Source organism: Akebia trifoliata, chromosome 11 (assembly GCF_017979445.1).
Source record: "Akebia trifoliata isolate Shusen 1 chromosome 11, ASM1797944v1, whole genome shotgun sequence".
Lineage (NCBI taxonomy): Eukaryota > Viridiplantae > Streptophyta > Magnoliopsida > Ranunculales > Lardizabalaceae > Akebia > Akebia trifoliata.
The window spans coordinates 7879076-7944468 of record NC_141385.1 but is presented as its reverse complement, the minus strand read 5'-3'; the positions used below and the strand labels follow the sequence as shown (position 1 = coordinate 7944468).

The 65393-nt window shown below is 35.0% G+C and overlaps 5 protein-coding genes across 11 annotated transcripts in view; 3 read left to right on the top strand and 2 right to left on the bottom strand.

The window, feature by feature from the left end:
- LOC147390696 (UDP-Glycosyltransferase superfamily protein) overlaps positions 1-14714 on the top strand; it is a 16447-nt gene extending 1733 nt beyond the window's left edge. Inside the window, exons 1-2 of one of the 2 annotated variants that reach the window (XM_086457854.1) lie at positions 6346-6932; positions 13819-14713. In XM_086457854.1, coding sequence (XP_086313980.1) covers positions 6461-6932; positions 13819-14684 — 1338 coding nt within the window. In that variant the 5' untranslated portion in view covers positions 6346-6460 and the 3' untranslated portion in view covers positions 14685-14713. Of the gene's footprint in view, positions 1-6345; positions 6933-13818 lie in introns of those variants that run through there. The other variant, XM_086457855.1, reaches the window with a different exon arrangement.
- Positions 14715-15677: 963 nt separating this feature from the next.
- Positions 15678-27621, bottom strand: LOC147390695 (uncharacterized). Its single transcript, XM_086457852.1, has 9 exons — positions 27270-27621; positions 25651-26121; positions 24434-24608; positions 22092-22389; positions 21923-21995; positions 20585-20675; positions 20362-20441; positions 19978-20242; positions 15678-15943 (listed from the first exon to the last, which is right to left on the bottom strand). Exons 1-8 carry the CDS (start codon positions 27333-27335, stop codon positions 20003-20005), a joined length of 1494 nt encoding a protein of 497 aa, XP_086313978.1. The 5' UTR covers positions 27336-27621; the 3' UTR covers positions 15678-15943; positions 19978-20002.
- A 10722-nt stretch (positions 27622-38343) lies between these two features.
- On the top strand, positions 38344-42419 carry LOC147390694 (uncharacterized). Its single transcript, XM_086417180.1, has 5 exons — positions 38344-38710; positions 39366-39578; positions 39776-39924; positions 40007-40075; positions 40846-42419. The coding sequence occupies exons 1-5, from the start codon at positions 38507-38509 to the stop codon at positions 41903-41905; spliced, it is 1695 nt and encodes a 564-aa protein (XP_086273306.1). The 5' UTR covers positions 38344-38506; the 3' UTR covers positions 41906-42419.
- Positions 42420-43449: 1030 nt separating this feature from the next.
- Positions 43450-53352, top strand: HDH (histidinol dehydrogenase). 4 transcript variants are annotated; one of them, XM_086457606.1, is made up of 16 exons: positions 43450-43589; positions 43839-43908; positions 44041-44153; positions 45272-45393; positions 45512-45564; positions 45690-45762; positions 46152-46253; positions 46461-46562; positions 47776-47847; positions 47935-47997; positions 48313-48354; positions 50354-50413; positions 50544-50654; positions 51943-52113; positions 52563-52653; positions 52836-53352. In XM_086457606.1, exons 4-16 carry the CDS (start codon positions 45301-45303, stop codon positions 53108-53110), a joined length of 1308 nt encoding a protein of 435 aa, XP_086313732.1. In that variant the 5' UTR covers positions 43450-43589; positions 43839-43908; positions 44041-44153; positions 45272-45300; the 3' UTR covers positions 53111-53352. The 4 variants fall into 4 exon arrangements, with proteins under 4 accessions (XP_086313732.1, XP_086313729.1, XP_086313728.1 ...); XM_086457603.1 differs by having other exon boundaries at positions 44000-44153; XM_086457602.1 differs by having other exon boundaries at positions 43996-44153.
- Positions 53353-54096: 744 nt separating this feature from the next.
- Positions 54097-60052, bottom strand: LOC147390692 (beta-1,4-N-acetylglucosaminyltransferase family protein). Of its 3 annotated transcripts, none has more exons than XM_086457607.1 (4): positions 59908-60052; positions 59378-59486; positions 54634-55817; positions 54097-54266 (listed from the first exon to the last, which is right to left on the bottom strand). In XM_086457607.1, the coding sequence occupies exons 3-4, from the start codon at positions 55719-55721 to the stop codon at positions 54251-54253; spliced, it is 1104 nt and encodes a 367-aa protein (XP_086313733.1). In that variant the 5' UTR covers positions 55722-55817; positions 59378-59486; positions 59908-60052; the 3' UTR covers positions 54097-54250. The 3 variants fall into 3 exon arrangements, with proteins under 3 accessions (XP_086313733.1, XP_086313734.1, XP_086313735.1); XM_086457608.1 differs by lacking the exon at positions 54097-54266 and adding an exon at positions 54311-54431; XM_086457609.1 differs by lacking the exon at positions 54097-54266 and having other exon boundaries at positions 54448-55817; positions 59908-60051.
- Between the last annotated feature and the right edge of the window lie 5341 nt (positions 60053-65393).

Below are 65393 nucleotides of genomic sequence, written 5' to 3'. Positions count from 1 at the left end.
ATTATTTATGATATTAAGAAAAACTGGTCAGCAGCAAAAATTGCAACTGGGGAGTGTGGCGCCCCGCCAAACGCTAACACAAATCCCAAGGTCAAATCCCAAGGTACTAGGTGGCACCTCGAAATTTCGGCATGGTCTCCTCTATTTATGTTAGCGTTCCACGGAACTCAAACCTGATAAACCAATTTATAACAAAACCTGTATATAAAAATGTAGATACAGGAAAATAACAGCGGAAGACTAATTACATCTAACATGTAAGTAGATCAGAGTGCGGAAGATTTATCAATATATAGGCTTACCAAAACATTCTCACTCTAACATAGGCCTAAACTCTCAATCCAAAAACTACACACATCCTGGATGAAACTGACAACGTTAAGGGATGTGGCCCTAGTGCTCACCAGGCAATAAACTCTGATCGTCGATCTGATCGACCAGATACTCCTCAATTACTGACTCTACTCCTGCCTCGGTAGCTGCAAGTGCTGAAACTAAAAAAAATAGGAAGGAAAGGGTGAGTAACGAGAGTTACCCAGCAAGTCCACAGCCAATTCCTACTAATAACCCTTCCTAAGCATGATCGAATAAAGTATACTGAAAATTTTTAATACATGCAAGGTTTTACAAGATAAAATACGATCAACTGGTACATATAGCCAGGGATGAGCAACTAAACAGTTTAAAGATTACACATGACATCAATCATCCATACTCATTGTACATTTTCCATTCTATGCAAATACCGTTGACAACATTAAAACGATAGACATGTTTTTCAGTTTATAATTCAAAATATAACAACAGATACATAATACAAGTGGTGGAATATTGGAATTAAAGAGTTGGGATTCACGACTGGATCGCTCCCAGTCAGGACATGATATTCTCCAATAACATCGTAGTTCCTGATTTTGTGGCTGGTCGTGTCTACCACGCTTGTGGAACCATTTATCCGGCTCAGGCTGGCCGTTTGACGTGACCGTAAGCAATGGGTCTCTTTTCGATGTGTCAGAACGTTCGACTACTACTAGATTGTTAGTGATCACTGACTAATCATCTTCGTCTATGCCTATCAGGCGTGCATGTGATTCCCAAAAGACACTCCACTCGTATACGACCACCTTTACAATACACGTTCACTGGTAAAGATAAGAAAGGAATGGACCCGGATTCCAGTTGTGACTCCACTCTCATACGCGTCCCATACCACGTATGAGTTTGGTGGTCCCTACCGTACATCCCAGGATAGTGCACCCCTCCGGATGATATGACACACTATCCCTTCAGGCATTCACAAACCCTTTAACAGCTCACAAAATAGCTACGTACATATATGATTTTTCATTTTAAAACAAAAGAGAAATTAACAGAACAGGGTTGAGAACGAATATCCAGTTCCTACCATGCAACCGTGGCCAATCGGCCTAAAATAAATAACAGTACTCAGCGCAAGCGCTAACATAATCGGAAATAAACATGCAACCCTTTCATTAATAACCTGGATATCCTTTCACCAACCTACACACAACATACAATGTAAAATGCAGACATCACCCCTCGGGTGTGATTCTGACATTTTACCGTTCATTCCCTTTTCCCATTCTCTCAACATTCTCATTTTTCATCCTTTCAAATCAACCATTCATTTCCAATATTTCAAAGTCATTCTTTTGGTCTTTCCATTAAAAACCCTCAAAGTTTATTTAAAAACAAAGTCCCAGCGATGCTCGGGACCAAGACTGTTAAAAATAGAGAAAGCTGGTGAAAATTTGGCTAAGTGTCAAAAACTCAATTTTTCAAAGTTCTCGAAATTAAAAATGGGTTTTTCGAAATGAAAGTCTTGATCATGAGATTCGACACCATATAGTTTTTGTAATCCAATTCAAAGAAACGCGAAAGTTATTTCATTTTGAAAACTTGCCGAAAACGTCAAAAATTACGTTTTGTTCTTTAAACCAAAATTCGGATTTTGATCCTTTGAGATTTGGATCTTAAAACCATTCCCATTGTTCCGAAATGGGGGGTAAAACCTTAATTTCATTAAAGAACTTAAAGTAAATGGAAGTCAAGCCATTAAATGTTTTTAATGAAATAAAGGGTGACAAACAGTGTATAAGGTGTGAGGAAGTCAAGCCAAGAGTCAGAACACTATTCTGGTCAAAACTGTGTCTGTCGGTGGCTGTCGGCGGCAGGAACAAGATGCTGTCGGTGGAACCGACAGTTTACTCATCGGTAGATGTCGGTGGGACCGACGGTTCTGCCGACAGTATAAAATTTTCGGCGATTCTTGATTTCATCGGTGGCAGAAGCTTCATTCTGTCGGTGGGACCGACAGAATGCCTTCGGTAGGTGCCGGTGGCACCGACCCTTCCCACCTACAGCCTGAACCTCACTCGCGATTTTTGGGTTTTTCGATCCCTTTTTCGATTTCTTCTTCCATTCTTCGAATCATTCGACCCACCCACGATTTTGTTATCAAAATTCGATAAAGCATAAACAAAACACCTACTTCTACCATGAATTTGAAATCAAACACCAATTTCTACGATTTAAATGCAAACAATAAGTTTTGTTTCAAAACCCTAAATGCACATTTCGGAAATCTAAAGCTACCAATAAGAATTGGAAGTCCCTTACTTGGTTGTGAACGCCAAGGGTGATGAATCAACACTAAGGATCAATGTTAGGCGGCTCGAAGTTTCGAAAGTGGTTGAACTCGGGTGCCAACGGAGTGGTTGGTTGTGAAACCCTCTTTGAAGGTGTTCTCTCCGCTTCCTAATGACCAACAACGACTCTCCTATGATTTGGATGAGGTTCCAAGTGATTATACAAAAACCCACTTGCTGATTCTTGTGGGAGACCAAGAGAAAAGAAGAGGAAATGGAGGTTGGATGGGGTGAGGACGTAGAGCTCGACAACGCCGACGTCTTTGCCTTCTTCGTCGAGGTTCAACTCGGACTTGATTGGGATAGATCTTGATAGGAATGGGTTCAAACCCTAGGTCTAGAAAATGGCTGAGTTGAGTTCTTTGGAGAAGAGTGAAGAAGTGAAAGGAAATAAAAGAAAGTGAGTTTTCTTTTATAAGAGGGCTGAGGGTATATTTGTAATTTTCCTTCATTTCTTGTTTCGATCATAACTTAACTATTCGGACTCGAAAAATGACAAACGAGTATACCGTTTCGAATGATTTTTCGTTATGGACCTAACGGTGTCATCAAATCTTTCTGATTCTTGCTCTAACGAAACTCCACTATTTTGGATCCCACGTAACACGAAATTCGAGGATTTTATAACTTTTCCATCCGAATTCGAATTCAAACTTGCTTACAGGCTAATGTATATATTTCGATCCTTTTGAATCTAATGGCGAAGTCAATTTTCCTCAAAATTAATCATAACAATATTCGAGTATTTTACTCTAAATCTTTCATTCGATATTTCCCTCCAAATCTCACCATTTACTTTCCTGGAGATATGAGTTGAAAATCTGGGGTGTTACAGGGAGGGTCCACCTTAGTAATTAGGCTGCTTAGACAAAACATGTGTGTGTTGTGTATTAAAAAAATGAGATGAGACTGACTTCGACTTCCACATGTATGTGAGAGGATTTGCTACTAATAAATGAGGATGGTAAGCAAGTTGACACATAACCATTTAAAGTAAGGAAAGAGCCGCTATTGGCACCACAACTTTTACCTAATACACTCCAATTAAAAATAAAGAAAATTGGGTTTTTTCCCTAAAACGTGCACAACTTATTTTCATATTTTGGTTTCGGTACATTGTTCATATTAATTCTGAAAACATGCATGAATCATTTTTCAGCTATTTTGTTGGTAGGTATTTTTAATTTAAAGTGACGAATTCGTTGGTTTTAAAGTGATGATTCGTTGGTAAATTTAATCAAAATGTCCTTGATTTTAAAGTGACGAATTCGTAGGCAAATTTTAAGATAAAATATCCTTATTTCTTAATGGCTGGTAATTTCTAAGCGAGTTCGTCACTTTAAATTAAAAATACCTACCAACGAATTTGCTGAAAATTGATTCATGCGTGTTTTCGGAATTAATATGAACAATGTATTGGACTCAGAATTTCGTCATATTTAGCACATGCAATGATAATTCATCCAAGAAAATAAGTACATGGTTGAGATTTAGTAAAAATTGGGGTGGTAATAGAAGCTCTATTTTTTTTTTTTTTTTTTTTTTTTTATTTCTATTTTTGGGTTTAAGATTTTAAGTGAGCCTAATCATACTTGTAAACAACTACTGAAATTGTTTGAACAAGTGTGAATATTTTGTAATGTAAATATAATAATTTTAGGCAAACCTTTGTAAGGTTTGAATGGTGTTTTTTAATCTTTAGTTGGGGTATGATAAAAATTTAAAGAATTGGAGTATAACAAATAAAGGCCGGGGTGCCAATAGCAACTCTCTTGAAGTAGGGTCTTGTTAACATGTGCCTAATGGGCACACTTTAAGATGTATTAAATACACCTCCATAACCTACTTTACTACCTAAAATGCCTTTTAAAAAAACACCCTCAAATGCTTGTTTTCAAGGTGTTTTAAATTCATGTTAATATGTGCCCTTAGGGCACATGTTATGATGTATTAAATACACCTCCAAAGCTTACTTCACTATCGAAAATATTGTCGGTGAGGTTAGTATAGGCTCTTACGATAAACACGTGGAAAGAAAGAGTCGTGCTGGGGTGACACAAACGGAGACACAAAGGTGGCGAAATGATGAGGTGTTGTGCACATTATTTTCTTTGAGATAAGGATAAGCATCTACGGTAATGTGAACGCCACCACATCATTTTTGTCACCTTTGTGTCATTCCAGCATTTTCCGGAAAAATATCATTGGAGTAGTTAAGTTGAGTGTCTTTTAATTTGGCACTTAGCTTGATTTGTTTAAACTCCAATAAAAACTTGTCAAGTAGAATTGTGGGTACCGCTTGTTGTTAGAGGGATAGGAAACCACTCTGACTACGACTTCATACGAATCAGAATTCATAATTGCGTCTCGTTTCTTATAAAATAGATACGGTGTTTATGTGGCATGTTTTGGTTGGAGTGTATAACACCTAGGACTCTTAATCAAATCATTTTCTATGTAGCACGCATCCCAATGCATTTTTAAAGTTTTGATAAAAAAATTCTACTACTATTGCCCCCACGAAAAAAACTCATACTTAGTTGTCTCTATAAAATATTTTTTTCACTCTAAGTTGTCTCTACAAAATATTGATGAAATACCTTTAAACTGGAATCAAAACATAATGGCATAAAAAATTCAAGTTTTTTTTTTTCTTTTTAACTTTAATGGCTTGAAATAAAAAGAACCAAAGAGCAGAATTTTAAAGGGTTTTTCGATTTTTTGTAAGGAGTAATTTTGACATTAACTAAAAAAGTCTTGGACAAAATTGTTTCTATCTCACTCTTCTAACATGGGGTGATTTGAGGTCTAAGAAGGCCAAAAACGCTTTCGGAAAAAATCACGCTTGTTTTTAGAGAGTTGGTATTCGCATTCCAACTTTTACTTATTACACCCGAATTAAAAATTAAGAAGCAATATTTCTCAAAACATAAGCAACTTATGAAAAATTCTCCTACCAAGACATTGTTCATTTTAATTCTTAAAATATGTCTTTCCAGTGAATTTGTCACTTTTATAATCAACGAATTCGTTGATAAATTACTAGTGAGATCTCTGATATTTTATCAATGAATTCTTTGATTATAGAAGTGAGGAATTCACTAGAAAAACATGTTTTGGAAATTAAAATAAACAATACACCAAACTTGAAAGTTCATCATATTCTACGTACAAAATAAATATTCACCCAATAAAATAAATAAATGATTGATTGAGAATAAGTAAAAGTTGAGGTGCCAATAGAAAAAATAGTTCTCTCACTCTTTTCCTTATAGATTTCTATTTTTTGGGTTTAAGATTTTATAAGAACCTAATCATAATTGTAAACAACTACTAAAATTATTTGAACAAATGTTATAAGATTTTGTAATGTTGAGATTATAATTTGTGCCAAAAAATTTTAAACGTTCGAAAGTGTGTTTTAATCATTATTTGGGGTGATAAATAATTTAAGAAATTGGAGTGTAATAACTATAATATTAGTGTGCCAATATTAGCTCTCTTTTTTTGACTCATCAAAAGCATCTTTTGGATCATTTTCATATAACACCAAAGCTTTTAGTGCCCACAAACCTAACTCGGCACTTATTATTGGTATGCATTTGAAGCACGTGCAAAGTTCCCTCCTCTCTCTCTCTCTCTCTCCTATATATACAGAGAGATTTTGTGGTTTGAGTTGTAGATTTGTCAGTTATTCAATTCTCTCTCTCTCTCTCCTATACATACAAAGATATTTTTGTGTTTTGGGTGGTAGATTTGTCACTTATTCAAGTAAAACTAAATCATTAGATATGTCATCTAAAAGGGTGGTTATTTTGGTTCCTTATTCAGCACAGGGACATGTGACTCCAATGCTCCAACTAGCTTTAGCTCTCAAGGATCTTCATGGTTTGGAGCCAGTGATGGTCATCCCCGATTTCATTCATCGTGGAATCCAACCTAATATTAACGACCACCACGAGATTTCCTTCGTGTCAATCCCAGACCCTTTCGACGTAAATGAGACTCCCGACTTCTTCACCATCAATTGTATTATGGAGAATAACATCATGTCCCTTCATCTAGAGAAAATCATAACAAGTCTTGATGATGCACATGGTGGTATTTTTTGTGTGGTTGTTGATTTGTTAGCCTCTTGGGCTATTCAAGTTGCAAACCATTGCGGTGTCTCTGTTGCCGGGTTTTGGCCTGCCATGCTCCCTACCTACAACTTGATTACTGCGATCCCTGATATGATCCGACGTGGCCTCATTTCTAAATTTGGTAAGAAATTTTATTTATTTTTGTTAATCAATCTTCTTTAGTTCATGTGGTGGAGTAGTGTTTTATTAAGTCACGATATCGCTACTTCATGATTTAATTTTTTATCAACGAGATTGTCACTTTTAAATAAATACAAGTGATCTTGCTACCCCATGTTTTAATTTTTATTAACGAGACCGTCACTTCAATAGTGGAATAAATTCCTACGATCTCGCTACGTAGTGTTCATGTATGTTTTGAGAATTAAAATGAACAAGGCACTGAAATGCGAATTTTAACAAAAATTGTGCATGTTTTGGGAATTTGCTCTTTTAAAAACTAGATGGATCAGCCAAGTTAGACAGGATTTAATAATAAAATTAGTTTGAATATTTTTTATAAAAATGAAGGTGATTTAAGAGGGGGAAAAAAGTATAAATAAATATACAACTTTTTAAGAGGAAATTCCCAACCATTTAGAAAAACAAATTGTGAAATTCACATTTCAGCACACTATTCATTTTAATTCCAAAATCAATAAATCTACAATTTTTTGAAATAAAATATTTTATGTAACGGTAAATATATTTTTTGCTTTAATTTTAGTTTATGATTAAATGTTATAATTTCAAAACTGATATAATTACTCTTTTTGAAATTAAATAATTCACTGAAATAGAGTTTTCACAATTTTCAAGGTATGTTTTGGTGAATCTGCCAATTTTTAATTTAAAAAAAACAAAAAAAAAAATGGATCCGACCAAAGTGAACCATGACCCGACTGTTTTTTTTATAAATTCAACTTGATGACAAATATCTAACCATTAAAAAAAATTTAAGTTGCTATTGCCACACCAACTTTTACTAACACCACACCAACTGTGTGCAATTCTCTGGTAATTCATAAAGAAATTGGTGTGGCATTAGTAAAAATTGGTGTGTCAATAAAAAATCATGAATCAACTCTCATTAAAGTCAACATAATTAAGTCTCTCGTCTATAATATGATTCTAGATGAATGAGCATGTGCACACATAGGGAACCACGGGATGATTATAATACCTTTTGCATATCTTATGTCAAGTTATTTCTTTAGATATTTTCTTATATTATATGGGTTGAGTTCCATTGACTCAAGAAATATGACACAAGATCTTAACAGTATAAATACAAAATCCAATGATTGACATTTTATGCGTATCTTAACAATACATATCCCAATGATACTTATCTCAAGGAGAATTTTTAATCGTTGAATTTTGTGTTTATATGAATAAGATCTTGTGTCATATCTTGAGTTAATGGACCCTAACCTATATTATATTGACTCATCAATTGATTTTGTGACGCCCCGCCGAACGCTAACACAAATCCCTATATCAGATCTCGAGGTACTAGGTGGCACCTCGAAATTTCGGCATAGTCTCCTCTGTTTATGTTAGCATCCCAAGGCGTTCAACCTGCACCTGATAAACGACATACAATCCTGCATACATATACAAAATATAATACTAGCGGAAGCTTATATACGTCTAATAACATACGAAAGATCAGAGTGCGGAAGAATAACCAGAATACAGGATTATACAAAATTTCTCACTCTAACAGAAATCCTAACACTCAGAAGGAAATCTATAATACTTTGGACAATTCAATACCACTAGAGGTATAACCCCAATACTCACCAAGTGACGGACTCTGGTTGTCTATCTGACCCACCAGATGATTCTCACTCATGTTCTACACCTGCATCGCTAAGCTTCGGATCTGAAACTAAAAAATGGATAAGGAAAGGGTGAGTAACAATGGATACCCAGTAAGGAAGCAACAATTTCCGCCAATAACCTCTCCTAACATGAACGAATAAACATACTGAATCATTTAAAATAAACAAAGTTTTACAGAAGAAAATTATGATTAACTGGTACATATATGAGCAACTAAACATTTTAAAACTCACATTACATCGATCATCATTACTCACTATAACATTTTCTTTTATACAAATCTAATTGATCAAATAGAAACATTAAACGTGCATTTCATTTTATATATCAAAACAAGCAACAGATACATAATACACAATGGTGGAGTATTGGAATTAGAGAGTTGGGATTCACGACTGGATCGCTCCCAGTCAGGACATGATATTACAATTCTTCTCTGATTTTTAGTTCTTGATTTTGTGGCTGGTCGCTGTTTACCACGTTTGGTTGACCATTTATCCGGCTCAGGCTGACCGTTTGACGTGACCGTAAGCAATGGGTCTCTTTTCGATGTGTCAGAACGTTTGACTACTATAGATTGTTAGTGATCACTGACTAATCATCTTCGTCTATGCCTATCAGGCGTACATGTGATTCCCAAATATACAAACCATTCGTATACGACCACCTTTACATTACAAGTTCACTGGTAAAGATAGAGAGGAATAACCCGGATTCCAGTTGTGACTCCATTCTCATACGCGTCCCATACCACGTATGAGCTTAGTGGTCCCTACCGTACATCCCAAGATAGTACACCACTCCGGATGATATGACGCATTATCCCTTCAGGCATTCACAAACTCTTTAACAGCTCACAAAATAGCTACATATGTTTATTATTTTCATTTGAAAACAAAAGAGAAATTAATAATACAAGGTTGAGAATAGATATCCAGTTTCCTACCATGCAAGTGTGGCCACCCGGCCTAAAATAAATAACATAACGAAAACATAAACAGCCCATCGCGCTAACAGAAAGTAAATAAACATGCAACCAACAATATTACCCCTGGATATCTGTTCACCAACCTGCACATAACACAACAACATAAAATGCAGACATCACCCCTCAGGTGTGACTCTGACATTTTACCGTTTCATACCCTTTTTCCCTCTGTCCGATTTTTACAATTTTCAATCTCTTCAATAAAACATCCATTTTCTAATATTCATCAACTCAATATGAGTTCATTGAATATTAAATCACATTTTCCAACTAAAGAATTTATTTTTATCAATAATATTGAAAAAAGAAAACAAATTTTATATCAAAACGGGGTTCGAGCAGTGCACAAGACCCAATTTATGGAAATAACCCGTTAAAATACCCTACCCACGTATAATTTGTTAAAAATACAATTAAACATATCAAACATGCAGTTTCTTGCGTGAATTTTTGAAATAACAAAATAATTCTATATTTTAGAAATACATCCAAATTTTCAGATAAAATCCTAAATGCAATTTTCACAATCTACGATTACTAATAGAAATTGAAAGTTCCTTACAATGTCTAGGCAAAAGGATCGAAGCGTGTGCACGGAAATCGAGGAGATCGGCACGAGAATCGAGACGGACTGAACTTTGAAGTGGCTGATTTTTGAATCTGGCCTGGTGGTTTTGAAGATCTCGATGTGCTCGTCTCTTCTCCCTTCTACGGTAGAAGACGGTTTGATCCAGAAACTGATGAAAATCGAGGTCGAAGTTACGAAATCTCCGTATAAAAATACGGATGATTTTTGACTATACGGGGTGAAAAAGACGAGAAAACGGAAGGAATTTGGGTGGGTTATGTAGAGAATGAGGCTGCGGACGTTTCTCCCTTCTGCGTCGGAAAACGGTTTGACCCAGAAACGGACGAAATCCGAGGTCAAAGTTTCGAAATTTCTGTATCCAAATACGGTTGATTTTTGACAATATTGGATGAAAAAGAAAGTGAAATGGAAAGAGGTTGGGTGGGTTTTGTAAATGTCGAAGCTGCGGACATTTCTCCCTTCTGCGTCGGTCGTCGACGATAAGCCGTTTGCACGAGATCTGAGGTGGAAGTTTAAAGAAAAAAACGAATTTTTCATTGTATATGTCGCGGCTGTTTTGGACGAGTTGGGGAAGATGAGAGAAAAAAAATTTAATATATTATTTATATAAAATGTGGGACGAATTCAGTATTTTGTCAATTGTTTTGATCGACGATAACTTGACCGTCCAGACTCCAAAACTGACAAATGAATACTCTATTTCGTCTAATTTTTCGTTCCAGATCTAATGGTGTAGTCAATTTCTACAAATTTTATCTCTAACAAAAATTTACATTTTTAGCCTGACGTGACCCTAAACTTGATGTCGTTTTCATTTTTGACGATAATTCGACTTCCTGATCTCCAAAAATGATAAATAAATAGTCCATCTTCAATAATTTTTCGTTACGAATTTAATGGTATAATCGAATCTTAATAATTCTTTCTCTAACAAAAATTCACTATTTTGACCTGGTCCGACTCGGTAATCGAGGACTTTACAACTTTTATATTCGGACTCGCATTTGAGCGTGCTTACAGGCTAAACTATGTTTTTCGATCATTTTGAATCTAATGGTGAGGTCAGATTCCATTAAAAATGATCAGAAACATCATAAAATTTTACCCCTAAGTCCCACTTTCAAGATTTTCTTAAAATTTCACTATTTATTTTTCTCGAGATACGAATTAAAAATTCGGGGTTTTACAGATTTAATTCATGGTCATGGTAATTAAAAATTTTTAATAATTTTATTATGAGTACGGATTGTATGCACCCAGGGTAGAGGATTGAAGCTAGCCCTACTCCCACAAGCCACGTAAGCCATAATCCAAGAAATTAACGTTTAAAATATCTTCTTTTAAAAAATTTCTTGGATACGGCTTACTTGGGGTGTATTGAGGGAGGAGGGCTTCAATCCTCCACCTCGACTGGATACGATCAACACTCTTTTATTATTTATGAATCTGAAATCTTGATATGTTTAGCAAGTCAATTCAATCCAAACATCCATTCTAGGGTTAAGATTTTTGGATCATTCGAAAGGGTATAATGCCCCTTCTCGTTAAATGAAAAGGACTTGGTCATTCTCTCATTAAAGAACAAGACTTGAACCTCTTGTGACTTGTAAAATGTTAAAAAGATTGTTTGGATTAACTTTGAGAAATACTTTTAAATAAGACTTTACTTGTTTACTTACTAAAATGTATACGTTTCTTCCATTGTTACTTTCTAACTTTGTATGCAAACGGGGCCTTAATATGAAAACACTAACACTCTCCATCCGAACTGACATTTTTTATGCTAGGATTCCCAAGAAATGGTAGATGGAGAGCTCTAATGTATCTTAATTTATAAAAGCTAGATATGTGTTGCTATCTTGTAACGTAGAATTAACAAATTCCTTCCACGAGAGTAATCTCTTGGAATGACTTTTTAGATGCAAATTTTGCACATTTATGGTAAGAAAGAAGAAGAAGATAGTTGCAAGTATCCCAAAGAAAGAATTCTTATAAGATAAAAATTTCTCATTTTTGATTTTCTTTATTTTCTATTTCAAAAATTTTGATTAAACCATATGTAAAGAATGGGGTTGAGTTAGTGAGAACGAAGACGCTTGAATTAATAGAAGGCATGGCTTTAGATAGAATTTAAAGGAAGAAAAAGGTTAGTTCAGTCGGGACCAACTTTTTGGAGTAAGTCTTTGATGGTGATAACGATGGATTGAAATTATATAAATTAGATCTCATTGATTGATATGATCATAAGCTTTTGTAAGTCTGCGTGGTAATGTTACTTAGGTTCATATCCCTCGTTCACCTATTCATTCTTAGGGTCGTGATAAATTGATTTGTTAAAACGTACGCAGTGGATGTGGCAAGTGCACAAAACCATAAATCTTTTTCTTTGGGATACACAAGAAAAAAGATCTACGATTCTATGCAATTATCACATCATCATTTTTTATGTTTTATCACGTCTTCAACGTGATTGTTTATCAACAATAAGATATGTAGAATGCTTCAATCCAATAAAAAAAATCAATAAAATATATATTTTACAATTTTTGTATTTTATTTTATTTTATCAATTTTTCAAATAACTTTGACCGTGTAGGACTATAGAAGTATAACACGTGTTCTTTTAAAAAGTCAATGGATTCTTAAATAATGATTTTTAGATATTAATTTCCAAGAATTCCTAAAAAATTTATTATTGTTCCAAATTCAATCTGTTCGGTCCACGAAAAAAAAATCAATATCTCCGAATCAATCCTAATCCAGGCTTATTTGATTTAATAAAAAGTATATGTAAAGAATCTTGATTTTCTGACACCCCCTCTGACATACACTCTCTCATGTGGCATGGACTAGAATCACATATTAAAATATGTACAGTTGTGTATCCCGATAAAAAATATATATCGTTCTAGCATATGCCACGTCAGGGGATGTATGGGAGTGTAAGTCAAACACTCGGAGGGGGCGTCAGAAAATCCTTATTCATACATAAAATATAACATACATGATAGAGATTTTGGTTAATTTTAACGTGAAAAACAAATCAAGGGTATTTTAGACATAAAAAATACATAGAGATTTTGGAGGATTTTTTTTAGTGTGAAAATCTTGTTTTGGGGGTTTTATGCTTAGTGTACATATATTATATAAGGACAGCGTTATTACGACCCTATTACCACTCACATTGCGACACACCATTTTATCTTATATGGGCAAAAATGTTTGGGATAGGCTGATTTTTTGTGAGGATGATCTCTGTGATGAGAGGATCATCCTGGCAAAAAATCATCCCATTCCAAAACTTCTAACCCCATCAAAATTGATTTACAAAAATTGGACGGTCTATAATTTTTCAATAAAAATTGGACGGTCTAGAAGTTTCATAATGAGCTGATTTTTGGCAAGGATGATCTCCTCACCATAGAGATCATCCTCACAAAAAATCAGTCCATTCCAAACATTTTTTCCCATATAAGACAAAACGGTGTGTCGCAATGTGAGTCGTAATAGGGGTATACGGAACGTGACCCATTATATAATTAGATCAGTTATAAAGCATAATTTTAGACTGAAAAAAGCTGTTGTTTTGCTGAATATTTGCAGGAACTCCTAAACATCAAGGTACAATGTGCTTCTTACCTGGTCAACCCATGCTTAGAACCGAAGATCTACCATGGTTAGTTGGAGATTCAACTGCAAGGAATCTAAGATTCTTATTTTGGATGCAAATTTTAAATCGAACAAGATCCCTTCGTTGGCTCCTTGTAAATTCCTTTCCAGAGCAACAAGGACTTGAAGAAGAAGAAAATGTTGCACACGTGTTCCAAGTTGGACCTTTGACTAAGTACACAAAAAGCAACAAAAACCCAAGTTTCTGGGAAGAAGACATGAGTTGCTTAAAGTGGCTAGACCTTCAAAAAGACAACTCAGTTATCTACGTGTCATTTGGAAGTTGGGTGGGCCCAATAGGAGAAGAGAAGATAAGTGAGCTGGCATTGGGTCTTGAAGCTACAAAGAGACCATTTATATGGGTTCTTGGGTCCACGTGGCGTAAAGGGCTTCCTTTGGGGTTCTTGGAGAGAGTAGCAGCGCATAGTAAGGTGGTTTCATGGGCCCCACAGAAGGAGGTGATTGGACACGTGGCAGTTGGATGTTATATAACACATTGTGGTTGGAATTCTACCATGGAAGCTATAGAGAGTGGGAAGAGACTTGTTTGCTATCCAATTGCTGGGGATCAGTTTGTGAATTGTGCTTATATTGTGAAGGTGTGGGGAGTGGGTGTGAAGATGGATAGAATGGATGCAAGTGAGGTTGAAGAAGGTGTGAAGAGGGTTATGGAGGATGTTGGAGGAGATATAGAGAAGAGTGTGATGGAATTGAAGGAAAGAGTCATGAGTGAGGAGGGTATTTCAAGGGCATTGCTTAGTTTAACATCCTTCATTGATCATGTTAATAAGACCATGTAGTTAGTTCTCCCCCCGCCCCCCCTTTCTTTTTTAAGAGGGAAGTTAAAATTCTAGTAAATTTAAAAATATATATATAAATAAATAAATAAAAATTCTAAGGCTATTTGATAACACTTCTGAACTCTCTGGAAACTAAAATTGGACCTTAGAAGTTTCATCCAACGTCTCCCATCTCTAGTTCAAAACTTCTAAATTTCAATTCTAAAATCTGAAATCTGAAATGAAACAAAAAGAAATAAAGCTTTTGAATTCTGAATTTTAAAGTTTGACCACTTCCATTCAGACTTCACAAGTGTTATCTAACACACACTAAATTGGTATCGCGTCTAGTATGTACATCTAGAGGTGACCTTTCCAATGAGATGAGAGCGAGAAAAAAATTAGAGTTCTCAATGTTGGAATGTAGGAATTATTGGTCTAGAACCTGAAAATATAAGGAAAATAAAATAAAGGAGAGTTGAAATAGAGGCATTTTATTATTTTCTTTAATAATAAAATGACCCATGCATTGGTCGGGTCCCGTCCTGGGTTCGCATCTAATTTCCCTTCTGCATGGGACTTGCTTTTAAGACTTCACAGCCCCAAAGACTCTTCGAGATAAGTTCTTTATCTACTACTTCAGGGACACCACAAGCATCTATCAGAGAAGTTCTCGAGACGCCATAAACAATGTCTAAACTCAACTAATTCAAGTCTTAAGATAAATATGGGAAAGTTTTGAAAATAATTTAATAACTTTTAAGAATCATACAATTGATGTTTTCGATGATTTTGACCTCACTAAAAACCCTATTTTGTTATTGAGATTCGAAGAAGATAATAAATAAATGAGGTTGAAGGATACAAACTTTATAGAACGATTAAATGACAATTTGGTTACTAAATCATCTGACTTTCTAATTTAATCAACTGATTCCTGATCAGTAAATTTTTTTTTCCAAAATTATAATGAATTTGGGGAGTCGTCAAAGTTCTAATGTTTGGACCGTACCATTTCACATAACTTCACCATATTGCAAGTAAAATGAATACAATAAATGTCAGCATGCCCCAAACACACTTAACAATCAGGAAATTTCTTCCATAGAAGGCAAATGTAACACTTTGCTTCATCATCTTTTTTACTCTTTTTTTTTTTTTTTTTTTTTTTTTTTTTTAACTTCTCTTTCTTTCTTTTTCAACCCCTATTCTTCCCTCTGTCATTTCTCTTCAGCCTTGTCAATAAGAGCATAGAACTCAAAGATGACTTTTTTTTGTATCTGAAGAGAAAAACCAACAACGTTAGTGGTATAAACACATAGCAACAATAAAAATTAAATTGTTTTATTTTAAACTGGTAAAAAATAAAAACATCCATCCTTCTATTTCCCAAATCATAAAAGTGATGCATCAACCAGAAAATGCAATTCTCCCCATTATTATTTTTCTCTCTAGACTTCAAAGTTCAAAAATATTTTACAGACCAAAAACACTACCTTACACACTCCAATTAGAGTGAACTTTTAAAATGGAGTCCATATGTGTATGATGAAGACAATGGCGACTATAGAAGTGATGAACTTACAGCTGAAACTGTAACTAATTATGAAGAATAAATGAGTAACCAGAACTTAATGATGTCTTCAAACCATCTTTCTTGCAAGACACAACCCCATCATACATTTATATCCTTCTCAGTAGGGATGGTAATTTCGCCCAGCCCCACCCCCACCGCGCCAGTGCCCCTAATAGGGTCAGTTTTCCACTATTTTAAACACTTTCGGGGCGGTTTCGGTATTGAAAATTAAAAACCAATTAGGTTTCGGGCTGGGGTATGGCTTTGATATACCCTGCCCCGCCAACCACTATCAATAAGTGTCACCTAGATAAGTGATGAGGTGTGTGAAAAAGTGTTCTCCCATCCTAGGTTCAAACCTCCACCCATGGATCTTTTACTTATTAACATTAAAAAGGGGCGGGGTGGGAGCGGGACTAAGAAAAACTATTAGGTTCGGGATGGGTCATAAAAATCAGACCTGAGTTGGTAAACCCGCCCAAACCTGCCCCGTTGCCATCCCTATTTCTCAGTCCCATTCGAGAAACTTTCCAAATTCCTTCCAAGTTTCCCCTAACCACAAACTCCCATCCTTCAGTCAACAATCGCTCTTATCAGCCATCTTCAACCCCAACATTTGTTGCTCCTGAAAAAAAGGACCTTCATCTACCCCAATGGCTGCTTAATCTTCATCGATGATTTTCTAGACTCCTAAATGATCCAGAAACAAGGCTTTAACAGCATTATTGCTATTTTGATCCACAGTGAGGAAGATGAAAGAAGAGGTTCACTAGTAATGAGTGTCAAAAAAATATAGAAAGCAATGGCTTCAACATTGAGCCTCTCATCGAAGCAAATTCCTCTATTGACTTCATTGTATGGAAGATTTTTTCCCTCAACTATTATTTCAGTACAACCACCCATTAGGGTTGAGTAACCGGAAAAGTTGATGCAGCGGCACTTATCAAAAGCTTCCCCAACAACTCTCTCTACCATTCTCATCACTACATCTGACAAATTCATTGTTTCCTACACAAATTTCAAGGGGGGTAGAATATAACATATTTACTACAGTGCCAGAAGAAAATGGAACGGTTGAAGTTGACATGCTTACTATTCTGCCAGATATGGAAAAAGGATATTCGAAATGAAACACTAATTCCTATGGCATGGCGACGAACAAAGAATATGACAAGCTCATTTCTTGTCACAGCTCAAGGTCCCGTAAGGCCGTAATATAGAACTTGAAAAGGAACAAGAAGCCTACCCTTGACATTACTTACAAATCACACCCAGTGTTTTCCAGAGAGAAAAAAAAAAAAGGATGGCATGTTCACTTTTATTCTCTTACACTGCATGGAATATGATCTTATGATCTGTTGATAGGCATGCCATTTCTCGCAAAAATTCTCCCATTTAAGATGTCTCATGAAGAGATGGAAGGATTTTTCAAAGAAAATCCAATCTTCTTCCCCTTTACCAAGGAAGAAAATAAAGATAGAATCTTGAAGAATAATCTTCAATTATGTCACACGGTTGCTCATATAAAAGAAGAAATTGTTAGACATCGCATCTCCAAGCAACTTAAAGATTCAAAAATTATTTACAAATAGAAGAACTAAGAGCAGAACTTGTCTCAACGGTCTACTCTCTTAATCTGAAAGCCTTCTGGGTTGTCATGTTTGAGAAGCTAAACTTCCAAGTAGACAGAGGTTTGATGAAAAGATCCTAACAAAACCAGAGCAATTTAGGCCCTGTTTGATAATGCTATCAGCTTTTGCAACTAGATTCTACGACTGGCAACAACTGGATCTTGTAGCTGAAAAAAGCTGCTACTAAGAAATACTTGTTTGACTGACTCTTGTAGAAGTGTTGTACTGTTTACCAGAAGCTGGTAATTATTGTTTGACATAACTGCTGGATTCTTGTAAAATGACCAAAATACCCTTAAATGTTTAATAAGGCACCAAAATGGACTTAATCAACAGAATGACCTCAATAATACTATAACTATAATAAAATATCTGAACTTGATTAATTTTGATTTAAAAAATTTATAATAATGAAATGATTATTTGATGTTAATATATCTATTATATTGATTATAAATCTTCAAATTTTAACAAAATTTCAATAGCACCTCAACTAAAACAACAGACCTAAAATTTTGTATACCTAATAAAATAATACCTGCATAATCCAACAAATAATATAATTAACATGAACATGCATGACATCCTCCATATAACATGGATGACACCCACCAATGAATATATAATATATGTCATTTTTTCATTAATGTATCATCAAAATTAACACCATCAACTTCATCTACTCTTAGAAATGAATATGCACATCGCTATAATGAATATAATGTACGTATGCTACCACCAAACTCCCACCGAACTCCCAAATTTAAAACTAAAATTTAACAGTGAATTTTTATATTTTGAAGTTTTTTTTGTTTAAAGTTCATAGAATTTTGTCCCTTACGTCCCTGTGGCATAAGATCATACTTTTGGATGCCACAAGGTGAGCTCAACAACCCTATGTAAATGAATATACATGCATTTGCATGAAATCTAGAAAGCTATGGTGTTGGATTAACAATTTGGTAATCCATTTGAGATCAACAATTCTTAAATCTTACTAAGTTAGTAAGGAAAGTTATTCTCACGATCAAAAACTGCACAAACCAATTGAACCACCACATCAATCACCCTTACCCCTTCGCTCCATCGTCTTTGCCCAAACCTCTGCAACCAGGGGTGGATTTAGAGTGGGGGCACTTGCCCCCACAAGAATTTTCCAAGTCCATGAATTAGTGAGATATTGCAACAGATTTTAGAGGCAGATAAAAAAATCTGCCACAATTGTCCCCACAATTTTTGTTTTCCAATCTTAGTTGCCCCCACAACTATTTTTTTTTCACTCTTAGTTGTCCCCACACAAAAAAATTTCTACTCTTGGTTGCCCCCACACGGGCAAAATCCTGCTCCGCTCGTTTGCAACTATCAAACTCTCTCTCAAAAAATAAAATAAAAAAATACATAGCCAAATATCAGACTCATGATGCCTTAATGGCTGCCGTGTAAGTATATTATATCCACATTTTTACTCTCTTCATCATATTTTTTTCTACTTTTAAAATTGACACAATTTTAAGTTGTGGTTGAAGATGTACATCTCTGATCTTCCTTTGGTTTCTTTAATGGTAGATATAATTTACCTTGCCAAGTATCATAGGTTACCCACACATCCCAATTGAGTAATTTTTGTTAACCTATTTTAGTCTATTGATGCGAAGAGATACTGAAATCGTGTAGGGTTTTTTTCTTTCTTCTTAATTCCTCTACAGGTTCATCCTTCAGTGATTAAAGGGATCTCAAGTTCACGAGCTTCCTCGAGTACTTTCGGTCAACAGTTGTCCAATCGGATGTTATCGGTCATAAGAGCCGTCCTTTGGTGATTAGAGTTTTCATTTTGCGCCAGCATTTGTATCCGCAAGTCGGCCATGAATGCTTGAAAGAGGAGATCCGGTGGTTAGTGTTTTAGGTTTTAAAGAAAAAAACAACCGCCAAAACCATGGGTGATTCATGGTGGATGCCTCCGTAACCAAGATGATTAAATGACCCACGAATATGCTTAGATAAGCCACCCATGTTTTTAGGTGACATTGTCTATGTGCATAAAACCAACACAGATGTCCATGTCCAACATACAAAGGGCCTCTAAGACAGTAAATGACTAGGAAAATACCTGTGGAAGTATAGTAAAAACTTTTCTATCCTTGAGTAGGATTTATGTTTTCCATCCTGGCTTCTTGATGCCCAGCTTCTGTTGGTCCAAAATTGAGATTCTCTCTCCGCTGATGTACAACTCTATCGTTTAGCTGACGAGCAGATTGAAGATTCCGACTCATTCTCCATCTCAAGTACTCCACAAGAAGAGAGTTTGTACTGATGGCAATCCCAAACCCAGTGAATGAGGAAAGGAGGACAGAAAGAATGGCATTTACGTTGAGCTGTAAGAAGCACATAAGAAGCAGTAATCTTCTTCTAAGTAATGAACAGGTCAGATCAATCTCAGAGCAATCAAATAGGATCAAGATATATTTAAGAATAAAACAGAGGTCCTACTTACCACAGCATAAAAGATATGAGCAAACAGGATAACAATCGCAAACTGGAAGGAAGCATAAGCCCAAATGTAACTCTTGCTCACTGAAACCGTCAAAAATTAAAACATTTATTCAATTAATGGATGATTTGAAAAGATTCAACCTTTTTTCTCTTTTAGTCAATCTAAGAAATACAAACTGGGCATATGATGATGAAAGAATACACGAGTATATGTCATAACTTACCCATTGTAGACGCGATCATGGATGAAAGGAGACCCAAAACACAAGAAAAAGGTAATGATATGGCAAGAGCACGAGACCGCATTTCAGAAACCTGCTTGCAATAAAAGCGTTAATCAAAATTACAAAATTAATTGGGGAGTAATTAGTGAAAAGAGATGGAAAATAAAATCTGATTCAGAAAATATCCTGGAGAAATACATAATACCTTAACAGCAAAATCTTAAGAACCAGAACTCTAATGCAACGTGGGGCAGTAAAGTACACCATGGAAAATGGGGCCTCTTGGAGACCCAAATCCACAAGTCACGTCAGCCAGGTGATCCAACTGTCTAGAACTACGCCATAAAGACACTCCATTTTATAATAATTGTGTTCCATCGGACATTGTATTGTTTCCATGCTTTGTCACATGCTGCCACACTTTTTCAAACAAATTTTAACTTATTCAAACATTTTTGTTTCAGATGTTATTTACACATTTGTTGATTTTCAAGTATATTAGCTTTTTTATAGTCATGTGTTTCAACTTAATTAAATACACTCCCTCCATATTCAAAGTATTTTTTTTATTTATAAATATTAGCCTTTTATCAGAAAAAAACTGTATAGACATTGTGAGTAGGGGGTTAGTGTGTCCAAGACTAGGTACCAAATTCAAACACTGACACATATGTTCACGTCTTTGTTTTTTGATGGTCAATAAGAAGAGTAAATTTATAGTTCAAATATCACTATAAGCACAATATCAGGATGTTTTGGCACAAATATCTCCACCTAGGAGGTATAAGTCAGAATGCCAACCCGACGGATTATGCCTGGCCCATTGGACTTTTTAGCATAATGTTTAGACAAAAAAAGTTGTGCTCTCCTCAATAGAGGCCAACTGCTACTCTAAAGTGCTCCCCATGTTTTTATTCAATCTTCTTTTTTTCTTTCTTTCTTTTTAATTATATGTGCGTTTTATCATATGGTTGTGATCATCCAATTATGTTGTTCTTTTATCTACATGATTCCCAATATGGATACATGCATGCCATATACATAGCTAATACATGAACATTACAATCTGTATAATTCAAAATTTACTACCCGGATTCAAATTTGTATTTTTCATCAGAGAAGCTGATTGACTGGATGACTAAAATCTGATCAATCTGATTTTTAATTTAAAATCATGCAACAAGTGGCCCATTGATTTGGATGAAAACAATCAATTAGACCATATGCCAATTTGTGTACAACTGACGGAGGACAAAAATATATGGCAAGCTTTGGCCCATTCCATTTTTGAATTATACAATGCCCTTAATCAATATTAATGCAACAAAAGTTCTTTACCAGAAGTTGCTCCAAAAAGCAGAAATAAGCAAGCATGCTGACCATGACAAGAACTGGCACATCCTGCCAGACCCTGCCACACATGGAACAATGGGGAAACATGCGTGAACGCCAATAGAATTGAGACCAGATGGTATATAATGGAAATTTTTTGGTATCAACCACTCACCTATAGCGAGTAACTTCCCTTTGTTGTGGTACAGTTGTTTGATGTCTATTAACTGTCTGAGCATTCTGTATTCTAAGTAATGTTACGGGTAGGTTTTTAACATCTTGTTTGCAAACATCACATGTCTTATTACCCTTTATACTGAACCATTTCACTGCACAATCTTGGTGAGCAAGCGCAAGTTCACCTTTGCAACTACACTCCATCTTAAGAGTTTCACCTCCTTCTCCAAGCTCAACAAAACAAATTCTGCAAACTGCTTCTTCTTCAGGAATATCTTCACCAGAATCTTCGGTTGCTGAAAAAAGTTTGGTGCAAGAAGACATTTTTTTATAAGTGTATAAGACATTAGTTACCAAAAGTAACGGCACAATGATTATCCATGAACAAAATGGAAATTTCATAAAAATGTCATAATATAATATAAATTTTCATTTTCGCACTTGATATTAGTGGGCCATCGTGAATGGATTTTTCTCCCCATTAGAATCCTTTCCAACATTTCTAGCCAAATAAAAAAGTTCAACCTGAGGTTTTGGTAATTAATTAGATGGCCTGAATTTAAAGTTGACTTTGTTTGACAAGAACCAGTTTTTGGGACGATGGTCTCCATGACCAAGAGTCAAGACAGCTCAACATAATCACCTTCTGGAGCCAGAAATGGGAGTACAATAGAGTAGAAGTAAGAACAGAGACTAGAAATACATTCTAACTTGGCCAATGGTCCAAAAACCGATAAAATTTATATTCAAGGCAATGAAACCAGAATGTTCAAATATTACCTGCTATAATACATTATCAAACAGTCAAGATTGTTAAATGGGAGCAACTAGTTGCACACTACCCATTACCAATTGCACTCCATCACTTAAAAATTCCCCGTTGCGCTCTGTTTGGATGATTACACTCCAAAATTAATTAAAAAACGTTGCACTCTTTTCTGTTTCTTTTTTAATTTTTCTTCTTCCTCAACCATGTTCGTAGAAGTTTTTGCTGGTTCAGTAATTTTTGCAAGGAATACTTGGTCATTTCTAAACCATGTTTACAAAGTTGCACGTATCAAAACATTTTGCAAGAAATACTTTGGTTCCAAAGAGAACATGAGAGGAATCAATCAAGAGAAAATAGAGCACAAGTAGAGAATACAAAACTGCAGGAAGATGAACAAACTTTAAACCCTTAAAGGTTATGTATTGAAGTGCAATCAATAGGTTAAAAAAGTGGTTATAAAAAATAAAGAGTTTTTTAAGGTTGGTGTGCAACCAACGATTAGCGGTGTGCAACTAATCGACCCCTTGTTAAATTTTGTGAATTTTGGTGTTGGCCCAATCCAAAAGAAGAACCAATATTGAATGGTAAGGATTAATGAGTGGAGTTGTCTCATTTGAGAAAATCCACTATTGATGGCAGAGAAAAAAGGCAGTAGCCATGGTCGAGAATTTAATTCCCGTAAATTTGATGAAAAGACATTATATAGGTCATTAGCCTGTGTATTTAGGACCAAATATTATTCCAATAAAAGCATGAAAATGCATGGTAGTATTGACTTGTCCTGGCATTGTTTAATAATATTTTCAAACTTGAAAAGATGTATAAATGGAGAAAAAAGTACCATACTACCTATGCATAAGAACCTATGAGACATACAGAGCTGCACCAAGTATTAGAGTATCAAAATTATGGTAACGAAAAAGATAATGAGAATGAACGGTGAAACAAAGATTAAAACAAAAAGATATTAGAAAACCAATTTCATTTAAGCCAGGAAGATCAATCACTAGGGCAGTATTTTTACCCAGCCAGATGGCGAAGCTTATCCATCATTTGTCTCCGTAAACAAGTGTGGTTAGAGACAACAAATTGCAATGAAATATAAACTTTCAACCTAGAACATGTAACAGGAGCGACTGGCACTTTCAATCTCTCTTGATGGAGGAATACTAGATGGCTACTCTTGTAATCAGCTCTGCTCTTTTTCACTTCAACCGGCCTTTTTAAATGATTGTGGGCATTTGCTGAGGAAACATGTAATCAAATATGGAACTAGAAATTTGCATCTAAGTATTGCATATCTAAAGCTCTTGGACTCCATAGCAACTCTCCACAATATTAATTTTGTGTTAAATCCCTCTACATTCTCACCAAGTAATACTACGTCATCAACAAATAACTAACACCAGGAGACCTGATCTTGTATGTATATATATATATATATATTTTTATCAATAGACCTGATCTTAAATATGAGTATACTAGTAAAGATACAACACCATTTTTTATTTTTTTACTTTATTATTTATTTTTTGAGATTAAAACTGCAAGATAAACGAATTAGAGTTTACCAGTGTTCATTACTGGAGCATCATTTGGTGATGCACCATCAAGCACCACAGGACGAGGAGTTGCTGAAATTACACGGATCAGACCACCAGTGGAATCCATCCGTCTTAAGCTTCTGGTTTTAACATTCACTGGAACCGAGAGTGACCGTGTTATATGCTGCTGAATTTCTGGTTTCTGTAATAAGCCAAAGTCCAATTTGAACAAGACTATCATTCAACAAGTCAGAGAAAAAAAAAGTGCTCCATTTAATTAAGATGCAAAGAAACTCATGAAGGATGTATCAACGGGATTTGATCCTCTAGCTCGTGGGATCAACTCTCCTAAAGCCTTTACCACCTTAGCTAAGTGGCATTTAGATATGAATTGATATAAAGTTCTAGGAGGAAAATTTTGAAATCAAGTAATAGTTTGTCAAACAAGACAGAGATGTGAGCATCACATGATACAACCTGTGATGTGAACATTGGTGTAGCCATGAAATATTAGACTGGACACATCTTAACTGTTCGATAAATTCTTTACAAGCCATGACATGTTTTCATCATCCATCCAATAGAAATCTATTGGAGGTTGGGTGCTTATGTCTCCTGTTGGTCCAATTTACTGCAACCCATCAAAGATAATATCCATCAATTGACAGTCTAGATCAATTAGGTATGATCCATGGCTGTAGGCAGAGAGGAAAGCACACTATATTGCAAAACAACTTTGAGGTCTCAAGTCAATTTTATCCACTCGGGAAAAAGGAAAAAAAAAATAAAAATTTGATTATTTGTGGTGCATTACACCATGCTAAATTTTCTCCAATGATATTAACAACAATAAACTCTATTGCCACAAGTATAAACACTTAACGGTAGACGAGTACCCAATTCAAGCTTGAATTGACAAATGAGACAATCCTATCCTACCAATCTATAGCATTGTTCGGAATGTCAAAAGAAAATATGGAAAGTTAGTCAACAGGGGAGTCTAAATCATCTGATAGGGCACCTTTGTTACTTAGAAGGATTCCTTCTTCCTTTTTGTTTGTTTGATTTTTCTTTTTTCTTTTTATTGTGTGTGTGTGTGGCATGGGTTGGGGGGTTCTCAACCAATTAGATGTTACCACTGCCACATATAGCAGTAGGCATAGAGCATGGCTTCCTCATATCCAGCCACAAAAGTATTCCTTGCTGGAAAGAATTTAATAATAATCAGTAAAAGATATACTTACAGAAAAATCAGACCGATCGTCCATATGCCTTTCAGGTACAGACTCGGAACAAGAACCAGCAACTGGCGTAACAGGTAGAGAGTACGTCCGTTTTGTTGATGAACTTGAGAAAACCTTAGTCAAGGAAAACGACCTTGGAGTTGCAGGTTTCTCCATTGGGCCTACTGATAATGGAATCTCCGGGATGAGAAGAACCGTCTTTTCACCGTCATGAGGCAGATTTTTCGTCCTAAAGCTCCGCTGTGGAATCAAATTTTTGACAGAAGGTTTGAACTTTGCTGAGCTCGGTCTTGGAGGCAAGCCTGATCTTGTAGAACTAGGACTTGGTAATGAAGGAATGTCTATTTTTGTACTACTAGGCAATCCATTTTCTAGGGACCTTGCGGGTATTTGTAATGAGGAGAGGTTCGGTCGCCTCGAATGCTGAACTGATGAGGAAGTTTCTCCTCTTTTCTCATTTTGGTCATTAACCTGCAAAGCCATTGCACCCCTTTTAATCATTATATAAGTCACATAATTGGATCCAAAATTCATGTCACACCAAATTTTATACAGTAACACTAACCACAACTTAACATCGTATAAATGTCTCTCATGGACATCAATAAGAAAACAATGTGATTTCAGGATGATAGCACATATTAGAAATAACTGTACAAAATTTAACATATATAATTAAATGCAGCACATGAAGATGCTAAGGTGGCAGGGATCTGTTACAGCAGAGCTTCAAGAAGGAACACAAAAAGTTCAAACAATAGCACTCAAATAAAGTAATATTCATTTGGGAAAATTGTTTTAAATCTCAGATTCCCATCTCGTTTCGTTTAAGAACAACATCTGTCATTTTGTTCAAGTTTAAAATATCGTATCGATTGGTGAAAAAAATGATCCATTCCCAAAACATTCAATGTTCCGGGATCAATGTTTCCTATCGGTCTTGGCCAATACTGATACGCATCGGCATACATTCCGATGCCTTAAAACATGATCTCGTCTTGTTCACAAACGATACCAAGATGATTCCCACTAGTCATCGCTCTCGACCAATTTTCAAAACCATTTTGGGAACCTAAGAAAGGTTGCAAAATAAAAAATAAAAAAAATTAAGAACTCCAATGTAACAATATATCCCATTGACATAGAAGTTTCATGAATTCTGTTTAATCGACCCATTAACTCCCATAACATTTCATCATCTTCCTTCGATACTTCCTCCTTCAAAACCAGTACCAATCTTTTCTTTATTTCCATTAAACTCAGATTTTAATACAAAACATGGATTTGGAGAGACTTTCAGTTTTTAAGTGGGAACGAACATGGTGGGAAATGCTTTTATTAGAGTTTTTTTTTTTTTTTTTTGACAGAATCTGTTTTGAAACTTTTTGACTGTAAATAAAAAATCTCAAATCACAAAAATTCCAAAAAAGAAAAATACTGATAAAACATCCATAACAAGAAACTATTTCCAATTTTACGCTCAAAACACACCTTATTTTATTCGAATTTTCAAATGTAACCAAAAATAGCGAAACTTTTCAAAATTCCAAATAGGAAAAATGAATCCAAGATCTGAGTAACTTTTGGAACGAAAACTAATGAAATTAACAGGAAGAGACCTGAAAATCGGAAGAATCTGGAGTCGATCCTTCCTTGGTTTGCACTTCGACTTCCGAATGTTCCATCAAAACTATATCAGAAATGAAAAAAAAATACAAATTTCGATGAAGAACAAAAAGAAAACCCTAGATTTTCGGGGGTTTGGAGAAAACGAAGAGACGTAACAGTACTTTAATCTCGTAGTTCTCCACCAAATTCAATGTTGAGAGCGAAAGAGAAATAAAGAGTAAAGAACATTAGATGACTGACACCACCATGATAACGTCGGACGTCAAACTAAAAATAAACCAGATTTCATTAATTTCTCCTTTAAAATATACGAAACGATTACCGGCTGCTTCGTTTCTTATATTACCGGCTGCTTTCGTTTGTTATATCAACTGGATTTTTGCGCATTTTGAAGAATGTTATATTCTGTACGAATCGTGCTGGAGTAACATTCGAATTGATATCGTTTGGTACATTCGTGTTCACAGAACCATAGATGTTTCTCATTTGTATCTCGATGAAAAGCATCTATGGTTCTATAGACACATTCACGCCCGTAACGTCTGAAACAATGTCATTATTAAAACATCACGAGGAATGCTAGCTAGAACTTAGGATGTTGGCTGTCACTCTCTTACTTTTGAGAACACGTGGGACCTTTTTCACCTTGAGAGTTTCTATTGCCACACCAACTTTTGCTAACGCCATGCCTAATGTGTGCTATTTATTCATTGTTGGGTGATTTAGGTAAGTTGAATCTCCATAGATATACCAACGAATTCAATGATTATAAGAGTGATGAATTTACTTGAAATGCATGTTTTGAAAATTAAAATGAATAATATTTTAAAACCAAAAATTGGATATAAATTGGAGACATCTTAAGAATTGGAGTGGCATTAGCAAAAGTTGGGGGGCAATAGAATCTCTTTTCACATTTTGAAAAATAGTTTAGATGCCCCTATTTTTCTAGGGGGTGTTGCGAAACCTTAGTCTTTTCTTAAAAATTAATAAAAATGACTTAAAAATCCTTGTTTTTCTTACTGATAAATCTAGTAATTTTTTATTTGTTGAATAAAATGATGATGATGATAACAAGGATGGTGAAGATGATGACATTGGAGTCAATGATGATCGTGAGGAAGATGATGATGAGAGCACTGAGGTCACTTTTATTGATTTATAAGAAAAGACAGAGTTCAAATTGATAACGACATCGGTTTGAAAACACAAGGGGGCATCTCAAATATTCTCAAAAATCCTAAGAGAAAGAAATCAACAAGGTATCTAAAATATTTATAGAATAACAAAGGGACCACGTGTAGAAAAAAGGAGAAGAGTGACGGCCACACTCCACGCTCCTTAATTGTACTGTGGGACTAACATTTGGTAATGATGTACAATTAATAAAAAGAAATTCATTATAGAATCTAAGAATTATGATTGGGTACTTTAAAATTTCCAGAATAATTTGATAAACAATAAAGAATATCATTTCAAAAGTAATATAGAAAATAGGTCTATTTCTTATTAAAAAAAATAGACCTATTTTCTAATCCAAAAAAAAAAAAACATAATGACAACAAAGATTATATATATGGGGAGCATTCAAAGGCCCTAAAAAGAGTTAAACTTGTGCCAAACATTTTACTCTCCCTCTCTCTTATAATATATATATCATCATAACACTTAGATCAAATAAATGAGTTCTCACATGCAATTGATTTGTCGTAGTGAACGAAGAATAAAGAATAAAAAATTCTAGTTTCAAAGATTTAGATGTAACTTCAATCTATTTCGATGATTTGTGACAACGAAGGATGAAAGAATGACACATTCATATTTTGAAGTTTAGTCGAAATGTTTGATCTTGGTTTATGCATTTTAGGTATCTCGAGAAGATTATCAGTTGCAGAGGTCGAAAGGTCCAAAAATAAAAAAAATTGAAGTGTCGAGATCAATGTTTGCAGTGTCAATATTGACATTTTGAGACGTTGATCTTAATGTTTGAATCATTGATCTTGACACTTCAAATGTCGACGTCGATAATTCAAATTTTCACTTTTCTAGCTCAACACTAGATAGATCTCTGAAATATATGAAATGTACTACTAATACCCAAAATGGTCAACATGACAATATAGTTGATAAGAACATCAAGTACACAATTGACATACGCCTCACTCAAGATAATCGATTGTCACAATATTTAATCGGTTTGAAATAAGGGGTGTCAATGGATAGTCAAAATCAAAATTCAAATTTGTATTAAAAAAAATGGATATTATACAAGATTTCGGATTCGAATTCAGGTACTTTTTTAATATTCGAATGTTGGTATGTCCAATCCAATAAAATTCAATTAAAGAACGTGTGTATATATTTGTGTCTCAATTGGCTCATGTTTTCTATTGTGATTTTTATAATGAAACACAACCATTAGATCTTTGTAGATCTAACTATGCCAAATGTGCCAAATCAACTAAAATTCCACTTATTAGATTCCATCAAGCTGCCAAGTACCAACCCTTCTCACTTTTATTCCTCTTTTAACACTAAAAAATTCAACCCCAAAACCCTAGTGCAAGAACTTCAGTGATGACAACGTGAGTCGAGTTCTTTGACAAAAGCTACAATGAAGATTTTCAACAGTTTTCGCAAGTCGCATTTCTCTCTCTCATGCTCAAACTCAAGAAAAAAAATCCTTTGATTTTTTTACTTAGTTATCTCACATCTTCGACCTCAATCTTGGATTTTTTTTTTTCCTTTGAGGTGTGGAAAGTGTGATTTTTTTTTTTTTTTTGACATAGTTGAAGATGAGCGTTTGTAAAAAGAATAGGATTTTGTTATGTTGAAGGTGAGAGATGTCAATTTTGTTTTAATGGGTTTGAGAAAAAACCAAGAGTTCACATTTAAATTGAATATCTGAAAGAGTAATCGAATTTGAATTTAGAATATGATTCTCAATATCCTTTGAATTTGGATATTGATGTTTTCTTTTTGGATTCATCGGTATTCAATTTGATTAGTCTCCGTTGATAAACCTATGTAAAACCCAATCGTTGTTTTCCTGTTTTTGTATCTATTCAAGCAATTAACCACAATTGGGTAACCATTCATTCGACTCAAATTGACTGTTTGACTAAGATCTTAAGACAAAGATCAATTATGTTGGATATTCATTTGATGACTATAGTCTTAAAATGATCGATAATAAGTCCAAGGGAAACTCCCTTGCTTCTATAGCCAATATAAGATAAAAAACAAACATTGAACAATATTTACTCTCTACAAAGACTACTTTTATACATTCGTTCTTCAATAAAATAGAGGGGAATCTTCTGAATATCAGGATTGATGCTAATTTTCATGTGTCCCATATCACCAGAGAGACTAGACATCTCAAGTGTTATTCTAGAGTAACGGGTCATTGTCGGAATACATAGCAAAAAACTGTTTTTTAAAGCTATTTACTTTATAATATTTTCTTTCTTTTTAAATAAGGTACAATATAACAACACTCAACATGACTTCCATGACAAGGACAAAAGCATTCAATTAATCCCTCGAAAACATGATTGACATGGCATTGCCAATGACATTAAAATCATTTGAGTCACTCATCACATGCTCCATCGACGAAGAATGTCCAGTTTAACTATCTAACGTTCAATTTAAAAACCATGTTTTTGTTGGATCGTTATCAGGGGTGGAGATATGTAGGGACGAGTGGGGGCTATAAACCCCACTGAACTTTTTGAAAATAAAATAAGATACTGATTTAACTCTTTACATTTTGATCTATATTAGAGTAATCCCTGTTTTTTTTTTCTTTCAAATTAAAAAAGCACGCAACCATCCGACTAACCTTACCAAGTTTGTAAGAATTTCACATGGTCCTTGGGCTCACCTTGTGATATTAAAAAACATTGATGCTTCAGGAATGTAGAAGAGAAAATTCAATACATCTTGAATATAAAATCCATTGAATTTTAATTTTAATTTTTCAAGTTATGTGAAAGTTCGGTAACCGTACATTTTCAAAACATTGGATAAACCCAAAAATGATAGTTTTTTGAAAAATAAATAAATTTGGATCTAAGTTTTTCGATGCAATTTAGAGGGCTTTGGTGTTGGATTGCTAATGTAGCAATCCATTTGAGTCAAATGACCCTCAGTAGTTAGTAAGACTTACAATCTTTACTAAGTTAACAAGGAAAATGTTACTCAAAACTATAAACGTTGATTTCACCCACCTATGTATGTTTTGTTATTAGATAGCCCTGTTTTTCTGAAGCTGGCCACATACATCCTTGGCTGGGCCCATTGAACTTAAAAAAAAAGAGAGAGTAAAGATACCCTAGCGCTTTTAAATTGATGACGTGTGTCCTAGGTCTTGATATTCTCAGACTCGTTCATACTCAAAATTATCAGATTTTTTTCCCAAATTTTGTAAAGTTTTCAAAATTAGGCATTAGCCGATTAAATCTATGAATCAATGATTTATCAATTAATAATTGAATATGGTAAAAAAAATATCCTCCACCTGAATATTTTGTTTTCTCCATCATTGAAATTTAAAAGATAAAATAGGGATTTGAGGGAGGTTGATAATAATGTGTTTTGTTAAGTAACCTGAAAACATCATTGTATGTTATTTTTTTCAAAAATTTCTCTATTTTTATTTTAAACAAAACTTTTCTGAACTTATCCAAATTAGTCAAATCTAACCCTTATCGAGTAATTACTGAATTTGAAGCAACAACTAGGACTCATGAAAAATGACTTAAGGACCATTACATTCAACCTTTATCCTACTTTTTATAAAAATAAAAATAAAATGATTTTTAACCACCCCCCCCCCCCCCCAACGTTTTGATCGATATTCAAGATAACCCCTTGCAGGGACCCACTAAACTTAAAAAAGGTGATTCCCCCCCCCCCCCCCCCCCCCCCCCTCCCCCTCCCCCTCCCCCTCCCCCTCCCCCTCCTCACATTTTGATGGATATCAGAGATACACCACATTAATGACTTAAGGGCCCTCACTTTCAACTGCTATTCACTCTCAATAAACATAAAAATAAAATAAAAAAAATAAGTTCAAATTCTATAATTATTCAAAGGAGATTCGATTAGGATAAATTTGAAAGAAAATAAATTATAAAAAATTCGAGAAAATTTTGGGGAGTATAAAAATCATGTTTTTGAGTTTCTTGCTAAAATTCATCATCCCGAACTCTCTAAAAATTCTTTCTTATTCTTGAAACATTAATGTTAAAGAAAATAAAATTTGGAGATATTAAGCTCAAGTAAAACTTTTTACAATTCCTAACATCTACGACTTTTGTGAGAATCTTTTGTCATTATTATGGAGATTATTCATTAATCATCATTTGTTGTAACGAGTCCAACATTTGCGTAGAAGGAAACCAAGATTATTGGTCGACCATCGTTAGCACTTAGTCCTCACTGACCAAAAAACATGGCTCTGCCCCTGATCGTTACTCTTTGGTTGATCCAATATTTTGTGTTGCCAAATAAGCACCATTTAAAGACTCGTAAAGTATCAGATTCACTTGATTCAATGTGATTAAAACATAAATAGAAATAAAATGATTTGTAGTCCATTTTCAAGTTTAAAATATAAATCACTAGCGGTGGCAACGAGTCAGGTCGTGTCGTGTTGAGGCAAGGGTATTCTGAGAATTTACCTAACCTAAACCCAACCCATTTAATAATTTTGTCAAAAATTTATACCCAACCCATTTATAAATAGGTATACCTGACCAACTCATGCATAACCTGTTTAATAAAATTCTAATCTTTATTGAAAAAAATAAGTTGCACTTCCACCACAAAAAAAAAATACTAAAAATAAAGTCACACAACCATAAACTAAGTTTCATGGTGAAAAATAACTTTCTTTTGAATTTTTTTTTTCAAAGGTTACAGAAATTTTTTTCCTTTACGACCCTGTGACATCATCATGTTTTTGGATGCCATAAGGTGATGTGATTAGAAAACTTTCCTTACTTAGCAAGGAAAGTGTTTTATTATTATTATTGGCTAAGAAAAGTGTATTTCATTATCACATGAGACATGCTAGCCTTACTTACTTAGTAAGATCTTAAATCATACTATGGGTCGTTTTGCTCATATGGATCACCATATTAGGAATCAAACACTATATGCCTATAGAGTCTAGATTTCAAAGAAAAAAATATATTTAAAAAATATAATATAAATAAACAAATAACTTAGTAAGGAAAATGTTTTTTCTTATTCAAACTAAAAGGTTTAACCACTAATTATTAGCAAAATATTTTAAAACACCCTCTATATTTTATAGAATTTGAAAAAAAAAATATTATGAAAAAAGTTATAAGAGATTCTAACAAAAAATGAATAATTTAAAAAATTCTTAAATAATTGTTGATATATTTAAAACTACACATTAATGACAGAATAAACTAAATGTGTCAAAATGGGTTAAGGGGGTTGACGCCCCTTACCTGAACCTGACCCATTTAATATTCATGTTAGGCGGATTGACAATATTATGATCCAAATCCAATTAAGTTTGACCCAAACCCACTAATTTTGTGTTATGTTCGTGGGTCATGTTAAGATGCCACTCCTAGAAATTACTACAAAACATGCAAATTTTTTAATCGCTATTTATTAAAACAAAACTTACTCAAATGACTCCAAAATATATTTAGGTTTTCATAAAATCTTTCTAAGTAGATCTGTGTCAAGCAAAACAAGGAAACTCACCATCAATTTCATCAAAGCCCTAATTATACTTGAATGAATTTTCTCTAACTAAGATCAATAAAAAGTACTAAATATAGATTTTTCTAATTAATCATTCTTACTAAAAATCAATAATTGTTTGTAAAAAATGGTAGATTCCTAAATCTTCAAAGTCTCTAAAGACTTTCTAATGATGAAGTTTTCCAAGGGTTTTGCTTCGCCAAAAGTTTCTACAAGTTTGAGATAGAGGTGTGATTTTTCCTAAACAAGGGTTTATTCGTTGATCCTTGAAGCACTTGGCCTTAGAAGTATTATTGTTTTTTTGATCTGGTTCCTAAATCTGGCTCTATCTTAATTTAAATTAGAATTGTAAGTGCGTGTTATTTAGGCAAGAAGAGTTTAGAATGAAGATTATGGGTTTGAAAAGAAACAAAAATAAAATAACTTTATTTTATTTTTCTATTATATTATTTAGGGAAAATTACAAAGCACCTTAGTGGAGGGACTTTTTTCTTAATAGTCCATAAGTTTTAGGCAATTTCTTAATAGTCCATTTTGTAAACATTTCTCTTTCTAAACATCCTTGGAGCTCATATCCCTACATTTCTCACGATTGAATGCTCTAACCGTTCAATCTCATAGTTTTCATATAAAAAAAATTGATTTTTGGCATCTCAATCGAGTTTTTGAAAACTCAAAAATAAAAAATGGGTGAGTTTTACCATTGTCGAGTTTACCATTATTTAAATAAATAGTGGTGAACTTAACAATAAATAGTGGTGAGTTGGATAGTAAAACTTGTGAACACAACACTAAATAATAAAAAAATGTCAAGTTCTACAATAATAGAAAGTGAACTCGACAGTAAATAAAAAAATGATGAGTTTGCTAGTAACGAGGGACCATTAAGAGAGAAAAAGTTTACCAAATGTCCTATCAAGCTATCGTGCAAAACTCAGGGACTATTTATAAAGAAACCCTTCATCGGGGGTCCTTTAAGTAATTTTTCTTATTATTTAACTAATATAACTCATAAGTGACCCATCTAGGTTGAGGTGTTTAGATTCTAACATTTCATTAAATGACTGGTGATATTTAGTTGTGACTCAACACAACTAGTAAGTCACATCTTTTGCGCGATTTACAAGACGGCCACTCGATTTTACTATACGACAATTCTGATGATCCAATCTCAACTAATTTAGATATGTTTTGTTTGCGTTTGTGTATAGTCCATTTTTAAAAAAAAATGAGCTTTACCTAGTGATATAGCCAAGATTTCCAAAATTATCTTCTATAAAAATATATATTTTTTTCGGTCACTTATTGTCGTGTTGGAAGTGGATCCTCTGTAGCACAAGGTTCCTGTAGCACATTTTCAACTGTTGAAATAGCGTCACATCAACAATGCGATTAAATCCCAAACTTAATATAGTGGGAGTTTAGTAGTTGTTCATTTGTAAAGACATGGATATAGAGGAAAAAAAACTTAAAAAAAGAAAAAAAAAATTAGATCCAGTCATCATCACAAGAGGGTTGAGAAGTTATTTTTTTTTTTTTAATTCTCTCTTCTCTATCTCTATCTATGGGAACTTGTGCTATAGAGGATCCACTTCCTGTTGTGTACGAGATTTTTTCAATTTCTCTTATCTTTTCATTTTAGTTGTAATTTAGGAGTGCTTACAATCTAGGCTAGGTTTTCCGGTGCATTTGAGTTGGTAGATGAAGTCAGTTTGTCCAAATCAATTTTTATTATAGATGTTTAGCAAAATAGCCTTGGAAATTTTCCCAGGGTCCATAATGGGTTTTTTGGTCATTACATTCCGTCTAAAAAATTGAGTATGAATCTCAATTAGGTTTTAAAACTTTTTGGCAAGCACCGCACCAATGCTCAAAAATAGAAAATGTGGTGGATGGCAATTGCCATGGATTTTGATGCGTTGAATTCATGAAAAATCTTTCACATTTAGTAAAAGATACAAAAAATTTATTAATTAAAAGTTAACTCACGAGTCACCTTAGTAGACTAGATCTATGGATAGAGTCGATTCGAACTCCCTAGGTTCTAAAACATGTAGATAACAATCACAAAAGGTCTTGCATCATCACAAGCAGTACCAAGGGCGGAGCCAGGATTTTGCCCATGCGGGAGCAACAAGGAGTAGATTTTTTTTTGTGGGGCAACTTAGAGTGAAATTTTTTTTGTGGGGACAATAGTGGTAGATTTTTTTATCCATCGTTAATATTTGTTGCAATAGCTCATTATTCTATATACTTTTAAAATTCTCATGGGGGCAAGTGCCCCCATTGACCAGATTGTATATTTGCTCTTGACACTTGACAGTACCCTTAGGTGGGGGTATCGATGGGTACCCCTTTAATTGGAATCAGAGCTGAAAATCTCGATTTATGGATTTTTGTTTTTGTTTTTTAGAATAGGTTAGAATGGATCTCTTATAACCAAATCGATATGACCTAAAAACTATAAAGATGATTTTTTTTTACGATTCCATTAATTTGAGAATCAGAACTAGAACCGACACTTAGGGATATCAATGGACGGAGGCCATAAAAGTTTAGAGCTAATTGGACCTCAAGTCCTAAGCGAAGCCCAACCCAACTACTAAATGAGCCCATCCCAAACTTGGTCCATGATGGGCGACCATACCAAAACAACCCTTACCCTTAATTCCATTTTTCTTCAAAATTTGGGTTGAATGCACTTATTGTGATTCACATTCTCGCAATTGTTTACTATATTACATGTGCGAGGTAGGGGTGTTAATGGGCCAGTTCCAATTATTGTTGGTTCCAATCCCAATTCTAAGATAAATGGAACAAGGTCTGGAACCACCAAGAAACACGAGTACTCATTGATTCTGATTCCAAGGAATCAAATGATAAAAAAAAACATTTCAAATCATTATAAAATACTTTTTTTCTTTTAAAAGATAATATATTATCTACAAAATATCAACTTAATTATAATTTCTTCTACTAAAGATATAAGTCAACTATTTTTTTTTTCTCAAAAAAAAAAATTATCTTATTTATAAGTATAATTTTTTTTTTTTTTAAGAGATGGCTCATATAAGATTCCAATGCATAGTTTATATAGAAAATTGAAGAGTTTTATAAAACACTAGAAAGTGATGTGTGCAAACACACATGTATTGAAAATGTTTATTTGTAATTTAAAATTTTAATTAAAGAATTTTTGAAGATCATATAGTAAAAAATGGATGCTTGTGTAATTTTGAAAAACTATGAAATGAGTGTATGGACGTAGGTTGCAATTTTCTTGATTTTTAATGTAATGACTCTAATTATATTAAATTTAAATATAAAAATGGGGGCATTTATAACCTCTCAAATTTTGGTGCCGAAACACTTCCACTCCACCTTTTATTTTAAAATAAAATAAAATCTCAAATTCATCCATGATATAAAAATGAAATGATAAAATAATTAATAATGATGAATGCACGCGGTTGGATACGTTGCTGACGTGGCAAGGGCACTAAATCACACATCTTTTTCTTGTGTATGCCGATGAAAAAGATCTATGGTTCCATGCCCTTGCCATGTTGGTCGCATACCCAACAGCTTGTATTCATCACGACTCGAAAATAAATCGCCCACAAGTACCCATGGGACAGAATCTAACGGTTTCGATTCCGGTTTGTATTAGTTTGATTCCATTTGAGACTTGATTATAATGGGTTTGTAATAATCTGACTATCCCATGTAGCACACTCAATCAACTCTCTCAACGTGACAAGCTTGAGAGTCATCATAGAGCTATACGCTTCAGATGCAAAGATGTACTAATCTACGATTCTCGAACTTGTCATGTCAAGAGAGTCAATTGAATGTGTCACATGGGATAGTCGGATTATTACGACTCAATAAAAAAGGAATTGGAACTGGAGTTTTCGGTTCTAGGTACGGTTAAATTGGTACCGTTGATGTTAGGAATGAGAAATGTTTTGCTCACAAAACAATGCTCATAGACTATCCAGTTCCTGCCCCGTCAAGTGTGCCTTAGTAAATCGGGGATCATTCCATACACGCGGGTTCATGTGATTGCTGGGGCGGATCCCGGATTTTGTCAGAATTGTGAGCAAAAAATTCTGTTACCAAAAATATTTTCGCTACGAAAAGTATAGCGTTTTATATGAAATGCACACGTGCAACTCTCACATGCGACGAGAATGATGAATAAGGGACCAATGACCGCCGTCTCAACGGCTAGTTTATAAAAACGGCTATTTTTTTGTGTGACTTTTGCTTTTCTGTTTTTTCTTTTGCGTTGTCTTCAAATCTCTTCATTACCCATTCCTCTCTCTCGTTCGAGTTGAAGAACACTCTGTATCAATCAAATTCCAGTTCAAGAAAAGGTGGGTTTTCAGTGATTCAGGAAAAAGAATTGGTTTCTTAGCGATTCAGGAAGAAAGAATTTGAACAAGAACACAGGCGAGTGGCTAAAACAATGTGGAAAGAAGGCAGTAAGGTTCGGGTGAGAGAGTTCTCGACTCCACCACCACCACCACCGTCAAGAACATGGAAATCTTCGCCATGTTCACCAATGCAGCCAATTGAACAGAAGAAATCTCCTGCAAGATCGGATTCTTTCCATGTTGTTCACAAGGTACCCAATGGAGATTCCCCTTATGTGAAGGCAAAACATGTTCAGGTGAGATAATTTTGTATTTCTTGGAATGGTTCTGAGATTTTGATTCAGTTCTCATCTGGGTGATTTAGGTTTCATAATTTTTTTTAGTTTTTCAATTAATGGGTTTTAGTATTTAGTATTGATTATGTGATTGATGGAAAATTAATATTTTCTTTATTCTTTTCTGTTATTGGTAACTTAGCTGTTTTAATCTGAAATTTCTCTCTTTTTATGGGTTTAAATTAAATGGAAGACTACATGTTATTTTGATTCAGTTCTCATCTGGGTAGTTTAGGTCTCATCATTATTCCCATTAATGGGTTTTATTGTTTAGTTGATTCTGTAATTGATGGAAAATTAATATGTTCTTTAATGTTTTTTCTCTGTTATTGGTAACTTAGCTGTCTTAATCTGATTGTTCTTTCTTTTGTGGGGTTTGAATATTTTGATTCAGTTCTAATCTGGGTAGTTTAGGTCTCACCATTTTAGTCTTCCCATTAATGGGTTTTAGTGTTTGGATGATTCTGTGATTGATGGTAAATTGATCTTTTTTTTTTCTTTGTTATTAATAACTCAAGTTGTCTTAATTTACTCCATTTTTTTTTAATGTTTTATGTTTGTTTCATTTGGAATTTTTTTTTCTATATGATCTTGATATTTTTGTTCCCCATCAAAGTTGATAGACAGGGATCCAAATAAGGCCATTTCCCTATTTTGGTCTGCAATAAATTCTGGTGATCGTGTTGATAGTGCCTTGAAAGACATGGCAATTGTAATGAAACAGTTGAATCGAACTGATGAGGCAATCGAGGCAATTAAATCTTTTCGTCACTACTGCTCCCATCAAGCTCAGGAATCTCTTGATAATGTTCTTATTGATCTCTACAAGGTAAATATAAACTTCTTAAAACATACTTCCAATTCTAAATATTTTGTCCATATTTCATGTTTTTTTTTTTACTTTCTATATGAAGAGAATATGATGAAAATATGTTTGTGATTTGAGTGTTTTGGACGAGATTTCAATCCTTCGTCCTCTATACATGTTGGTGAATTGATGTCATAAGTTTGTATACGTATGTGTAGAGAGGTGGCCGGATTGAAGAACATATCCAACTCCTTTTGTACAAATTGAAGCTCATAGAGGAAGGCTTAGCATTCAGAGGGAAGAGGACAAAGATAGCGAGATCACAAGGAAAGAAGTTTCATGTCTCAATTGAACAGGAGAGATCAAGGTGGATGATAAGTGCTTGTATTGTATTATTCCTCGTATGCAATTCTCCCGCACTTTCTCACTTTCTTCTTCTCTTATTACAGGTTATTAGGGAACTTGGCCTGGGCTAACATGCAACAAAATAATTATCAAATTGCAGAGGAAATTTATAGGTAAATTTTCTACACAAAACTTACTCGGTGATCTCATAGCCACCCTGATCTCTATTGTTCAATTGAGACATGAAACTGTTAACCAACCAACTGATAAATTTTGGGGTTCAACTCAAAACCAATTGGCAATAAGTGGAGAGGCCCAGGAGCTTATAAGGAGAGAGACCAGGCAATCTATGTCCGATATGGGACTAAACTCAACAACTCCAAAAGACGGATCTGATGGAGAGGGGGAGAGAATATAAGAGGGTCATGAGGCTTAATTGGGGGTATGCCACACCTTAGAGTGGAGGAAAATATACACTCAACACTACTCGTCACCCATAAGGGTAGAAAGAATCGAACACGTGACCTAACCTAGCGCTCTGATACAGTGTTAACCAACCAACTACTCCAAAAGATCGATCTATGTAAATGGGGAGAACTATGAATATAAGAGGGGGTCATGGGTACACACCAAAGAGTGGAGGAAAATATACACTCCTCACCCATAAGGGTGGAAAGAATCAAATCCATGACCTATGTGAACCTATTGCTCTAATACCATGTAAACCAATCAACTACTCCCAAAGATCGATCTGTTGGAGAGGGGGAGAACTATGAATATAAGAGGACACGGCTTAACTGGGGTATGACACACCTGAGAGTGGAGGAAAATATACACTTAACAAGATGTAAATCTTTATGCAGAGGAAGCTATTATTTCACAGAATTTCTGTAAAAAGCTAAGCTTTTTTAATATAACATTTGTTTTCTATGTTTGGATACAGGAAAGCTCTATCTATAGAACCGGATAAGAACAAACAATGCAATCTCGCCATCTGCTTGATGCATAGGGGAAGGATTACAGAAGCCAAATCTTTGCTTCAAGATGTAAGACCATCATCTACAGACCGGGAAATAGAAGACTCCTACGTCAAATCCTATGATCGTGCTTTTGAAATGCTGACCGAAATTGAGTCACGATCAGTTTCGAGCCCACCTAAACAAGAAGACAATATAGAAACAGAAATTGAGAGATCTTTCACATTCTCCCCCATTAACATTGATTTAAAATCACAGGTTTCTCCCTTTGATGGCGACAAACATATAAGTTTTGGGTCCTTAGTATGTAGAAAATGGGAAGAAAAGAACACCAAAGAACCATTTCTTTTGGAGGACTTTTCTAATAAGTACGTTCGAAAATGGAGGAGAGAATCTGATTCTCAAAGCTTACTTGAAAGTAAGGCTGATTGGCAGTCTTCACGACGTCCTTCTTTTGTTGATGAACAGAAGAAGGGATCTCATTCTCCAAACACATTTCAGAAAGGATCCGATTTCTCTAGCATTGAAAATAAAAGATGGGTTATTGAGACTATAACCGAAGAAGGTACTCCAAACATGAAAACTGTGGTCAAGAGCAGTTGGAATCACAAAATGCCGACGGCACCTCATAATGGAGATTGGAACCAAATGTCCATAAGTATGAGTGATAATGTTGGAGGAAAGAACACGAACACCCATGAAATCCAAGATGTCAAAGATTCAATCAAAGGAAATTCGAATACGACCAAGAAATCCTCAAGAGTGAAAAAAGTTGGGCTGATATGGTTGAAGAAGAAGAAGAGTTTTTACGTGAATGCATGGATCTCGCCACTAATAATAAATGGGAATACTCGCCCCAAGAATCTTTGGTTTCTTTCAAAACTCCAAGCAAATGGGACGATGGGTTTCACAATGAGAATTCGAATTCCAACATCATGTCACATATGCATCGATTACCACAGAATCATACGGAGATATTACGACAGAAGCTTGGAGCCGTTGATCTTAAAGAAGATGGAAATATAAAGAACATGGGAAATTATTCATCTAAGAGCCTACCAACCGCCCGAAGGTCTCTGTCTTTCCAGCAGGAACAGAAGGACACACCGTACTACTGTCCTTCTCCATCGCAAAAGAAGGCCTTTAACTTTGAGGATTGTAACGTTGGGGGGTATACTTGTGGGAAGGATTCGAAGACAGTGAGAAGAGGGGGGAACAGGAGGCTTCAGGTTTTTAAGGATATTGCTCTTCCCGATAGTCCAAGAGCTTGATTCGTGATCTGTATTGAACAGCAAAACCAACATTTACTGTATAGAGTTTTTGAAGTATTACATCCACCCAAAATAGGAACGATATTGAGTTCATTTGAGGTTTTTGTTGTCTGCATCAATAGTTTTGTGGGCATTTTTCCTGATTTTTTTTTTTTTAGTCTTTCTGCTCAATGTGTTATTTCTGCATGAAGTTTTGTAAATTCCTATCAGTTATTCATTTACTGTAATAAAGATTGGTTGTGTTTGAATCGGCATTGTTTAGTATATATATGAATGGCTCAATTGCAGGGTGATTATAACCATTACATATGGGAAACTAAATGGTCAGAAATACAATATTTCCAATATTTATAGAGAGCTTCTACTGCCACACCAACTTTTACTAAAGACACCCCAAGATGTTTGATAATTCTACTGTGATTTACATTTGAATTGGAGTGCTGTTAGCAAAAGTTGGTGTGGTGATATGATCTCTCTATTTGTATTATACCAAGGATTTAAAATATCGACAAGAGGAGGATGGAGATAATCGTCGTTTGAACAGTAGTGCTCAAGGCCGCAGATTCGTTTAAAAATGCTTTTATATAAAATAGTCTATGGGTATTGATTTGATACCATATACCGAGGCTCAAAAGCCACTCTCACCTGAGTTACTGATCTCTCTAAAAATATGCTTACGGGTGGCAACACCAAAATCAAATTTCAGGTCTTAAGACACACAAGTTTAGTTGATTGACAATGCAATGCAACGTTACGTCAGTGGTTCAAGTCCAACTTACCATCTTAAAAAAAAGTACATTATAATAAATTATCTAAAATATAATGCCAAATCCATAAGCCCAAGGGGTTGGTCTAGTGGCAAGCCGAGCCTTGATAAGCTCCTCAGGAAGGGTAGGTCAAGTGGTCGAAATCTCATGAAGCTATGAATTCCTTGGGGCCAACCTCCAAGGTCTGGTCGACATCAACTCAATTAGTTTCACGTAGGACTTTTTGAGAGGGACGGTGCGTGTGACCATGAGATTAATCTCACCTGAAAATAATGCCAAAACCATAAACTATATTAATTGTAATTCTTACATGTGTGTATAGATTTTTTATAATACTTTTCAGCTATATATGAACTTATCATTTTTTCTAGAAGGATATGGGGTGAGACTATGAACATAAGCTTTAATAGATTAAAAAGATCATTATATGCTTTGAAGAGCTTGATGATTGAAGAGATTGAAGTTAGGGTATTTAGGTCATTTACTATATATCTACAATAGAAGACCGAGGTCAACTGGTCAAGGGCCATGTCATCGGTTTGAAAGTGATGCGATATCTCAAATATTCATTTTCGAAGGGTTTTTGTCTAAGATCTAAATCAATCTTTAGAGGGCTTGGAGACTGAAGTCGTGGCAAACAAGTGTGTCTCTCCAGTTCCGTCTCAACTCCAGGTACGCTCTCTCTCTCTCTCAGCTGCTGAGCAGCTGAGGTGAATCTTCATTTTTTCGCAGATTGGTGATGAGTTGTTTTTATGACCAAAACTAAATTTTAGATACAAACCAAAACGTTGACCAAAACATATGATTCTAGGCCTGTATCATCTCGGATTTGAAAAAAAAAAATAAAAACGATACGAACCGATACATTCCGAGACCGACAGATACCATATGTTGAACCATTCTGTCTATTTGTGTGTCTAGGGCCGGCTTATAAGTTGCTTCGAACCAAACTTCAAAGGAGAAGGAGAGATAAAAATATACTTTATAAGCAGTAAGAATAAGATTTCTTTATTATTCTTTCATTTGATATAATCTGTTTTGGTTAATGATATAAATAAGAATATGGATTTGATGGAAGGTAGTAGTGGATGGACATTCAAATTGTACCCTTTAATCGGAGCAGGTGCTGCTTAGTTGATGATGCACACATAATTCCACATTTTCAACCTTTTAATGCTCACAAAAGTATAAAAAATCTTCGGTTGTCTCGTCGTCCACTCGGATTCCCCTTCCCAGGTATAATCTCTATTTTCTCTTTTTTTCCTTATTGTAATTTTGTTTTTCTCATATATAAAACATTGTCTTCAATCTTGATTTAGTTTTCTATTTTATGCCTTATTTTATTTTATTTTATTTATTTTTTGATACCTTGGGTATCCTGTATTCGGGCCTCCTAGAGCACCCGACTAATCCTATGGGAACGTATGTCACCTCTTCCACATGTACCAGGTGTACTGGGATAAATCCTAGGGGGTGGCTTTGGGGGGAAGGGACTTGAACTCGGTATCTCTGATTCTTGATTCGTGATCCTAGCCATCTCTCCAACGCCTAGGGTACCTTGGGTATCTGGGCCTCTTAGAGCACCCGACTAATTTCATTGGATACATGTATCATCCCTTCCACATGTACCAGGTGTATTGGGATAAATCCCAAGGGGTGGCCACCTAGGGAGGGAATCGGACTCAAGACCTCCGCTTCCTAAGGCGTGGTCCTAGCCATCTTACTAAACCCTCGTTGGTTATTAGTTTAATTAGTTAATTTTGCTTTATGAACAATCATACATTGGTACTTATAGTTTTAAATCTCAAAAGAAATTGAGATGACTTGAGCAAGTCATCTTTGTTTCGGATAATACTAAACAAGAATTTCTATGTGAATCGGCCCACTAAATGAATCATCCAAAACCCAATTCATCTCATCCAAGTTTTTGAAAAGTGGTGGCAATACTTAATAGTTACAAGTGGATTTTTTTACAGATTAACACCCCCCTCTCCCTGCCATCACACACACTCACAAACAAAGAAAAAAAATGGTTGGACTAGCTTTGGGAGGGTTTCACTCGCACGATCCAAGATGACTCATTTGAGTCAATTTGGTATCAATGGGGACTGAGATGATCCAAAAAGCGGGTTTTGAAACCTAGTTTTTGTTGAAAGGAACTAACAATCTTTTATATTGTATATATGTGTAATTTCTATTTTGATAATTCTATTTCGTGTCCTTGAACTTCAGTAGCCTCAGATAAACAATCTTACTAAGGCTTTTGATGTTGGAAAAGTGAATTTCAGCACATTCCTCTTTATTTGTTTGTTTATCTGTCTTTTTATTTTCTCTTTGATTGGTCAATGTTACAGGATCAAAGAGTAATATTATTAGGTGTTCAATGAAGTCTTATCGTATGTCAGAAATGACTCAGACTGAGGTCAATAGCCTTAAGGCTCGTCCTCGTATCGATTTCTCTTCCATTTTTAGTACGGTGAGAATTTCCCCCCCTTTTCACCTTAATTGTACTTTCTTTCCCATTGAACTCCAAAAGTTGTTATCTCACTTTTATGAGATTTTTTAAATGGATTGTGGAAACCGTACCATATTAGGTACACCCAATTGTTGATGATGTACGCAACAGAGGTGATGCCGCAGTTATCGAGTTGGTGCCTTTTCGACTTTTTGTTGTATATTTTCAAGGCTTTTGCAATCTTTTTTGGTCCATTTTGCATATCAATTGCTCATTTAATCATGAAATTCATATTGAGAATTTATTATCTTTTGCAGTTATACTGCACGGTTTGACAAAGTTACACTGGATAAAATAGTTGAAGAAGTTGCCGATCTTCCAGATCCAGAGGTATGCCGGCTTTCACTGTCCAATTCATTTTAACATGTCAATGCAGTTTTATGATGATGGTGGAAGGTTTATTATTCGATAACATAAATGTAAAACTAGTTAAGAACAAATTCATCTAAACTATGCAACTGAAATTTGATTTTGATACTAAAAAATGGAAAAATAATTCAAGTTTTTTTTTTAAATCTTAGTAACTGGATTTTCTTTTCCTTTTAGAAAATGAACTTTTTTTTCCTTCAAAAGTTGAACATGTGAATTGAGCTCCACTTACATCTCAAAAAAGAAGGAAAAAGACAGCCATTTCTTTTTGTTTAGTCTCTTTATATATAATAATCTTGATTTTATGGATTATGCATTATTTACTCATGAGTGCCGTTGCTGGAATGCAGCTTGATCCAGCTGTTAGAGAAGCATTCGATGTGGCATACAACAATATACATGCATTTCATGTTGCTCAAAAAACTGTCGAGAAAAATGTTGAAAGCATGAGAGTAAGTAATTCCTAATGCATTTTTCATTTTTATTTTCTCCTTGGGAAAATCTTTGGTCTTGCAACTTGGTATGCTTGTTTTTAGTGTGACCAGTAACTTAAAGGTGTAAACAAGTTTTCAACTCAAAACCAGTCACACAACACTACAGTCCCTTGTTATCTTACTTTTTAGCTCATATTGGCTTTTGTGTGGTCCATATTTGGTCAGGGCGTTAGATGCAAACGAGTAACAAGGTGTATTACTTGTGTGGGTCTTTATGTTCCAGGAGGAACTGCAGTTTTACCTTCGACGGCTCTCATGCTTTCAGTGGTATGTTCTCACTTTCCTATCAACATCATTTTTTTTATAGGTGAAATATCATTTCATTAAGGCGGTTGAGCTGATTGGTTTAAAGAAATGATACAAACATAACAACTTAAGAGGATGCAATACAACAAATCTGATCCCACCTCACCAAAAAATCTTCAAAAAAGAAAACACCTTGCACCAAAAAAATAACAAACCCAAAACCGACACTACTAGATTCTCAACTGGCTTACTCCTTCCTTCAAAGACATGGCTATTGTACTCCTTCCAAATCCCCCAACAAAATGCAAAGCGGGTGACACTCCAAAGAAGTCTCTTAGAATCTCCAAACGAGTTACCCCACGAGCAGTGTAGTTAAGGGAGAAAGGCGCAAAAGTCTCCTAGTGTCTTGTGAAGCAGGCGCTTGAGTAAAGTAAGGCACAATAAAATTATAAAAATTAAAAAATTAAATAGTGAAAGGTGGGTTCTAGATATTTTACAATTATAACATGTATAAATGTGAGTTTTTACAAACAAGTTAAAGTATTCAACACTTCAAGAAGAAGAACAATCAACAATGAAAGAAAGAGTAGTGAGGAATAAGGAGAATAAAAAGAAGGGAAGAAAAATAAGTAAAAGTAGGCCAACAACATGTGTTGTTACTGCAACGACAGATCAACAACTATGGCTATCAATGGGTGGGTTCTGGTCAGGCTTGCTTGAGCACTAACCAGACCCTAAAAAGACGGGCACAACCTTTGACTAGCCCGATACCCTTATCGGGCTTAAGTCAACTGAGTCTTAATGGGCTTGGGCTGAGTAAAAATCACCAAATGTAAAATTCAATATGTTTAATTGTAAAAAATTGAACTTTTCAAATAAATTTTATTTTGTATGTAAAAAGAATACGATCAAATCTGAAATTAGTGTCTTAATTAAATAAATTAATTCATTTTTAGTGAGGTGCATGCCCGTGCGCCTTGACTGAGGCGTAGTGAAGGCGCAAACCTTGGTGCGGCTTACTTAAACTGCCTTGCCTCACATGTAAAACAAGGTGCCTTCGGTCCACCCGCCTTGAGGTGCGTCTGAGGTGCTCACCTTGAAGTACAGACCACAGCAAACAGCCCTCCACACCAAATAAACCAACAAAATGCTGCCAAATCCTATAATGTTTATTGTGACCATTGATGCCTAGGTGACCAAATGTGGTTGACATTTGGTTTATTTTGTGCACCAGCCTGCACAGATTGCTGGGTGCAAAACTGTTGTTCTTGCAACTCCCCCAAGTCGAGATGGAAGCATCTGCAAGGTATCTGTTTGTTTCTTATGAGAAGCCTTATCCCACCATTAGTCATTCTAATTCCTACATGACAAGCTAATCATTTCTTTTCTGTAGGAGGTGCTTTATTGTGCCAAAAAAGCTGGTGTGACTCATATCCTTAAAGCCGGGGGAGCACAGGTCTGACATTCTTAATTTCAGAACACTGGTTTATTACACCTGTTTGATCAATCATTTATGGGTTTTGTTAACTTGTGCCCCAAGGGCACATGTTAAGATGCATTAAAACACCTTGGAAATAAGCATTTGAGGGTATTTTTGGTAGAAAAACATTTTTTTGAGGCCATTTTTGGCAGGAAAAATAAAGTTTGGAGGTGTATTTAATGCATCTTAACATGTGCCCTTAGGGCACATGTTAACTGAACCTATTATTTATTTATTTATTTTCATTTTTCATTTTAAATTTTTTTTTTTTTTTTTTTTTTTGCTTTGTAGGCCATTTCTGCTATGGCTTGGGGGACTGTTTCTTGTCCCAAGGTACTCTTTTTCCATAGCTTTCTTTGTTTATGTTTGGTATTGCATGCTAACAAAGCAGTAATTACTTTCTCTTACAGTAGAATTAGTGATTCATGCTCATGCATTTCCTGATCAAATTCAGTCTTTACCACTAGCTTATGATTCTGAAATCAAGTTTGGCAATTGAGCTGCTTCTTCTATTAGATAAAACAACTCTGGTAATCTCATGCATATGTATTTCTCTTGAGAGTACTCGTAGTTGAGACATCCGTCCATTGGGATTCTGTTTTGACCTATCCATGTTTCATACGTGGCTATAGATGTTAGGATCCATGATAGGGATAAATCATAGCCATTTAAAGTTTACAAGAGGCATAATAAGAATTTGAACAATCAAGTTCAAACCTTGATTTGGTGGGATGATAATGAAGTGGTCCTACATGGGATCTTCTTTAGTTTAGGATAGGTTGGGCAGCTGTATGAGTAAGAAGATCTAACTATTATTTTTTATGTTTTTAATGGATTAGGGTTAGAGCAGTAATTACTGTTTTTTTTACAGGACAGAAATAGGGTTGGGTTATGGGATAAAATCCATGTCTTGTTTTGTATTTTTTAAAGCTGATGAATAAAAAATAACTGCCTTTCTCCTTTTCTCTTGGATGTGTGAAGTTTCAAGAATATGTGTAGTTCATAGGACAATATTGGTGTGATACCAATAGATTTATCTCTTTTTCTTACTATCCATCATTATTTTTCTTGTCAAATCCTCTCTTGGATGTGTGAAGCTTCAAGAAGTCCTAGATGTGATTCCTAGGATTATCTTATTCTCCACTACTATTCTTTTTTTCAAACCCTCTCTTGAATGTGTGATGTTTTGAGAAACTCTGGTGTGATTACTAGAATACTATTGGTGTGATATCAATATATCTATCACTTTGGTCATAAAAATAAAATAAAATAATATCTATCTGTTCATATTCTCTACCATTATTCTCCTTTCCAAAAGATTCTTCTCTTATACCTTTTGTTGTGTGGAAGTGTAACAAGAGAAAACAAATAAAGATGAAACGAACACACAAAGAACACAAGATTTACATGGTTCGACAAATTGCCTACGTCCACGGAGGAGAGGGAGAAAAAATCCACTATGAAAGACAAATGTTACACTCTCTGTTCTCTACTACTCTCTCAGCAGCAAGGAATCTTTTCCTTTCACTCTGGGCCTCGGCCCTTCGGGCTGAGCCCACTCCGCTTCAAAAAAGGTTTCCCCTTGATACTGTTTTTTCCTCTTGAAGTCCAAGCCCAATAAGAATACTAGACATCTCACAACACCTTCTTCAACATACTCAAAACCGTCGAAAACTTTTCTTATTACTTCTTTTCCTTATTTAAACTACAATAGTACTTATTTTTAATTTTTTCATAACTACAAACACTTTTAGTATTAATCTTTGGAAACCTTAACCCTAAACCTTATAAAACCCTTATTTCCTCTAAAGGTCCTGCATCAATCCACCATGCCACGGGTATCACCTATGGGATTTGCTTGATTATACACTTCTATTTGTTTCTGAACCAGCCATCATCTTTTTGGTCTCTACTAAACAAGGTTGGTTGTTAACTTAAGATAATCTGATTTTGTCCAATTTTTGCCTAGGAGATTTATTGGAGACCCATCAAGTGGCAGCTCTTATTTGTTTAGATGGCAATGCTTGATATTTTATAGGGTGTACTTATGAAAAGAGAAGAAGTACTATGCCTAATATGTGTTTTCTTTGCAAAAAGGATGAAAAATCAACCATTTTCCTCATAATTGATTCGTACTACTATTGTGTGGCATGCCTTGTTTTGAGGTGTGGATAAAGTTTTGTGCACGTGATTATACACACCATTTGTTGTTCGCATGTGAGCTTGCATGTCAATTTTCATTCGCATGTGACTGGAGTATGTTTCGAGGTGTACACTTGTTCAATTAGATCTTTACTTCCATTGTATAGTTTGTTAATTAATTAATTTTCAGGTGGAAAAGATTTTTGGGCCTGGAAATCAATACGTCACAGCCGCAAAAATGATTCTCCAAGTATGATTTTCTTTTCCTTCTATGTAGGTTCTGAGAACTTAAACTGCAGTTTCTACTTGGCCTAGGTGCTTCTATATAGAGTTGTTCTTATCTTAGATACTTATCATATTTGTTTTCTTCTTAAATGCAGAACAGTGAAGCCATGGTTTCAATAGACATGCCTGCGGGTCCTTCAGAAGTTCTAGTCATTGCTGACAAGCATTCCAACCCAGTTCATATAGCAGCAGATTTGCTCTCTCAGGTGCTAATCACTTATATTCTCTTAGTTTTTGATGGTCCATTTTTTCAAGAGAGCTGCTATTGGCAACCCAACTTTTACTTATTACACCCTAATTTCTTAAATTATTTATCACACCCCAATTAAAGAACACACCATTCAAACATTACAGAGGTAGTTATTATCTCCTCAACCTTACAAAACATTATAACACTCATTCAAACAATTTCAGTAGTTGTTTACAATTAGGATTAGGTTCATATAAAATCCAAAACCTAAAAATAGAAACCTAACAAAAAAAATGAGAGAGCTTCTAATGGCACCCCACCTTTTACTTATTCTCAACCATTCCTTTATTTTTTTATTTTTAATTGCGGTGTAATAATTAAAAGTTGGGGCCAATAGCAGCTCTTTTTTTGGTTTTTTTTTTACTTATTTGAAAAAAAGGGGAAAGGAAAAGAAAATACAATGATGGGGGGGGGGGGGGGTGCATTACTAAAAATTCTTCACTGGTTTAATGTGAAAAATATTATACTGGAGATAAATTTTCGAGAAGTTGTTTTGATTACTTGAAAATAGGACAAGTCAACTCAAGTGGTGATAACATAGGTCTATTTATACCATATAAATCATTTGTGTCATTTTCAAAAGATTCTCAAGAACATTCAAGAGTTCCTAGTGAATGGATCTTGTCTTTGCACATTCTTTTACATATAAAGAAAAGAGTTAGGTAGTTTATGCATAGACCTTCTTTTACTCTATTCTTCTGAAAACATGTCTACCATTATTAGGTCCATTTATAGGGACCTGGGAAAAATCTTTTCGCTCTGAGTATTGATCCGAGGATTTTTCCATGAACTACATCAAAGTCATTTTCACTGAATCCAATGGATCCCGAGTGACCAATTTGGCAGAAACCTTAAAACATAAAGAAGCCGCTGCAACAGGAATCTTTCTGTGTTGTTTACTGACCACTTTTCGTAAAAACTCAAAGAAGTATGATATCTCAGTTGGGTACTAGATGGGGTTTTATGTTGTCAGTCAGGAGTTAAGTTTCATGTTTCTAAATCTCAAAAAATTCTCCGGGCTGGTTGTTACAAATCTGCTACATAAAGAACAAATCTCTACAAAAAATATTTCTCCTAATTTGCTGTGGTGTACAACATCTCAAAAGTTTCTGCAAGATTGAGATTGTTGATAATTTAGACCATTGGCGCATAGCCTCGACCTTGAGGTCACAAGCTTAATCTCATTTTCAATCGAAAAAGTAATTTCTATGATGCCCACAGATGATTGTTTTGGTGGTCTTCAGGCGGAGCATGGTCCCGACAGTCAGGTTGTTCTTGTAATTGCTGGGGATGGTGTGGATGTGGGAAGCATCGAGAAGGAAATCAGCAAACAGTGCAAGAGTCTTCCAAGGGGAGACTTTGCTTCAAAAGCACTAAACCACAGTTTCATCGTGTTTGCTCGTGATATGGTTGAGGTTAGTTCCCTGATTTTGGACTCTGTGTGGTAACTTCTAAATGGAATAAAATGTAAACATTATTTTATGAATCAAGGTTTAAAATCTAGTTCGAATCAGTGATTTGGTCAGGAGAAGAAGAACCGAAACAGTCCATGACAATCCCAAACATTCGTTGTTCCGTAGTCAATGTTTCATTTCGTTCTTGGCCAAAATCAGAATTTTCTACCAAAACATTCAATATTTTGGATTGTCTCGGAATATTTCAGATTGTCTTGAAGTGTTTTGGTTGGGATTGTTTCAGTTTTTTTTTTTCCAAATTCGCTTGGAATGATTTCTGAAAATGATAACAAATGCAGGCTTAGGGCATCCAGTTTCATCATTTTTTTTTAAAATTTGTTTATATTAAAGAATCTCTTCAAATTCATCCGTCTCCTAACAATAATTGTCTTCTGTTTTGAAACTTTCAGGCCATTTCCTTTTCAAACTTGTATGCGCCCGAGCATTTGATTATCAATGTCAAAGATGCAGAAAAGTGGGAGGGGTTCATTGAAAATGCAGGTATTATCATAATAGTTGTATGGCTTCTTTAACATGATTACAATATTCTTAATTTTTTTAAATTAAAATAACATTAATAAAACCTAATTAATCCAACATCATGGACATGTGTGCATTTGGGTTTTAACTTGGTGTTTGGTCCAACAATGGAGATAATGTGAGATTTTGCATATCCATTGCAGGCTCTGTATTTTTAGGGCAGTGGACACCGGAGAGCGTAGGAGATTATGCAAGTGGGACAAATCATGTCCTTCCGACGTATGGTTATGCCAAGATGTATAGTGGGGTGTCTCTGGACTCCTTCCTCAAGTTCATAACAGTGCAGTCTCTGACAGAAGAGGGGCTGAGAGAGCTTGGTCCATATGTGGCGAAGATGGCCGAAGTTGAAGGACTTGAGGCCCACAAGAGGGCGGTAACCCTTAGGCTTCAAGACATTGAAGCAAAACTCCCTATATGAGTTGGAATGCGTCACCCCTTTGTCACGATTGATTTTGTTTTCCCGTTCTTTTGGATCTATTTGATCAGCATTATCAAGAACTTTTAATAAGTGCATAATGTGCAGAGAACAAATCATGGATTGTTGCTACATGAGGTTTTTGAATTATTTCTGTAGTTTAAGCCTATGAGGCAATCTTTGCATTGCCCTTTGAATTGTTTATGGTTTCAAGCTAAGGTAAGATAAGTTATTTTCTACACCAACTTTTCCCCCATCACACCAATTCATGAATTTATATATCACACACCAAAATTGATACACACACCCCATTGATACCTCTTATTCAATCTCTTCCCCAAAATGCGTCTCCATGGTGGGTATAAACACCATGGATACATTCTTCCCCTCCCCCAAATTCTAGTGCATTGTGTAACCCCATTTTTTCTCATTGATTGGGTGTTATAAATAAAAGCTGGTGTGCCAATATCAACTATTTTATTCACAATAATGACGTTTAGGCAGAGATTCTAAGTAAATGTGGGTATCTCATGATATTGTAATTTTGTCATTTTTGTGGATGATTACTCTAAAGAGTAATACTGAAGTGACCTCAAGAATGGACCCACGTTGCAAGCCCCAACTTGAAAGTATATGGGAATTATAGATGCTTTTCCTTGAGATACAAGTGAAAGGTATCTTGTGGTCACTCCAACACGACTCGTACTCTAATTGCACTGGGATGTTGACGAAAGAGAATGATTTCATTGCCAATCTTTTACGTGATTATGATTGACGGCACAGTCCATTGCTATTGGATCTACGATGTGTGCCTCCAGTGCAATTAACCTTAAACTGTCCTTCTCGAGGGTTCCCCCCGTGGTTCGCACATTTTTTATTCAAGAATAGCTCTTCCAAAGGAAACTTGAAATATCTATAATTTAAAAAAAAATATGGTATTTTGTAGAATTATTTGAATGTCGTTTTATTTAAATATCTATGAAAATGGCAAATATACAAATCATAGAATCAGTTGTGCCTTATATTTATGAAAATAGCCATCTACCCAACTTTTTTGTTTTAAAACTTAATGCACATCTGTACAACAAACAAGTTGATGAATTTACCTTTTTGCCCTTGGGTAGAATGTTGGCTCATGAGAAACTACGTGATCCCAACCCTGTAAATATGAAATCCAACGGTTGAGTGTTATATATCACAATGATACACATATGGATGATATTTATCCCAAGGACAAATATCAACCATTAAATATTGTGTTAAAACAGTGGGGATCATGTGTTTTTTTTTACTTCCATGAGTCATTCTTCACGGGTCACTGGAGCTTGAACCAACAAAAGAAAAACAAAACAAAAACTCACTCCTTGAATTTCAAAACTGTAAAACAAAAAATTCCAAAATGCAGTATTACAGTACATCAGAGCATTTTGGCTATTAACAAAGTCTGATAGTTATACTTATTCATAATTTTCCACACCTTAAGAGGATACCAATCTATTATTATTGCTTGTTGGGATAAAACTTACTCGAGCTCTCGTAAACAGCCTCCGGGAAGGAGGAACTTGAACTTATCGGCATTCTCTATCAAGTATGCAGGAAGATGAACTGCAGAAGCTGTCCTCGGGATCGAACCAATTTTCTTAAGCAGCTCTTGGAAGCTATATTCTTCAGGTAACATATCAAACAAATCATCACCCAGGCAAATTATCCTCTGAATTCTTGAAAATTTCAGAAAATCTTTCCGCTTCACACGGTCTGCGTGGCTGTACGCAGTCATCTTAAATACAAATTCTTCAATCTTTTGGAAGCAAAAGCTACAATGCCAGCCCGCGTCAGAGAGTATAAGATCTGTTTGACGGGAATGACGGTATCGGGTACCAGACCCATATATATGGATTGTGGCACGCCAACTGCTGTAATCTACAGGGAATTCAAATGAGTACATATAGTGTCTTAGCTCAAGGTGCAACACAGGTGGAACTCCATTGCACCATTGTAAGAGTTTCACGGTGTGCGGGCTTGGAATTTCGTCCGTGTCTGACATTATGAGAAGGTCCCCATTGGAGATCCCTGCATGGTGAAGTAATAAGTTCATGGCTCCACGTTGCTCTGATTCTAGTACAAATGGGTCCTCTTTGTAGCCATGAACGGCAGTCCGGCCTGAGAATACACTATGAACAATCTTCCCCTCCGCAAATTTGAACCTCGCTCTGTTATTTGCAAAGAAGAGAGGCTTTGGGATACCAGTAAAGGTGGTGTTGGATTCGAGGATGACAAATTTTGAAACATAAGGGAGAAGCTCACGCCACCTGATCTCAAGCAAGTCAAGCTCATTACTGAAGATAACGGCATCAAAGACACGACGCGGTTGGGAACGGAGAGACCATCCATGAAGGTTGCAAAGAGGGTGCATAGAGACATTCTCGGCGTAGAAATGGGGGAGATGAGTGAAGGGAGGTGGAGGAATGTCCCAAAGTGGGCGGAAGAAGTATGAAATCTTCTGGGCATGAATGAAGATTCCTATTATGCAAATAGGGATAATAATGAAGAGGAGGAAAAGAATAAGCTTAGAGGAACGTCGTTTGGAGGTAAGTCGAACAGAACGTCCGGCCATGTGAAAGAATTTTGAGGTGGGCAATGAGAAGAATGATCACGATGACGAGTAACTAACATATTTGGTTCAATTCATGGATATGCCACTCTTTATCATCTGCAGAGATTTCAAAAAGGGGTTAAGAGACTGAAACCAATATATAGTTATTTAGCTTATGCGAGTCCAACAATTTTAGATTAAAGAGCAAATAATAGAAGTAGAAAGGGCTACAGTCATATGGTGTTTGAGATTAAAGACCATTTGTTTGGTCCAACTAAAGAGATTTCCAAATCGAACATCAAACAAATCAGAAATAAATTCAAGTTAGCAACGTTCTAAATCATACAAACTTCGTGGAAAGAAGAAATATTATACAGCGGATGGTTACGATTCTTATTATCAGTTAGTTGAATTCTGATCAAGATCTCTTAGTTGGATGACCCGACATATGGAGGATTTGAGAACCCTACATTTCCATGTTAGAAAAAACACTTTTTTGTCTTTGGAGAATGTTGTTATAGATGTCTTGAATCTAGTTAGTGATTGATTATTACGGATGTACAATACAACATGAAAGTATTTTACACTTTTATACCCATCTTAGGGTTTATAAATGCATTTTCAGTATTTCAGGTTTAGGAGGATATATTTTCAATGTAACTCATTTGAGGGTATGGAAAGTGAAACAAAAAAGCATAGGGAGGTCTGAGTATTATAGGGAGAAATCCAAGGCTGTAATTTCTTTCTGAGTAAGTGCATTGCTCTCATTTCAACCGTGGATGTAGGCACTGCAAAACCATGCAAGTCTGACTGTGTTATTCATACATACATACATACATACATACATACATTTTTCAATATATGGGTTAGAAGTTTCAAAATGGGCTGATTTTTTGTGAGGAGGATCTCGATGGTGAGGAGATCACTCTAAGAAAAAACTCTGCCCATTCTACAACTTCTAACTCCATAAAAAACGGTTTACAAATAATTGACGGTCCACAATTCTTCAACTTGTAAACTGGGGTTAGAAGTTTCAGAATGGGCTGATTTTTTGTGAGAATGATCTCCTCATCACAGATATCATCCTCACAAAAAATCAGCCCATTCTTCAACTTCTAATCCATATATTGAAAAATGTTTGGCACAAAGTTTGGCTCTCTTTAGGGCCTCTGAACGCTCCCCATATATATAATTTTTGTTGTCATTATGTTTTTTTACATGGGTCTTGACATTCTCATAGAAAAATTGAAATCAGAAGCAACAGAAATTAGCATGGAATGTAACAAAAGATGCATATGAGTTTAAATTTAACAAAGCAAGAACAGTGAACTAGGGACAGATAACAAAGAGATTTGTTGAGTTCATTTGTAGAATGAACCATATAGACTGCCAAGACAATTTACCTACACCAAGGAGAACAAGACAAGACCAACTAGCTACCCATACACATGAAATCCCTCCTAAACAAACAATCTTTAAAATAAATAAAAAACCCTTTTAACTCCTTGGAAAGCTTACACCAAAAAATAAGAAACTCAATAATGGATATAATCAAAGTTTAAAATCTAGTTTCGATGGAATGTCTCCATTAGGGGAAAATCTGAGACAGTCTTGACCAAAACAGTTCAAGGAAATTTGAAACATTCAATGTTCTGCTCAAATCTTGGTTGTAACCAGAAAGTTTCCCTGAAACATTCTGAAATGATATGAACATCGAACCATGGATATAATCATTTCACGGACAGAATGCTTCTTCCTTTAGAAATATTTTTACTACTCCTTTCCTCCCTGGTACCCCCAACAAATAGTAAAAGGAGTAGATGACCACACAGTACTCTCTATGCAAGAAGGTCCAGATCTATCAACTCTTGAAAAAGAGGTAGGAAAACACTAATAAGTTTATATATATATAGGGTCATGTTCGGCACCCGACTATTTACCCTATGCTTTGACCTACGTGTTTTGTCCTACATGGTGTTAGAAGTTTTGGAATTGGCTGATATTTGGTGAGGAGATCATCCTCACCAAAAATCAGGCCATTCCAAAAATGGACAGTCCACGATTCTTCAACTTGTAATGGTGTCCCACGCTTTGAGGAGTTTTACATCAATTTGCTTCCCCTCAAACTTAGGGAAGGTCTCTCATATTTTTTGTGTGGCTGTGTACCTGAATGCATTTTGGGTTTCAACAGGGATATGAAAGTGAAAGCCCCCCTCTTCGTGCCTTCCGCTACCGACAATTACTCTTTTGCAATTGAAGCAGCTTAAGACCCTTTTTAAAGCTTCGCTCTTACTAAAGTCCCTGTTTTCTACATGACTTAAGGTGATGAACACCCAAGCTCTAAAGGTAGATGCCTTTCCTGCCATTCTCATTCTGTCCTACTTTCCGTTAAAAGTTTTGTAATGGGCTAATTTTTTGTGAGGGTGATCTCCTCACCAAAGAGATCATCCTCACAAAAAATCAGCCCATTCCAAAACTTCTAGCCCATGTAGGACAAAACATGTAGGGCAAATAGTAGGAGTGCCGAACATTTCCCATATATATAGAGAGAGAGAGAGAGAACAGCCACCCCAAATGATTATGCCCTCGGCAATAATACAACCCAAGGTTAGGATCGTATCTAGAACAACCACCCCAAATGAAGAAAGCTATTTTCAAAATGGGCCTCTTGGCCTCCGAACTGCAATATCTAGGAAAATAAAATAGGAGAAAGACATAATGGAATTGTAAAAGGACTTCACTGAAAACAGATTGTCCTGCCTACAAGCTCACACCATACAGTACTTATTATCAATAGAGATCAGAGATATACATCTAATGAGATTTATGGCACCCTATATCTCACAATCATTAAAGAGTCCTAAAAATTCAAGGTTCCATGGCAACTCTTCGCTAGATCGAACCATGATGTCTTCTATTGCCAAGTTTTTTTTAAACAAGACCAAGGATAACGATGGAAACTACATATGAAGAGGTAAAGCCCCACACCAATGATCTTTCCAAAATCTCATTTTATTTCATCTGATGAAGTTAAAAGCAACCCTACTCCGAAACTCTGGCATGATTTTAGAAATCCCATCCAAAGACCGAACTCATAAGTAGTCCTTACCTCACTGCTCTCTCATCCAAAATTCTTGACCCCATATTTTTTTACTTTAATGACCTTCTACAAGCTTTCCTTCTCATAGCCAAACCTCCACAACCACTTACCTGTAAAATACATGATTATAATCTTTTTATTGTCGAGATCCCCATTCTTTGGTTGAGTATGGAGGGAGTCTTGATTAATGAATAACATATGCATTGAAATTTCCTTCTTAAGCCTTACTACTTGTTCGGTAAAACTGTGTGAACGATGTCCTATCCTTGTGCATATGGTCTCTTGATCTTTATCCTATATGCTTACTTTAGTTATTTTATATTGCACATGCTAACATGCACTCCTCAGTCCTCACACACACGATAACTTGGGTGTGGCTTGTAGCGATTTCCAGCATCTAAGTGCAATGATCCCCTCAAATTTCATAATCAAGACACTCTAAAATAGTTCCTCAAGAAGAAATTCATATTGTTTTTTAAATTCTCAAATAAAATTTCATTCTTAGGAAAACAATTTATGTATAAAATGTTTCCAAGATCATTCTGAGCTTAAAGATACAAAATCCAACAAGACTCACCTCGAAATCTACAAAGAGTAGTGCCGTTTCATTTCTGATTCCATCCCGAATTGCTTTAGCGTTTGCTTGTTATAAGAATTCACCCCATCTTTTGCTTCTTCCCCAAACTCTAAAGAGAAAAAAGACAAATTAATCCAAAAACACCAAATCAAACAAATAATTTACACGAAAAACTTCGTCATGAAACCCTAAACTGTTCTTCAGGAAACAAAATCCCGTAAAAAATATATATTTTTACTCAATAAAAACTCTAGAAACATCGAAGACGGATATTCAAACAAGTCCTAATAGAACAACAGAAAAAAATCTAATCGAAATAAAAGAAAAAATGAGATCTTAGAAGACTAAATTCAGATCTGATTTGCAAAACTCTTAAATCAGATATTAATTACAAAAATCATATAAGAGCAATCTGATTTGCAAAAAGAGTTTGGGACGCTAGAAGATGGATCATGTTTCAGTTTGTGACCACACACACACACACGTGTGTGTGTGTGTGTGTGTGAGAGAGAGAGAGAGAGAGAGATTACCTGGTTCGAATGTGCTTCGATGGCGAGAGTTGTGTACATTGACCCTGGAAGAATGCGCGAAGAGAGAGAGAGAGAGTGAGAGAGAGGTATTTTGTTGCTAAAAATTTATTTGAATACAATAGGTATAATTTTAGAGAGCTGCTATTGGTACATTAACTTTTACTTATTACATCCCAATTTCTCATATCAAATCCTAAGCCCCAAAAAATAGAAATTTAACACACAAAAATGAGAGTTCTTTTTTGGCACTCCAACTTTTACTTATTCTCAATCACTCACTTTTTTTTTTTTTTTTTTTTTTCAGGGTGAATCTCAATTTCGTGCATTGAATATGATGAAATTTCGAGTTTAGTATACATTTCATTTTAATTATGAAAATATGCATTCGTCATTTTTATACCCTACGAACTCGTGAGATCGTCACTTTTAATATCTACAAATTCGTAGGTATATCAGTGAATTCGTTGATTATAAAAGTGATGAATTCACTCCAAATACATGTTTTGGGAATTAAAATGAACAATGTATTGAAACCCAAATTTGGCCGTAACCTCTTCACATTTTGGGAAAAATCTTTCTTTTTAAATTTTTTTAATTGGGATGTAATAAGTAAAAGTTCGGGGTCCTAGTTACTATTTGTAGTCAAAATTGAAAGAGTCTGACTAGCCTTAATAACTTAGTAAGATTTTAACTCTTACTAAAGGTCATCGACCTCACCTTGTGGTATCTCAAAAACATGATCTGACGTCATAGGAAAGAATAAGTAAAATTTTATAAACTTTGAAAAAAATTAATTTTCACCATTGAATTTAAATTTAAATTTGGAAGTTTCGTGGAAATTTGCTACTTGTGCATTTTCAAAACTTTGGGTGAAGCCCAAAATTATTATTACTATTTTATAATTTTCTGTTTTGGTATCTAAGTTTTTCCATGAAATAGAGAAGGGTATGGTGTTGGATTGCCAATGTGATAATCAATATTAGCAAAACGACCCTTAGTAAGATTTAAAATCTTACTAAGGAAAGTAATTTTCAAATTGAAATACCTATAAATTAGGATTTCTTTTCCTCTTTGCTTGTCATTTTGCTAAGTAATGTTGCTAATATACTTTTATTTGACATATTTTAATATTTATTATTTATGTTGATGAATAAAATAAATTCTGAATTTTAAGGGTTTGTGAAATTAGGGATCTCAATGAGTACCCATTTGATTTGAATTGAAATCAAAACCCCTGATTTTGATTCCCTTTTTACTAGAATCAACTCTAAAATGGAACCGAACCAACAAAAACTATAATTGTTAACTCTATCTGATGGGTATCCACAGGTACCTAGAATCGATTTACTTTCATATTATAGGTGATTTAAGATTTTTTCACATTTTAAAATATATATATATATATATATATATATATATATATATATATATATATATATATATATATATTAAGATCCAACATTTTTTCTGATAATCGGGTATCCATGTAGACAAGGGACCAGGTCCGTATTTGGGCTTTGCCCAATGCATAGACCATGCTCTTGTCCAAGGACTAGTCATGGGCCACGTGTAACACCCGCACATCACACACACCAGGTAAGTGAGGGTGCGCCCTCGCGGGTGACCCTTAAGGAATTAATGCTCATATTGGGTATCGAACTCATGACCTACGTGCATTAATTGTTTATCGGTCTGAAATTGCCATTGAGCCAACCCCTTGGGGTTTTAAGATCCAATATATTTTGTAAACTACGGTTAAAAATTTCGGAATGAGTTGATTTTTTGCGAGGATGCTCTCTATGGTGAGAAGATCACCTTCACTAAAAATCAGTTCATTCTGAAACTTCTAGCCCCAGTTTACAAGTTGAAGAATTGTAGACCATCAATTATTTGTAAACCACTTTTGATAGGGTTAGAAATTTCAGAATGAGCTAAATTTTGGTGAGGATGATCTCCCCACCATACATATTATCCTCACAAAAAAATCAACCCATTTCGCAACTTCTAATCCCAGTTTACAAAATACGTTAGATCTTGATCATGTCCATATATATATATGGGGAATGCTAATATCCAAGACCTCATGAAAATGTTGGTGTTATCCACCAAATTCACTTTCTAATTATACCTCTTTCCATTTTATTTTTTAGTGAAAAAGACAAGGATATATTGATATTTTATATAATAAATGTTAAGAGTATTTTAATATTTTGATTTAAATACCTTTTTTTTTGTAATAAATGCTTTGACAGTCGATACCAACATAATAAATGCATTTATTAAGGACATAGGTAAAGATTAACATACTTTTGTTTTTTTTACTAAAAGACAAAATAGAGAAGGATATTATTGAAAGAAAAATGTGGTGGAGAGCGATAACATGTATATATATATGAGAATGCTAACGTCCAAGACCTCATGGGAACGTTAGTATTGTCCAACATTTTTTTTTCAATTATACCAATCTTTATTTTGTCTTTTAGTAAAAAAGACAATGGTACGTTAGTTTTTTATACAATAAGTACATTTATTATGTCATTAATAAATGTGTTTATTGTAGACATGAGAATGTTCACTTTTGAACTTCAATGCTACGTGGTTTGGAGTCGCCACCATTCTTTTTTGTAAATGGGTGTGAATGGGCACCCGAATCGATTCTTTTAAAAATTATTTTTATGGCATTGTAGTGACTCTCAATCATGGAAAATGTATGATTTATCTAAGATCTAAGTAAGGGGATTCGGTTAGAGAATGGGGAAGGTGTTAAGCACCTCATTCTCTCCACCTATGGTGGTTACCTTTACATTTGACCATTTTTGAAAAGAATAATATAACAAGTAAAGTGCATGGGATGCATGAAGTGGGTGGGTGCACATGGTGTGTATGTACATTTTTAGAAGAGGATTTGATGTTGGTGTTGACATGAGAAATATCTTATGGAAGAAGACATTCTATGGAGTCAACACACTTTTACATGAGTTGAGATGTTGGTTTAGGATTTTAGAGAAATTCCATGGATGGAGTACCCTTAGATCCATAACCTTAATGCATGCATGTTTAGTTAGAAACTTAGTGTTTTAACCCCATCAAGAGAGTTACACATTTCTTCATCATAGCCAAACATGTGTGAGGTGTGTGCATAGTGTACATTATGATGCATGATATGAGAATGGGTTAAAAAGGGCTTCAACCTCCATCCTTTCGACCAAACCGCCTCAAGCATTCCATGCCCAAGGTTGAGGTTCAATCTACTCGGGATGAAGGAGGGTTCCCCATTACATCCTAAGGATTTCTAAAAAGAAAAAGGGAGGGTTAGAGTTAGAAGATGCAAGTTAAAAGAAAATAAATAAACAACTACTATCCCACCTTGTCCCTTTTGGAAGTCTTGAGAGAATTTGAGCTTGAGTAATGAACTTGAGAGTTGAAGGGATGTAGTTGAGGGTGAGTTGAGAGAGTTGAAGGTTGAGATGAGAGATGAGTAGAGAATTTGATAGAGTTTTAGGTTGAGAGATGGGGGCTTGAGAGCATGAATTGTTCTTAGAAAATGATGGTATTTATAGAGTTTTTGGAGAACTTTTGGGGATAAAGTGGTCCAACCCTAAAAATAAAGAGAATGGACACAAAGTTTATGTTATTTCTTTTTGGATTTTTCATTTGTATGAGGGCAAAGATGACATTTGTGAAGAAACCCTAAAAACATTCTTTGATCTTTGATTTTTGGTAAATAGAGGTGAGAGAACAAAAGTACTTTTGGGAGGATGAATAAGGGAGTGACATGTGTAAAGGTGGAGTGGTAGGTAAAAAGTAAATCTTGGTTCATTTGTAAATAACAAATAAAGCAAGGGTGGAAGTATAATTTTGAAATGGGCCAATGGGAGAACAAAAGTACTTTTAGAAGGATGAATAGGAGAATGACATGTGTAAAGGTGAAGTGGTAGGTGAAAAATAGATCTTGGTTCATTTGTAAATAATAAATAAAGCAATGGTGGAAGTATAATTTTGAAATGGACCAATGGGAGAACTCTATGTATGTACTTGAAGATTCCCACCTTTTGAGGGCATAATGGGAAGTTCTCTCACCTTTATGGATTATTACCAAATAATCTTTTTGGTTTGACCAACCTTTTTGGGAAGGGCATTCTTGAATTTTCACAAGGAATAGTTAACTCTCCAATTAGATGATGCATTAGGTATTGAGGGTTTATGGGAGATCAACATGTGTCATCTTTTGATGGGGTGTGAAAGAATGGGCTTGGAATGGACTTGGTATTGGACTTAGGTAATGGATTTGGGTTATGGACTATGGGCTTTAATGGTGGGCTAAAAGAATGGACTTGAATTTGGGTTAAAAGGTAGACTTTGTCTTGGGCTTAGGTTGGATTAGGAAATGAACCTTGGTTGTGGTATAGGTGATGGGGCGGTGAATGGAGAACGGTTACGGATCCAGATTGAATCATAGAGGTGGAGTGGATTTAGACCGGGTTAGGGACAAGGTTGAGTATGCAAAATTATGTGGTATGATGCATGTATGCATGGAAAATGATGCCACGTGACAATGCGGGTCCGTCGAAAATCTTGAGTTTTAAATCGAAATAAATTCGAGGAAATTTAGATTTTCCAACGGGTTCGTGAAAATTGGGGTGTCTACATTTATTATGTTAATATTGATTATGATAGCATTTACTACAACAAAGACTTTTAATTCATAATACTTAAAAATGCTCATAATATTTAACAATTTATTTTGTAAATAAGTATTTGTTGTGTAAAAGATTAACATAATCTCTTCTTTTTCACTAAAAGATAAGATGAGGAGATTTATTATTGGAGAAAAACAAAGTGTTGGACAATGCTAACATTCCCATGAAGTATTGGGCGTTAGCATTCCTCTATATATGTGTGTGTGTGTGTTGTTTATGCTACTTTATAACCTAATTGTGAAAAGGGGGAATTTGTAAATATTTTGGACTTTTAATACAAGAGCTTCTATATTGCCACATTAACTTTTGCCAACGCCTCTCCAAGATGTGTGTAGATTCTTTGGTGATTTACATTCGAATTGGGGTTAGCAACCGTTAGTGTGACAATAAAATCTCTCTTGAATATACAGATGGCACAATCTTAATGTGAGAAACATTAAATATTTTGATTATGTTGGATATTTTGTGTCCAATAAATGAGAATAATATAGTCACCCATCTATGATTTATGATCAATCTTTGTAAATGAGGACTAATATTGTCATTTAAGTAAATATTTTTGTTAAGGGAGAATTTGTTGCAAAGTTGAAAAAATCAAGGTTTGTAAGAGTTGTTTAGGGACATAATGTGACGGGGAAAAGAAAATTATATATTTTAATGGAGAGATGAGAGGAATGGGAGACATAATGTGATGGGGTAGAGAATATTCATGGTATTTATGAGAATGTGGGGGACATAAGAAACATAGGGTGATAGATTTAGGTATGCGTAAGTTAGGTTTGAGAG

Coding starts and splice junctions, on each gene's coding strand:
- LOC147390695 (XM_086457852.1), bottom strand. CDS start 27,335: ATGGAACATTCGGAAGTCGAAGTGCAAACCAAGGAAGGATCGACTCCA. Junction 26,122..27,269: donor CAGATTCTTCCGATTTTCAG/GTCTCTTCCTGT, acceptor ATGGCTTTGCAG/GTTAATGACCAAAATGAGAA. Junction 24,609..25,650: donor ACGATCGGTCTGATTTTTCT/GTAAGTATATCT, acceptor GGCTTATTACAG/AAACCAGAAATTCAGCAGCA.
- LOC147390694 (XM_086417180.1), top strand. CDS start 38,507: ATGTGGAAAGAAGGCAGTAAGGTTCGGGTGAGAGAGTTCTCGACTCCA. Junction 39,579..39,775: donor TTCTTATTGATCTCTACAAG/GTAAATATAAAC, acceptor ACGTATGTGTAG/AGAGGTGGCCGGATTGAAGA. Junction 40,076..40,845: donor ATTGCAGAGGAAATTTATAG/GTAAATTTTCTA, acceptor GTTTGGATACAG/GAAAGCTCTATCTATAGAAC.
- HDH (XM_086457603.1), top strand. CDS start 44,006: ATGGACATTCAAATTGTACCCTTTAATCGGAGCAGGTGCTGCTTAGTT. Junction 48,355..50,353: donor GGACTGTTTCTTGTCCCAAG/GTACTCTTTTTC, acceptor ATTAATTTTCAG/GTGGAAAAGATTTTTGGGCC. Junction 50,655..51,942: donor CAGCAGATTTGCTCTCTCAG/GTGCTAATCACT, acceptor GGTGGTCTTCAG/GCGGAGCATGGTCCCGACAG.
- LOC147390692 (XM_086457607.1), bottom strand. CDS start 55,721: ATGGCCGGACGTTCTGTTCGACTTACCTCCAAACGACGTTCCTCTAAG.